The sequence below is a fragment of the Halyomorpha halys genome, unplaced genomic scaffold (assembly GCF_000696795.3).
Source record: "Halyomorpha halys isolate HHAL.00 unplaced genomic scaffold, Hhal_1.1 Scaffold397.1, whole genome shotgun sequence".
Taxonomy (NCBI): domain Eukaryota; kingdom Metazoa; phylum Arthropoda; class Insecta; order Hemiptera; family Pentatomidae; genus Halyomorpha; species Halyomorpha halys.
In genome coordinates, this window is record NW_027115275.1 from 808 (window position 1) to 72,896 (window position 72,089).

Below are 72,089 nucleotides of genomic sequence, written 5' to 3' on the forward strand. Positions count from 1 at the left end.
TATTTTCACTTACCGGTATATGGAATATATAGCCAGTTAAAGTATTGCGATTGTGCAAAATTTCGAATAATTTTTCGACAATTAAACAAAATGGCTTAATAGTCTATTTCCTTTGGCGTAAGGTTAAAAAAAAAAATAATAAAAAAATATGGGAGAGAGAATAATTCTATTTACAAACTGATAAATACACCTATTCTCATAGTGTCCTCCAACTAAAATAATGGTATTTGCGAAGCGATAAACTACTATTCGATAACTTATTTGACATTTGCTGTCGTGACAGCACAACGGTACTATCAGATTTAAGGTGATTATTGGCAGTAAACAGTCCCAGTCCCACCTTATAACATCATTAACATCGACCTTATATGAACCTCTCAGAACATAGAATAAAATTAAATCATGCTGCTCATAAAATTATAATTTTTTCCAAAGTGTAGATATAAGGCAGTTTTGGGTGTTTATTATAATTAATTTATTCTATCGAACAATTTTACATTACTAACAAAAAATGATTATGAAGAAAAAAAAATTAATATGACACGCAAACTGTGGAGGGACCAATCTATTCCCAAAAATACAAAGTCTATTCCACTTTCAAAAGTTTGGCATTGCTGTCACGATTACTGATATGAATTCGAAAATAGCTAAATTATTCCACAAAATAAAGAATGATGTAGTTTCCAGTTATCTATCTCATTGTGTTAATATGTTTTCATCATTTGGAAAATTTTAAACCTGATTTTTAATTGAAGTACAATTGTTTTGAAACAAAATTCAATGTTTAACTGAATTTTATTTTTGGGTCAATATATTTGTCTCATCATTTATAAAGTTTATTGCTTCTTGAGACAGAAGTAGGACGGGGCTGGTCGAGGGCTGCCATTGAATCAATTCTTTTATTGGTTTATCCGTTGGTACTTAAATTCATAAAAATTGGTAATTATTACTGAAGTGACACAAATTATGAAACAATTGAATAATTGGTTTGTCCTTTTAACTTTTTGATTTTACTTGCTTATTGTTACCAATATTATTTTTTAATTATCTTGTTTGTTTTAAAATTATAGAATATCGTGATCTTCTTAAGATTGTTCCGATATTTTTCTCAAGTCCTCCATAAACCTTAGCAGCCCCAGAGTGTAATAAATAATGAATGACCCAGGTAGGAATCGAACTCACTACCTTCTGAACCAACATATTTGTAGCACATAAGTGAACCATCCCAATAGCAGCATACTATGCCTTTTTAACTAATATGAGACAGTACGAAATTTTGGATGAGGTCTTCTCTCAAGGCCAGAGGCAGTAAAGCCGATTAACTGTTTTGAATGGAGACCCCTTCCTCAGGTGAAATTAGGTGTGACGAAAGCATTAATTTTTTTCTGTAGGACAGCACGCTGTGACCCAAATGTTAAATGTGACGAAAAATTTCAAAATTCGATACATGTTTCAGAAGAACAATACCTATAAGCATGCTTGGTCTACCTCCTTTCTTAGTTGCACAAACATTAAACTCCAGCAGTCCGATCCACAAAAGCAAGCACATAAAGCATACACCTTTTAACAGTTTAAAAAATTAGTTTCTACTATATTTGACACGGAAAAGCATTTCTGGTTGTCCCAAATCGATTTTTAAGTGGTTAATTAGTTCAATAAAGTAATGAATAGCGACTTTTATGTCTTCTTTTGGGTTTTCACCTATAAATACTAAGTGGTGATTCTTACGAAAAAAAAGTACAAGGCAACACATTAAAGAAATTAAATCCTGGGTTGAATGAGAGCCCTAACGTAATAAATCCATCAAATGGTACGGACTCAAAAAACCTTCTCTTGTTGGTTTGGATATACGGACTTCAGACTAACTTGAAGCACAAGGAACAACCGAAACAGGTGGTCCTGAGCTATGCCACTTCTCCAAATCATTACGTTAAGGTACTCTTTCGATACCGAATTTAATGCTCCTAATTGCTGTATTAAAACGTTTTCGATAAGATCCAAAATTTAGGATTTATGGTTGCAAAATCAAAACGAATACCCTGTAGCGACACCGCTTTCAACTTTTTTTTTTTGAAATAAAAGTGAATTAATAAGTGCATTACTGTGAAAAAAGGAAAAGTAATTCGTGTTGTGTCTTACCTTTTACTACCTTTGGTATTTTAAGGTTACCTGTTATGTTTAATATCACATATGAGCTATCCATTCAAAGGAGCTATTTTAGGTCCGGAGGTGAGGGGCCTCCTCGTGTTTTATGGCATATGAGATAAAAATAAAAAATAAAAATAAAAAACATTAATTAATAAAGACGATAGATAATGGTGAAATAATAAGAAAAACAGTCAGAAATCGAAAAGAAGTGTGAGGGAGGGAGTTGGGGTGCATCAGAAGATGGAGCTATGAGGTGATGTTAATAGGGTTTTTGGAACCTTTCCTGCCCTGCCACCTCGCAGGAAGGGGGGTTATCAACTTGATTATACTATAACTATTTATAGCCGCATAAACTGCAATAGGCCCATCTGGCGCGGTCTAGCTGAGTGCACGTGATCCACTACGATTATAGCACAAACGTCATATTTTGATATATGTATTATTTCTTGTAATTACTTAGATTGTACACATGTAATAACCATGTCATATGATGTAATATTCATTAATGTATTATCTAAATCAATAAAGATGAAAATAGAACTTCTGATCCACTAAAAGTTAACGTCTAATACTAAGATCTCTCAATGGCGTTTAATAGCCCAGTCTTACCAATGTACCAATGTCCCTCACATTCTTTGTAAGCCCCCGGCTATAGTGCCACAAAATGTAAAACCGCCTTCAGCGCACCATGTTTTGCTGATCTTGTAATGCCGTAAGGCAAAACAAGTAAAATTGTAAATAAATGTATTGTATATTATTTTTATTGTATATAATATAATCCGTACTGTATATATATTTATTAATAAAGGAGGTTTAGAAAAAAAAAAGGACAATTTCAGAGTCCTGGGAGGTGGCAGAACACTGTTCCCTTGGTCTATGTTATTCGAGGAACTTCTGGCTCTACAGCCTGTAGTCATCACTTCATCATCGCCAGCCGGAATAGCCCCTCCCTACTCCTAGACGCTCACGGCAGACTCATGCCATCGTCGATGACACCGCCTTAAGCGGACCAGGCAGCTTATCTTATAATGCCACACTGGCAAACCAAGATTCATATTGTCAGCTTATATACATCCTTTCTCATTTGTATATATTTAATTTGTTATTTTTAATTTTTTTTCTAGGAGGCCAGAAAAAAACAAAAAAAAAACAAAGACATTTTCGGACTTTAATCCTATATACTCTTCAGTATAAATATATTTTAATTAGATAGTAAATAAACTTAGAGGGTTAGAAAAGATAAGTGAATTTCCATCATACAGATGCACTATCTTGAGAGGCAGTAACAATATGCATAGTGGATCAGATCATTTGAACTCTACTTTTGGAAATATATATGTAACTTTGATTTCACTTCCGCCTTCTCTGGGAACCTCTTCCCTTTTCTATAACTTCTGTCCATTCGTCAGGATCCATAGTGAATACCTGTAGAATTAGCATACCCCTTCTCGACCGCAAGCGTATAATTTACGGAGTGAAGTTTCCGTTTCTGCAAGGACCTACAGTGTTTATATGTAAGACTTTCCATTCCTTCACGATCGACAGCTTAGACCCTATAGTGTGACGTTTCTATCCTGCAAGGACCTACAGCCAATACTTGTTGGACTTACCATCCCTTTACATCCTTCAGCTTAGACGCTACGTAGTGAGTTTTCATCCTGCGAGGACTTACAGCCAATACCTGTAGGACTTGCCAATCATCCTGTTATTTCACCTCCTAGTCAGCAAACCTTACCTATTGAATATGCATTGTATAGGCCTTCTGGTGTAGATTACCTCAAATCTTCAATCGAAGTCAGACCTAATGAAATAAACACAACCACCTCGACAACCTACAATTTCGTTAGTTGTTGCTTTTTAAAACTAATTAACAACTTAGTAACCGTTAGGACCTCTAGATTTTGAAGCGTACAACTATAGTTGGGTTTTTATTTTCAATTTTTCCCATCCCTCAAAAATTGACGTACTGAACAAATGCTCCATAGGCCACTTCGAAAACTTCCCTAGAACAGCTTCCACTGGAAGACCTTACAGTAACCTACGGTTTTTGGTAAGCACTGACTCGTGAACAAGTTTAAATTACTAATTTAAAATATCAAAAAAGAAAATTTCGTTGTTTGTACCCGAATTTTGTGCGGCCTTGACCAACTTACTGGAACTCTCTCTTCCTCCCCCCTCTATTTATCTATTTTCTAAACCACAATACTGTGATTCCCGACCGATCGGTAACACACACTTTGTGAAGATTTATACATAGAATTATTTTATTAATTAAATTTTCTGATGTTTGTCTGCTTTCTGAAAGGTTTTCTAAGGTGAATACTCAATATAAATGACTCAAAACGTACTTTTAAACTACGTAATTTTGAAATATTTTCTGCAGGGGAATATTACTCCCATTTTCCCCAAGTCAGGGGTGGGAATAGGCCACATATGGTTGCAGCCTCAGTGGTCCACAGACTTCTATGAGTTGGGAACCATTGGTCTACACACCAAAGTTTTTTTTATTATTCTCATATTTAGTGGAGTGTTTGCTGAATAATAAGGGATTTATTCTGAATAATTAAATTGAGAAACACTTTTGAACAGTACTATGTAATTTTCCTAAAAGTGTTTTATATTCATTCTGGTATCGAATCAGTTTTATTAGGATTCCCCTGTCTTCTGCCCATCATATAATTTAAATACCAATACAGCTCTTTTGTGTTTTTCCTTTTTAGTTTTAAGATTGGTGTAATTTTTTTAGAATAAATATTATATATCAATTTAATAGGAGAGGGGAGCAGCTCAGTGAGTAAGGTGCTGTGCTATTAACTCCAAGGACTCAGGTTCAAATCTGAATAATTATTTATTCTGTTACTGTAGCCATGAGTCAGCCATGTGGGTTCAGGAGCTCTCCTGAATTACACCTAGCCTCTATAAAGTAGGTACCCTTGATTGGGGAACAATCTGGCAGTTTAGTGTGAGCATGAACATACCACCTTACACCACTGTTGTTCAAGAAACAGTACTTACAAGGTACGGAACCTCTGACCCTTCATGGATTTTAGAGGTACAGAATTTGATTTTCATCAATTTAATAATTATGTAATAGAATATATTATATTACATGATTAATAATATATCTCATAGTTAGTTACATATATTGTTATGGTAGAAGAAGTTGTAATGGGAGAAATGTTCCCTATATGAAAAATGTGTTGCCAATAAATGTTACCCTTGGCATTATCTAAATATAATTTCTATAATTTATTATATCAAAATATAATAAATATAAAATCTAATTTCTTGAAGCAAATGTTGTCCTTGAATTTTTCCAAATGTTGTCAACATTTATTTGTGTAAACGCAAATTTATCCTGGAATATTACATAAAAGTTTCAATTGGCTGAATATTTTTGAACCAAATGAATGGAACTGTAGTTTGTCAGATTATTCCTTGGTCTAATAGCCCTAACATGAATGCTTGAGATTAGTCAGAGATTAAATCAGAAAATTATAATGCATTAATGCACACACTGTCTCTTCAGAATAATTCATAATAATCAAGTTCTTTTTCCTCTACAATGTAATGATTTATTATTATTATTGTTGAAAAATAATTCTACCATAATCAATCCATTTAATAAATTTTTATTTTTCAGTCTGAATATGGCCTCACTGAGGAACAGGTTGCGGGTGAGTATAATTTATATTTTTATGTTATTTAAACTAAATAGAAAATACAAGTTTAAACTTATATATTATAATTATTTTAGACTATGTAGATGTTTAATCGATCAATTTAGCCTGAAAGTGTATAATAGGTAAGTTTGCCATTTTAGCTAGCTTACATTACCAATTTTTATCTAATGGGCTTATAAAAATATTTATGTGTTACTTGAAAATTATAAAATTAATTTATTTTTTTTTTTATAAAATAATAATTTCATCAATTTTAGAATTTATTGGTGTTCCTCTTCAGTAATAATTTATCTGTTTTACTCAGTAGAATCAATCCACGAGATATGTCCTCAGCCATTGCTTTCTTAAAATTCTATTTAGTCCCAACTAACTTTTTTTTTTACCTCCTGCCTAGTCATTTCTGACATACAGGGGTTATCTACAGGATTACCACCCTATTCTAACCATGGTAGAGGGGTCAAATCTTCATTCCATGTGACCACCACAAAATAAAAGTTGATCCCCCTAGACCAGATTAGAAACAGCACCACTGCAGTTACAAGGTTGCCTTAACTTCCTCGGCAACAGATGGTCCTTATTCCCAGCTAACCTATACACAAATTAACAACGGTTCCTGATAAATTTTAAGTTTATAAATACTTCCTAGTATTTGAATATCAGATTAAAATAATAAAATAATCATTTGTTATAGAGTTTAAAGAAGCATTCATGCTCTTTGACAAAGATGAAGATGGAGCTATCACTATGGCCGAGCTAGGAGTCGTTATGCGCTCACTTGGACAACGACCTACTGGTAATTTTATTTAATATTATTTTATTTTTTTACAAACCCCTATATTTTTAAGATCATTATGAAAGAAATATACTGAGAGGGGGAACAAACTTGTTATCCTAATGTTCAAAGACGCTAGAAGAACCAATTACTTTCAGAATTAAGAATTATTGTAATGAAATACTAAAAAAAAATATTTCGAAACATGATTAGGTCACTGCTAAATAGGTGAAAATATTTTATATGCCCTATATGGAAAATTCCCATAAATGTCAAGAATGTTCCTGCTAGTTCAAGTAGATATTATTGAGTGTGAGTGCTGACACAAAACAAAAACATTCATTGTGTCTAGTTTTAAAGTTAATCAGTCTAGCCTAAGACATCAGAATAGAAAGTCATTTTCTCTGGCTTAGAGCATCTTAAAAACACATTTTGTCTAAAAACTTTTCTCTCACATGTATGTATTTAATCCTCCACCTGAGATGTTAATATTTTAATTTTGAAATGTGGTTAAAGGTAACGTAAACCTGTAACCACATTTAAAACTTGCCAAAATCATTTTACGAGTTAATAACATTTCCCTTTTAGCTTACTTATATGTTTTTTTCTTATATTGCACCACTTTTTCTTTTCTTTCTTTTTTTTTTTTGGTTTTTGGTATAAAATAAATTACACAATAAAATAAAATAAAACAAATGACCTAATAAAAATAAATGATATTGTTTATTGTATCATTTTATTTGTTGATAATATTTCACTGAACATTTTTTTTTTTACTTTGCCAGATGTTATGTATGTAGATTTTTATGTATAAGAAAATATAAAATACTTTACAAGCACTACAGTTTAGTGATGTCAACTTATAAGTTTACATTTGCCACATGAAAATGATAAAAATATAATAATACATAAATTGAAAAATTAAAATTAAAACAAATTTGCCTATTGCTTAACTATAATAAAGTAAATTAAAATTAATTCTGGACATTTTAGAAATAATAAAGAATCCCATACCTTATCAAATTGTAAGAGTTTTCTGGTTAAAATATCTATGTTCACTCACAAGACTTTCCTTACCACTCTGGCTAAGACCAATATAATAATTCCGTATTCCAGCTTTATTGTATTGATCCAATGGAGATTTCATTTATTTATTTAGTTTAGTTTATTTCACAATATAATTATAATCAGCAATATTTACGTTAGTCAGAGGTATAGGGTTATGCCATAATTATTCTGGGAGAAGAAAATTTTTATTGAGTTTAACAGAAACAAATATCATATTTTTTTTTCAAAAAGTATTTTTTAATTTTATATTTATTATATTGCTAATTTTTTCATATTATCTGAGTTATTTATTGTAAAGGCTGTGGAAATATAAAGAGGTATTAACAATCAGTTATTGGAAATCTGCATAAATATATTATTGCCACTTTCTTCCCCACCAGTCTATTTCAAGTACAATATTTTAACACTTAATTACCTTCAATTTAGGATTAAAAAAAAAAATAACTTAAAGATTTAACTGAAACAAAAAACAGAATACTTAAGTTAAGTAAAATTAAACCATAGTTTTTATACAGATCAAGTAGATTATTATAATTATTATAAAGCCCTCACAAATATGTTTATGTTGTAATTATAACTTTTGAGCTAAGAGAAACTCCTCTTGATTGATAATCATTTACAAAAGCGTCTTTAATGTAATTTGATAGAGATTCAGATAAAAATCTAATGAAAATTCATTTTTCATAAGTTATTTTGATAACATTGTTTATAATTTTACCCAAAATATTATTTCATATTATCATCATTAAAATCTAAATTAGCTGTTTTTATTTTTATCCCTCCCATACATCAAGAAGGAGATAGTAGAAGAATCATGTGCACCATTGCATGTCATCCAAAAACTCAAGAGAGAGGATTTCTATGTCTTCCAAGTACTCTAGATTTGGAGTTATTTTCAGTGTAAGAAATTAAAGCTTAACACATATTATTTGTGGTAAGCAAATTGAGTGAATTATTGGTTTCATTATGTATTTTTTTCTTTAGCTTTCGGCATAGAATGTTTTCTAATCTTAGTAGCATTAATCAATGCATAAAAAAAATTTATGATTTAATATTATGAACCATTATATTTTATTATTACAGAGACAGAATTAAGGGATATGGTAAGTAATGTTGATCAGGATGGAAATGGTTCCATTGAGTTCAATGAATTCCTCCAAATGATGTCAAAAAAAATGAAAGGTGCAGAAGGAGAAGACGAACTCAAAGAAGCATTCAGGTGATTCCTTAAACTTTTTCTATTTTGCAGTTAATAAGCATATTTTAAAACCTTTACTGTATGTTTTTCATTCAATATTAACACAGCCGGACATCCATGTTGTTTTTTGACTATACTATGTTAATTTTATGAAGTATTTTTTGGACAAATGGTGCAATTTATAAGAATTTTTAGGTATCCTCAATGGAACATCTCCTGAGTAAGTTAGGACAGATCTAAGTTAACTGCGAGTGACAATTACTTTCCTAAGTGTGTTGAATTCCGAAATACCACCCCGATGTTCCAAATCAGACCTCTTATACTTGTAGAATAGCATATAGCATGGTTGTAGAAGAATTGTATTAATTCCTAACAAGCTTATTTGTAGGAATATTTAACTAATTTAGTCATGAAATAAATGGAAGGAAAATTGAACCTATAGGTAAAAATCTTAAGTCTCCGGAGAGATATTTTTATCCCTGTACAAGGCACCACAACATTTTATTCACAATTATGAGATATCAAGCTTGCTTTGATAGTCTAATGTGATTCACACTTAACTATTAGCACATATGGAAAAATCAATAAGCTAATAGTTAAGTGTGAATCACATTAGACTATCAAAGCAAGCTTGATATCTCAAAATTGTGAATAAAATGTGTGTTGCAATCACGATCTCTATCAGGTTACATGTAACTTGTAATGACAAAATGTTAATGAAGAAAGATTATAGATATATGTTCTTCAATATGCTACTAAAATTATTTGTTAGAACATGATAATTATGAAGTATTATTTATTTGTTAATTATCAAATCTTATATGATTAAAAAAAAACTGTATTGGTAATTTTATTCATAATATACTATACTTATGTGAAAAAATAAATAAATGAAAATCAATGTTCAGTGTTAATAAGTGCTTGCCTGGTAGAGTAACTCAACTTGGCGCATAGCAGAGTTAAAAAAAAATTTATTTGACCTTATACAAATTAAATAATGTTAGATGGAATATAGATGAATTTTAAGCTGGTTATATTTGAAAATTAATTTTGAATGTTATAATAACATGTCTTTCACATGTATAATGAACACCATTATATTTTAACATGAATTTCTATTTTTTATGTTTAAAATTTTAACTATTGCTAAAATGCATTTTTTTTTTTCAGAGTTTTTGACAAAAACAATGATGGATTGATTTCAAATTCAGAACTGAGGCATGTCATGACAAATTTAGGAGAAAAATTGTCAGATGAAGAGGTGGATGACATGATAAAAGAAGCAGATCTTGACGGTGACGGAATGGTCAATTATGCAGGTGATAAATAAATCTTTTAAAAAAAGATTACTTATTTTTTTGTTCTGTTTTTTCTTTATCTGAAAACATCTGCAACTTAAATATTTGTAAAATTTTCAGTTGATAATAGGAATACAACTATGAAGTATTAGGTGTATATCGTAATCTTAAATGAGTACATTTTTAATCATAATAATATCAAAGTACATTAATAACTAATTTTTTATTATTACAGTAATTCTTTAAGTTTGATGCATTTATTCTCTGTTACTAGTTTTAAGGACCGAGAAATTCAAGGGTCTTAAAAGTACTAACAGATTATTAATGGATCAAACCTCAAGATTCCCTTAGAATATTATCAGAATTTTAAGTGCAGCACTAATCTAAGCACAATGTGTGAGAAAAATCTTTGACAGGTGTGACAGTTAACTATCAAAGGATGTATCAATTGTTGATTTGTTTGTTTGTATTTTACTATCATAATATTTTGTTTTAATAATTGAAGCTATTTGGATACTAATTTATTTTTATTTCAAATAATAATAACAAAATGTTAAATCATCTATTTCTTTTATATTTAATATTAATAAATTGACTGTTTTTTATATCCATTTTTTAAATGGATTTATAAAGAATTAGATCAACCTTCAAGAGTACTAATATTAGGTTTATTTAAACAGTTAATACAAAAATGCATCTAACTACAACTTTTTATTATTTTGTAAACAGCACACATAAAAATATAAGATTAAAACTGAGTAATAGTTATATTAATTTCTACTTACTAAATAGTAACCAAATTATTAAATTTCCATATTCTAAACATTTCTAATTTTCATATTTTTCCATTATTGCTATTTGAATCTAGGAATATATGAAACATAAAAAAAACATTTTATGTATATAAGAAATTTTATTTCTTATATAAATAAAATGTTTTTCAAGAAATAATTAAATGTTAAATAGAAATAAATTAAAATTCAATTAATAAAGCATAATATGAATATTAAAATTATAAAATTTTAAAATTACATAAAGGTCATTAAATACTTGTTTGTAGATAATCGATTTGAAGTTAATATCTGTTGAGTTGGTTTCTTTCTTGGGCCTTCTTAAAAAATTTCCACATCACTATATCACTTGAGTTGTCTCAAAATACTTCAGCTTGAAAATTATTATTTTTAATGGATCATGATCATCAATTATAATTTAATTTACCATTTTATAATTCACTTATAGTTGCAAAGTTATTAAGTTCAGTTTTTGATAATTATCATAATTCAATAAAACACTTCTGTCATTTAAAAAAAAATATTTTTTTTTATCTGAACCAATATGAAAATTTGTTTTTATTCCAGTATTATTAGTTTCTACTTATTCTTTAATCTTTAAGGCCAATTTCAAGATCTCAGACAAGACTCCATCGACTTCTCCCTTCCAATACCTGGCATTGGCTAAATTCTTTTAACAAATCAAAGTTTGTTTTTTTTATTATCACTTTATTATATCTTTACATTAAAAAATAATTTTTAATTATTTTTTGAGCCTTTAAAATCTTAATTCACTATATATTTATAAAACAGTAACTTATATAAGTTTATATTATTGGTGTATATCATCAAAACATATGCATAACAATTGGTATTTGTTTTATATAGCATATATGAAATAGTTAGCATATATATGTGTTGTGTCCTGTGTCTTGAAAAACTTTGCCTTAAAATTGGAATTATTTAAATATTTAAGCTTACGATTCAAAATTACAAAATATTTATATTTCTTACAGTTGATTAAATAAACGCTATTCATCAATATGATGTATTTAAATACTAATTAATGCATCTAATTACCCTATATTACAAAGGATTAATTTATAAATTGTAAATAATTCTTAATGAAAAAATATGAAATAAATTATAACTTTTTACAAATAAATTATACACATTTCCCTTTATCATCAAAATAAAAACATTTTCTTTATATTATTGATATCAATTCATTTTTCAATACTCTTCATTATTCTCATATTTTATTTTTTAACTTCTTATGTCTACTGTTCATGGCAACATTTAATTTTTTTAAATTTTATTTAACTGTAAACCTAAAATATAACTACAATATTTAATAGTAGAAGTGACATTAGCTTTACTATGGTCATTAGCTTCAGTAGTGTAAACTATCATACTAGATCTAATCCAATAGTACTGCCATGACAGAAAATGCTATTATGATTACCACTATCTTAGAGTTACACAATAGCAGTGATTGCGACATTTGCAGCATGGCTGTAAACTAGCACAGTGTAAATGGGCCTTTATAGTGTGTTTTGCACCTTCAATTCTTACAAATACAATACCATACTCTATGTGAAGATTTTCTCTTTTATCAACCTATTATATAACAGATTATATTTAAGTAATAATATTGCTTGATTTTTATAATTGCTTTATATAACTTAACGTTTAGAATTATGAATAACTGTTAGTTTATCAGCACTAATTTCATCATTTTTTCAGAATTTGTGACAATTTTGACCTCAAAGAAATAAGAAGATCTTAACTAAAAGGAATTGATTACAAAAAAAGTTGCATTGTGCTTCATCACAAACCAATAACATCTCTTTGAATACACGAAAAAAATATTGTGAGATTTTTTGTGCTTTTATACAAGATATAAAGATGGTATAACAGTTTAAGAATATGTTCATAAAGAATATGCAATACTTTGTACCAGCCATGCTGAATTAATTTGTACCTCATAACACCAAAAACAGCACATCTTCTAATATTTGAGGTACAGATTCCTCTTTGGAGCTATTATTGTAAATAATGATATATTTAATAATAAAATTATATACATAAACATTATGTATATAAATATATATTATATTGTTGAAAAGCTTGCTGAAAGATAGAATCATTAATAAATTAAATATTATATGCATAAAAATTAAGTTATTGTCAGTATTATTTCATTAAATTTTACTCTTTCTTGGTGGAATAAGATACATTAAATTTATAATAAATAAACGCTATTCACATGAGTGTAAATGTTAAACTTAGATGTTGTTGTATAATTAACCAAAGAGTGTGATAAATACTTAATTTTAATAGTTATATCTATGTTAAAAAATATGAAAGGGTTTTTAATGTAATTAAACCTGTTTCCAGTGTAAAACTCAGAGATTTAGCTTCCTCAAATTTCAGTTTAACAATTTATTTCTCTCTCAATTTTTAAATTATAGCTTAAAAAATGATTTAGTAAATTTATGAAAAAAGGAGGAAAATAAACATGAATTAATATTTTATTTAATTTTATCTTTAATCAAATATATTTTTTTTAAATGCCTTTTTAGCTTTAAAAATACATGGTAACAATTTTACATTTTTATTTTGTTTTATTGTTCTTAATATACTTTTATAAATTCAGAAGCTACTTAAGTATTATATGATTATGTAAATCGTACAGTTACACTGTGAAAAAAATAAGGATATTTAAATAAATTTATTGTGAAGAAAAAAAACAATAGTATAATAAAAGAAAAAAAATGTTAGCACAAAGTATTTTTGTTCCTTTTACTTTAACAATTAATATTTTGGCATTAAACTTTATTTTTTATATTGTAGAATGCACTTCTCTGAGTAATTGACCCATTCACGTAAATTTTAAACTTATATATACTATACCTACTGTTATTTAATTATTTTTTTTAGATTTAAAGTTATTTACTTTGCTCACTCGCAATTGTCAACTACCACAAAAATGTAAATATAAGATTGATTTTATATATGTCTATATTTGCATCAAGATATACCAAATGCAATTGTGTGTGATCTATCCAAATTATTTACACAATGGTAAATTATGTATTTCTGTAAACAATAAAAGTTAAATATGAGTTATTTAAAAGAAAAAAAAAAAGACAAAATGATATACAGTGATATTAAATTTAAAATATTTTGTATTACATATCGCCTTAATTTTAATACAACCAGCAAATGGTTAAGACTATATTTGTTTATTGTTAGTATAAATAAGCTGATTGAATTCAGGGTGTACCAAGAGATTTATAAGAGACACTATTTGTATTCATAGAAAGAAGACAAATGTTTGTTATATTGAAAGCACTAGTTTTTGGATTATGTAGAACTTGGAACCTGATCGTATTGTTGTAAAAATAAATAATTACTTATTAGCAGTTCATAATTATATTTCCAAATATTTAGCTAAAAAATAATATTAAGATTGATGTTTGAAAGGTATCGAATCAACATTTGATTCACAGTTGCACAAAAGTCTCAACAATTTTAAAATTTAATAACTTTATCATTTTTTAATCTTTGAAGTTTAACTTTATCAACAAATATACATTTCTGGAGCATAATAATTACATTTTATCATTTAAAATGTTTTTTTTCTATAAAAGATGCGTTCTTTCAGTTGCCCTATTGTTTTTTGTTTTTTATTTTGTTTTTCAAATTATCCACAATTGGTATACCATCACCAAATGGTACTAGAGTTGTTACTGTCTGTTTTTCTTTTAAGTGCTTCCAGAGGGAGAAATGTAGATGTTTCTTGCACAGCTAATTGATCAAGAGAACAACAGTACTTTTTTTAAATTTAATAAATTTCTTTCTAAAGGGATATGTTATGCCGAAAATGGCTTCAAGTAAGAAATGGCTGTTTCAATGGCTGCTGGCTTTACATTTACAACCTCGTTTTATTACAACATAATTACATAATTTTTTAGAATTGATCTTTGTTAATCTGTAAAAAAAAAATTATAACAATTTTTTTAATTTTCAAATGGACTGGTAATGTTTGGCACATTTGAAATTACATTGAATTAATGAAAGAGGAATTATTCTCCACATTGAATATGTTTTAACATAAATTTATAGTTTTTATTTATTAAGTGCACAGATAAGTAAATTAATTATTGCTCTTGTTATTTTCTATTCAATCATACATATTAAGGGTATGTAAAAAAATTGTATCTTTAGTCTCTAATATTTTTATTAGTAATTAAAACCGTGGATTATGAATCGCCATAAATGATCCCGACTCTAGTTGTTCAATTGCTTTTTTGTTTTGTTTTTTTAATAGTTTACCTTTTTATTAGATTATGCTTAATTTAAAAATTAAACTAAACCGTGGATCAATTATTCTGCTAGTTCATAGTATTTCTATAATAGAAAGCAGTATGAAGCTTCCTCACTTACAAAAGTTACAAATCGCTTTTTAAGATAATAACAGTGCAAGAGCTATAAATAAATAAATACTTCTCTAATCTTCATTATAAATTTAAAAAAATATATGATAACATATAGCCCAATGATTAAAGTTCTGGAGGTAAAAAGTTGTAAAATAAATACTGGTTTAAATTCTTGCTCTGTGCTCTAAATTTTCTCTAGACAGAAAATTAGTGGGCTTGGTCAGGATGATAGCAATGGTTTGACAAAAGAATCTCGGATCCACTAAGCTATTAAAAAATGAGAACCATCAATCAAGGGATAAAGTAAACAATTGGAACACAATGCTGACCACGCTGTTTTACTTTATCAAACAGATCAATTATTAATTTACTTGAATAATAGATACATTTAATATGATTAGGATAAGTGAAATTTTCAAATAGCACACCAGCATATATTTTTGTTTAAATTTATGTTTTACAACGTATACTTTAAACACGCCCTTATAATTGCCTAAATAAGGTATTAATAAGGGTTTGTACAAAACTGTGATCTATGAATCAATTTTAAAATTGTTTTATATCACATTGTAATATTTTAAAAAAATTTTTATTAATTATAACAGATTTTCATGTGATGTTATTGAGTTCTTTTTCTGTACATTTATTTGGCACAGTTACATTTAATATTTTATAATCAATATTGGATATCACCAATATATAATGTTATTCCTGCAAAAAATTATTGTCTGATATTTATTGAGCAGCTTTGCAGTTTAGTGGTTAGTCTCTGAATTACATGTAAGTGAATAACAGGTATGATACCCGGGACCAAAAGGATTTTCGATGAAGGGGTTCGGTCTGAAAGAGGAACACTCAGCCTTTGTCACTCGAATTAAGAAGTTTATGAGGAATAACCTATGACTGACCAAAGTACAGCTTTATACATCGATTACTAACATGGAGGCAACCGATTTGTTTTGGCCTTCTAAGGATTTTAAGCTCTAGATTTATTACTTATGTTCATTTAACATGTATTCAAATTTATCTTCCTTAATTATTGATCATTAGCTATTAATTAATGTTGAACAAATAGGATATGTTAAGAAATAAATAATTGACTAAGGTGATTATAATTTTCTGTAAAATTGTAATACTGATTTCATTTGATCTGTTTGGAAACATCAAGACTATACCTCCTCGGTGGTGAAAAATTAATTTTTGGTTGCTTATAAATAAAATAAGGAACATCTTTCATTGAAACCGTTCCAAATTACATTTAAATATTTTTCGTTACTGAGTTAAAAAAAAAAAAAAGAAAACAAAATTGTGAAATGAATCCTGAGCTATGGAACTTAATTGATTTTGATGTCGATTTTTCATCATTAAAATAATGTAGAGAGCCCTAAATGGAACTTTTATACTAATGAAAAAACAATATTTTTTTTCTAAATACAGTGGACTCCCACTATTTAATGGCTCGTTATACTGCTGTTTTGGATAAGACAGCGTCCTAGTACTGTCTCAAAATCTGACTAAACTTTAAATAAGATGATAATATAGTTTTCTTCTTTTATTATCATGATTTGCTGCTATGGTACATATGAGTTTGAAATATGAGCAAATTTGTAACCAGTTAAAAGTTTATAGTTTTAGTCTTAAGAATAGCCAGAACATCGTGAATTATGTAAACTATTTAATAAACTTGTAACCTAGGCACATATTTCAAATTGATAATATTGTAATTTTTTTGTTTCCATTTACTATAGAACGAAAGATAGTTAAACATATTAAGTATTTACATTGGCAACAGGCTTGTGCTATTTTAAATGTTTTTCACTGTTTTTTACCTTTATCCTCACCTTTGACAATTGATAAGGATTAAATTGGGCTTGATGAAGTGATATAAATCTTTTTTTGAACCTGTAAAATAACTGAAATCTGTTTTGATTAAACCATTTTAAAATAACTGGTACTTTTGAGAAACAATAACATTTATTAGCAAATTATATATATCAATACACAAAATGTTTTCCATTCTCTTTCATCACTCATTATTATTAATATCCTTTTTTAAAAAATAAAGTATCTTGTATTACAAATATTAGTTCTTCCAATGATTTATATTTTTCTGTCGCTGCTGTACTGCAAATACCTCTTGACAAACAATATAATGATGGTCTACTGTATTTAATAATAATTTTTCACAATTAAAAATTGCTGATTTAGCTTGGATATTTGTCATTTTTTTGCTTATATAAAATTGCTTACTTCTTAGGCAACAGAGCTTGAAGTGACCCATTATTTATACTACAATTTCTAGCCTTATTAAACCATCCATTTTAAAAGATGAATATGGACTGCAAATATATAAGCAAATAATTGTTACTGTTGGTATGGTTTTGAAATTGTTTGATAATGAATAATGCGCGCTTTGTTTGTAATAAATTAAAAATTGTGATGTATTTGTTATATTTTTTTATAATGATAGATAAAAGCAATTTTTCTCAATCTGTATAATTTTTTATTTTGATAAGTTATGAAAGTTGATCTTGAAAGAAAGATTTATGTATTGACTGTAAAAAAATTATCATAAACTCAGAAAAAAAAATTATGTTTTTTGTTAATTAATTGGCATAAATGTAAAAATTTTAAACATAAGATAAATAAATGTTTCAATGAATATTGATCAGTTAATGATAATTTGAATTTAACTAAAAAAATGAACTACATAATGAAAAATAGCCTTAATAGCTGAATTTTAATAAACTGGAAAACAATTGTTTATGAAATGAAAATTTTATTTATGATTAAATCAACAGTGATAAAATATTTTATTTTAAATTATTTTCAAAATCTTACTTTATATTCAGTTTCTGTTTTTAGTGATAAAACAAAGTATTGTAACAAATCAAACCAGATTAATTTTTAAATTTGTAATTATTGACATTTGAGATTCCATTACTTATAAAACTATAACTTACATTTAAATTTTTAAGCTTAAAAAAATTAAATGGTCCCGAGAAGGACAATGTATTACTCAGCCAAGTAAGAATGATAGTTGATGGCATGATTAATTTGAGAAGCCAATCTCATCCCAAACCAAATGTTGACTTGAATGATTTAGTTGTATAGCTGAGTAATAAAAACGGATTTATTAATGTATTACTTCATTGAAATTATTAAAGTAAAGGGAACATTTATTTTGTTTAATCATTTAGTTATTTTAAATAAATTATAGACTACAATAATTTAATATAATCTCAAAAATTACTCATCTAACTTTGAAACCATTATTTTCAATTTCATGCAAAGGAAATTGATATATTTTAATAAATGTATATATATGATTTATTAAAAAGAAAAATAGTTATTTTTGGAAAATTCTAAAGAAAGATAATAATCTATCTATCAAAGTTTAATTATTAACAAAAAATCTTCAATAAATTTTTTCAATTCTAGAAAATCACTGCATGTTATGAAAACCAAGAAAGCTATAAATTGAGAATGCACCAACTAATTATAAATCTATTTATTAAATGAATAAAAATCAAATAAAATGATAATGATAATGGCATAAAAATTCATATTTAAAAATATTGAATATGTAGTTTAATATGGCTTTCATGCTCATCACCACCTCAGTAGCCTTTGATGTGATAATGGAGTCGGGCTCTTTGTAGCATTGAGTATCATTCTTTCTTGGTAGAGCTATGAAAAGAAGATAAATATCGAAAAAACAAATATTTGTTTTACAAAATTAAACATAAAGTATGACAAACAAAGCCTATGTATTTTTATCTCTTCAGATGAAATATTAATATGAAAAGCATTAAGGTATTTTACTGTGTTAGTTTGTTTAAGAATATGTAGCATATATGTGTCTATATGATTAAATAGGTGTTAGAATTGTTGTTGAAACTTTGTTGCTGTTGTGATAAGAATGTGTATATTTTATATGTTCATGGAGCATGTTAATGTTAATATCCTCAGTGCTAGAAGAAACAATGTAAAGCACATTCGGATAGAATCCATTGTGGAACACAATGGTTTGATTGTTAAACAAACGATGAACAAATAATAATAACATAACTTACTTTTTTGTCTATTATTCCTTAATTTACATTTTCTTTAATACCTCTTTTTATATACCTATTAGACCTTTACTAAAGGTAGTTTTAATCTCCATCTCTCAACATAATATTTATTTAACCTTGAGTTCAATATTTATGGCCACACACCAATTTCTGAACTCAATGTAAAATTATTTAAACTTTGATTATAAATATACCCTAATATATGGTTATTAAATTATTTAAATACCTTATTAATATATACAATAGTTATTTTTAATGTACCCTTATAATCAGAAATATATTCAGCTGAGTGGAAAAGAGCAAAGATTACACTGATTTTCAATAGTGGCTATAGAAATTAAATCTCAAATTACTGACCAATTTCAATTACTTCCTACTTTTCAAAATTTTTGGAGAAAATCAGTTTTCTATTATTCTGTGTTTTGATATAATTTAATAACTGGTTTTAAGTCATTTATTTCCAAAGTATTATTCGCAGAGCATCTTGGTATGACCAAATTAACTACCAAGATAACATTAAAAAGCTTTATTTCTATCCCAAAATGGATAAACATTATATAATCACAAAATTGTTAAACTTAAAATATTATAAAAGATATTGATTTGTAACTGAAAATGGTAATATTCCTTGTTACCGATATCCTATACTCTATACTTCCAAAGAATTATCCTGACTATGTTCTTCAGCCCTTAACATGATGTATCTAGCTGATCATACAATACTGCAAACTTGCTTCTGCTTAGATTTAATTAATGTTTTAATCGATCTGAGTGAAATTGCTTTGTCTCCACTATAGTTCTCATTCAGAGCTACACTCACACCTTTGTGATCTGTAGATGTTGGCAAACTAATAATTGATTTTCCCTTCTCATCTTATCTACACACAAAACATTTCTACTTCTGAATATTACAAGGTAACAGTACCTTTGATGTCAATGGTACCCGTTTAGTTATGTTCATTCTATTTCTCATGACCTTATGTTGATGTAGTCGAATGTCCCTAAGTTCCTTCTTTTAGGACAGCTTTTTGATATCCTCTATATTGGATTCACTGAAAGCTGGATAGCTTTTGCCATCTTGATTTATAAGAATTAAAAATAAGTAGTTTGGAAAGGGAACATTAATTATTAACCTTTAAGTAGGCATGAAAAGGAAAAAGACTATCATTACATCATACCCAGTATGTTTTTAGAGATCTCTTTTTACGATGGCTAGAAATTTGTGAAAAGTAGCACTATTTTTACTGCATGACATTGAAGCAGTCAAGAACTGCTAGCTCCACTAACTCCACTAGCTCCACAGTACTAATACCAGCATTCAATTTCTAATAATGCATTGACTATAGGTACCACATTCTCTTGGTCTGACTAAAGTGTTGGTATTAGAGGGGGAACAATTCTTGAAGAAGGATTAAACAGAATGAAATAAATTTTAAACATTTGAAATTTTATATAGTACTTTTATTCATCAATTTAATTATACTGTGGTTATTTTAATATATAATTAATGAGTTTAAACAGTGAATAACTAAATAATATATATTCTTCATTAAGTAACAAATTTTTTTATTCTTAGGTAATTTTGTGGTGATAAGCAAGTTAAAAAAACACACAGAAGGTTATTAATTAAAAACTGCTTTATTAATTTTTGTATTGCAGGAGTAATATACCTGCTTGAGAATTATCATGACCCGGATTGTATTTCATTACAAATTTTAAACTATTACTATTAGTTTTATATTTTGTACTCAGTAAACTTTCATTGATTTATACAATGCTGATTTATAGTGTTTTTTTTTTCTTTTAATTAGTAATTATCATCTCCATCATAAAACAAAAAGTATTAATGCTAGTATATAGTTTGGACAGCGGATGGGAAAGTACAATGTGTAGGTATAGATAATTAAAAAGTTGTTTGTTTTTTTTTATTAGTCATTTTTATTGATTACTATATACAGATTATCTTATGGATATAATTGATACACAGTACATGTTAAGATGGAAATACTTTTTGCATTATACAGTGAGGTGTTTTGAATTTTCCACAGACATGGCTCCATCTTTGTTGGATAGCACACATTAGCACTTGAGCCCTTGGGTGCAGGAAGTAGCAAGATAGCACTCCCAAGTTAAAATAAGAGATCAAAGATGTTGAAATATAAATAAGAATGATAAAAAAAAAAAAATTAAACTTTAATTTCAAAATTTTGAAATTATTCACCTACAATTATTTTTATTTATTTGCTTTTTAATATTATCCTTAAAATAATGTACATTTGTCATTACATGAATAAATTTATACATAAATTAATGAAAATACATAACAAAATAAACATTAGAATACAAAGCCAATATGGCTTTTTATTGAAGTAAATTGAATATGTTATATTCAATTTATATATGACATATATATCTATATTTATATGAAAGACAGCCAAGTTTTTTTTGTACAATAATAAAGTACTAACATGACATTATTTGATATTATTTTATATATATCTCAAATTTGCATTAAAGAGGCCATACTTATAGTTACATTTGTTTCTTGGTAAATTGAGGTGGTCCCAAAATTTTGAATTTTTTGGTGAGAGGAGTATAAAACATCTATTTTACAATTTTCTGGCGAATTGTATTACAGAAAAATAAGTTTGAATGGAACTTCACTTTGTAAATCCAAAAATTTTATTAAAAGTAGATGTATACATAACAAAGTCATACTTAATTCATAGTTTTGCTTAAAAGGAAGCAGAAGGTGAAAATTAGTTAATAAAAGTATAATTTTGCATTTATCAGTAAATAGTTTTTTTTTCATATTATTAACCAGTTAATAAATAATTACTTGGAATTGTTTTTTGCAATAAAATGGTTCGATTTTAAATAAGCTTTGTCTGACGCTGAGGATGCTAATATATATATATATATATATAAGCAGTGATGATTAACCCTGTTTCCCTTTCATTACTTAACAGAAAGGAAGTTGCCTTCAGGTGTGTAATCAGTCCCGTTTATTTGTTTCAAGTGGAGGTAGTTCATCTAATTCTTTTCTACTCAGATGCTCAACAATACCAGCACCATAGGCGTCTCCAATGACATTCACCATTGTTCGGAATCGATCACTGAAAATAAAATATATAATGTTACAAAATTTTGATATAATATTGTGTTTTGGTTACAAATATTTATTAATTTGAACGAAAAAATTGATAAGAAACATCATTTAAATTTAAGTTGTAAACATATGTATCTGAATGAATTAAATATAACATAAATTTATAGGGATGTCATTAATAAAAAATTAATAGAGAGGAATTTTTATTTATACATTACCAAATTGAAAATAATGAAAGAGATATTCTAATAAGATGATTGATTGCTGATTAGTAAGATGAATACTAGAGAATTTGAATAGTGAAAGCTCTGATCATAGAGTGGATAATAATAAATTGACTCAAGTTTACTCTTTATAATTAAAGTTTCAATATAAATTCCTAATTACTAATTTATTAATTACTATTTATACTTCGATTGATTTATCAGACCAAACATATATGAGAAAAAATTAAAAAAGTGAAGATTTAATGAAAAAAGAATAAAAGGGTATTATCTTTTTTAAATGTTTATTTTGAGTAATTGGTTATTAAATATATCTAAAATAACAGAAAAATGAGCTAAAAAGCTCATTTATTTAAATATTAAATATAATAAAGATTTAACAAAGTGTGAATGGTTTAAATTTTCCTTAAAATAATATAACAATTACAACCCTTGAAAAATAATTGGTAGAAATTAAATTTTGAATGAAAGGCCAATTTCTTTTACTATTAATAATGCCTGATACTCTAAAAAAATACTTACAGAAGCCAGTCTACGGCATATATGAGAGTAACATCATCAGCTTTGAGACCAACTGTTTCCAAAACCATGACCATTGTTATTAAACCAGCTGAGGGTATTGATGCTGCTCCGATACTAGCCATTGTAGCAGCAATGCTGAAAGTAATTATTAATAAACACGTATAACTTTTTGTATTTTAATTGTTTTTGCAAAGTTCAATTTCAATAATTTAAAGCTTTAAAAAATGAAGCTTTTTTGCGAAGAAGCCTTGTGTTTCAATGCATTTTTAAATTTTTTGTTTTTAACTAATGAGCTATAAAGAATGGAGCTACTGACGGAAACAATTTTTAACTCATTCTTTGAATAAAATGGACAATGTTTGTAACTAAGCACTCAAATGTTGTGTTAATTTATACAGTTAGATATTTTCTTTTAATAGAAGTATATTTTTTTAATTCTATTTGAAAGTTCTAACAGCACCACTATTTCCTGGTCTATACTATAACAACTTAGGACCCTGCTAACCGCTATGGGCCAATATGACACTACCCAACAGCTAACACGTGAACTACAACTGTCATCAGGCAAACACCATATAATAATATTTGTACTATTTCTTGTATATAATTTAATTTTATGCAAGTGGCGACCATGTTATATATTTTAATATTCTTAAATATATTATTTGAATTAATAAAGATTTCAATAGAGTCTTCTGATCCACTAAAAGCTAACTTCATACATGTAGCATCTCTTGATGGCGTATAACAGCCAAGAGAGTTGACTAAGCATAAACAGACAGACCTTAGTTTGAATTTCTCTATCAGAGAATTCTCCTCGTACATAGTGGATCAGTACATTCTTGTGCTATTTTTGGAATTGTACATTGGTCTTTTATTTTATTCCTGCCTTATCTGGTTTTCTCCTCCTTCCTAATCCTTTACTCCCTTTCACAGATCTACAGCTAGTTTCTATTTGACTTGTCATCCCCATTATGACTGTTAGGCTGGATCTCTACATGAAGTATCCATCCTGCAAGGTTTTGGGGCTAGTTCCCTTAAAGCTCATCTTGTCAAATCATCTCCTAACCAATTACCTAACCTATATATGAACAACGTTGTTGAGGCCTTCCGGTATAGAGTATACACATTTTTGATTGGAGTCAGATCTAACCACTTATAGTCAGCCACCTCAACAAAGTCTTTCCTGTTAGTTAGAAAATATCTGAAAATTCCCAAAACTTAAAAGTTCTTCTAGTGTCCAAAAAAAGCCAATATTAAAGTCAATAATTGTTTCCATTATTAATTATTGTATAATTCATCATTTAAATTACCATTATTTTATTCCAATCACATGCTTTTAAGAGAGGAGGAGTAAGTCTAATAATCTAAATATTTGAAATTTTTAACCAGGTGTTGTATTTGGTAAACTGAATTTTATTAAAAATAGAAACTAAATTGAAGTTTAGAACTAAAAAGTGTCTAGTCATTGATGATGTTCTATATATTTTTTATTTCATACATTGTTGAGTAGGTAAGTGATCACAACACATTTGTCATAACACAACTAGTGATGTTAGTAAGATGTAATCTGTTAGTAAAAATAATTATAAATGGTTTCACCATTTTTCCAAAAATGTTTGCATAGGTATTTTCTATATTTCAAGGTTAATGATTTGTTGTTTGAGAATATTGTTCAGTACCAATTTTAATTAAAATAGCATATCCAAATAATTTTAATTAATTACCTAACCGCAAAGAGCTGGCCAACTGAAAGAGTCATCTGCCGAATTTGAGAGATAAATATCACAGCAACTGCTTCGTAAAGTGCTGTACCATCCATATTAATAGTTGCGCCAATCGGCATAACGAATCTGCTAATCCTTACATCTACTTTGTTCTTTTCTTCCAAGCACTGCATTGAGACAGACAGAGATGCAGAGCTAAAAATCAATATCCATAACATTTATAGCACAATGAAGATTAAGAAACAAGATTTATTAATAAAGGAGATTGTTGACTATTGGTGAAATGGAGTGGACATGCTTTGAGAAGAATGTTAAATAGATTGTAAATTGAACTAATTGAAACTTGGCTCATATTGGACTTAAATATAAAGATGAAAATCCAAAAGAGACTGAGCAGTCAATTATCAGTTATTATCAATACTATTATTAATATTTCAGGATATACTTTTTTTGATAGATGTATTTTCTTTGTTTTGTGTTTATTTGTTATATTTCGTTGATAACAATATATAAATTTAACTAATTTTAGTGTAGATAGTTGCTGACTGGGTTAAATAGTCTCAGTGATTTTATCTAGTAAAAAACTTAGTGGTATAGAAATAGCCAGGATCTTGAATGTAAGTATTTTTGTGAAATTAGTGAATAACATTAAATCAGATCCAGCCTAAATCGACTGCCAAGCATTTTTCTACAATACAGTTTTTAGGAAGGTTTATGGGAAACCTGTTTTCTGGGGTTACTAATGCTACTTTTTCCTTAGAAGCTTTAGTACCCCTATTGAAAGATTAGTCAGGAGAAAAGTGTTCATCTTATGGTTATAGGAAATAAGTACTTGAAATTTTCTGTATAAGTAATATTGATCAAAGCTTGTTGAGCATGGTAACATGGTAACATCGATTCCTTATACTCTAGTTGTAGGGGAGAGAAGAGATATTGTGATAATTGAGACAATCAAGCACATTGCACTTGTCAGTACCCCCTATGAAGCACTGAGGGACAAACGGCTGAAGGAGGCAGAATTCTACATCCTGACAGACAGGAATCTAGGTCTCAGCTAATGACCAAAGAGAACTACCTGTACTACAAGACCTTTATTTAGGTACAAGTGAAAGGAAGTAGTTGGTTTAACTTACTTCTTCTTGAGTAGGAGAGAAGTAATTACATATGCCAAACAAGCAGGGCAGACAATAAATAAATAAAAATAAAATAATTGAAGCTAGATACAATTTGTTTCAGAAAGCATTAAAAAGTAAATAATGGTTACTGTATTGTTATTCAATTATATCATATATGTGAATTGTAGCATTACCTTGAGCCTGTAGCAAATGCTGTAATAGCAGCCTGCCCCATATTAGCAATGAATTTCAGAGGCAACTTTTTACAGCATATGAAGTAAAACATTGGAAGAACAAACAGCCCATGGATAATCAACCCGAGAAGTACGGTGAGGAAGTACATTCCTAGCTGCCCGACCATGGCTGCAAAGGATTCAGCCTCTAAAATTTTGGAAACTACTAGGAAAAATACACCCGCTGGGGACAACCTGAAACATGTAAACATATTCTATAGTATAATTACCCAGATGATATCTTATTATATATTACATATCACAAATAATAATATTTATCAATAATTATTTGAGTTAACATTATTTACCATAATACCCATCTAGTGATAACCATGGTCAATTCTTCAAGAGCTCCATAAAAGTCCAAAAGTGGTTTTCCCATTTTGCCCATCTTACCGAGAGCAATACCTTGAACAACAGAAAAGACAACCAATCCAAGTACATTAGAGCCTTCATCATAGGTGCCACTAATATTCCACTTATCCATAGGAACTGAAAAATCAAATAATGTATTTTAAGATAAATTCATTAAAAAAAAAAATCATTTTAGAATAATATTGATACTATAACTATCAACTTAATAATATAATTTCTTCTTAATGTATACATTAAAATTTCATTTATTAACGTTCAAAGGCACAAGTTCTAATGGGTGGATTATTTGGGTGTTTGCATCAATCGTCTAGGTAGGCAGATCATATCATTATTAATAGTATAATAGGAAAAAAGGTTACAATATTTTTTTAAAAAAATTCACTTTAACTTTGCATTAAAAAAATATTTTATCTGCTTTGAGCTGAAGTTGAAGGATATTTTATTCAGAAAAAGCATTGAACATACTTACGAATAAATTTATTAATCATTTTAATTATTATTATATCATTATGAATTTGAAAAATACTTTAATTATACCTGAAGTATCCATAGTCCCATTGATTACTGGTGGTGTCAAAATTGTTCTATACTGCAAAATAACACAAAATAAATTGATATTAAAACTAATTGGAAATTTAATCATTTAAAAAAAAAATGTCCACCAAGTTTCCTCACCATTTCCATTGAATACATAATTACCTGTATTTCAAGGTTAATGATTTGTCATTTTAGAATAAAATCTACGGGACAATGAAACTTTTTTGGTAATTCTAAGTTGAAAATTATTAGAAATGTGTCAGAGGATTCATGCCAGTGTACTCTAGGAGCTCAGAAAAACATATTTCACATAATTTTAGAAAATTTTTATATCACCGTATTTCACCTTTGCTCTGCATGTATCCAATGGTTATTATTAGAGACAGGATTTTCATCCAGTTGCATCTTATGTTCCCTAGCTTCAAATTTCACAAACATTGACAGAAGTTCAAATTATGGTGAAGAAATTCAAGTACCATTAATTTGATTTTGTATAAAATTGAATGTTTCAAGGTTTTTCCATAACTTTGCACTTTCAATTTTTCTTTTCTGCATAAAATTGCATATTTTACTCTCTTAAGGCTCAATGTATGATTTTTGTTACATAAGATTTAATGCTTGAACTATATTTCACATATTCTCATATTATACATATATAGGCGGTGCATATAAGCTAATATTTATTCATTTTATTTTATTTTTTCCTAATTTCATTAATGATTTGTAATTGGTAAATTTAAGGAAAAACAATGCATTCATTAAAACATGAAGAGTTGAATTCAACATCCTCAAAATATAGGTGTATAAAAAAAAAAGGTTTAAAATTTGATAGAATAGACATGGAGTCAACTCGCAGAGTAAATGTTAAAAATTCACTTTGTCTCAGAACTATTAATAAAAAAATGGTATAGATAATAAATTTACAAGAAAAATACATCAATAGAGTAGGTAACTTACCTGAGCAACACAGCTTTGAACCAGATTTGGCGGAAACATATTCCTGTAAAAAATTAAATGCTGTTTAATCCACAAATATGAAGACAATAATTTTATTTAAAATATAAAAATAACTTCTGGACAGTTATTTTTCACTATATCTCGAGAATATTGGTACAAACACTCTGGAAGTCTCCTTTATCATCTAAGGTCATTTTTTTTTTTATCTTTTTATGATTAGAAGTATATAAAAATACTAAATTAACCAAATACTAACTATATACTACCTATATACTATATAATACTAAATATGAAACTAATGGCGTCAGATCAATCTGACCAGGTGTTAATGATTAAGGTGTTTGCTTTCTAAACCAATTCAATTTTTTTATTATTTTGCCATGTACCAAAGTATTTAATTATATTATCAACCATGACTGTCTAACCTAAACCAATTTTATGAGAAAAAGTAGTAATTTTTTAGACAACAGATGATGCTACCTTTGTTCATGAATAAGTGACATAAATAATAGCATTAATGTTCATTGTACAATAGTATACAATTCACTTAGTTATAAAATGCAAGGAAGCAATGGGGAAAAAATTACATTTTGTATGCCTTTTTTTAAATGTAAGAGTTAATTTTTGATTATTCCAATTTGTTTTAGTTTCAGCGTGATGAAATATTACCTTAAATATTACTTTACTTATTTTGACAAGAATAAACACTTAAATTAAAAATTTAATTAATTAAAAACATTGAAATTTAATGAGCATTCACACTCTGATTATAATAAGTCTGTAATCTGTGGATAGCCTTCATTTACTGTCCACCTTGGAGTAGTAATGGTGCGTAATTTAAATAAATTAATTACAAGAAGACAAGGATAGATGGCTTAGTGAAAAATATTACTACTACTTGAAGACATACATTTGGTAAATATGATAGATGTGACAGAGCTCTAATTTTCAGATAACTTTATTTGCTCGAATGTTGGTAGACACTGAATATAAGTCAACCTGCCTTTTTGAAAATAATTTTCAGGAATAAAATGTGAAGGAGTTAAAATTAAAGTACTAATAACAATCAATTTTTAAATTTAAGACACATATTTCAAAAAGAAATAAACGTGATCGAAATTGGTCCTATATAGATAAATAAGCTCATTTCATTGGTAGAAACAAATATAAACTATAAACATTTATATGCTATCTCTGTTTGGATAGACATTTTTAGACTCTTAGTGCACTTGTTATCTTATCTTTAACCTTCTTGATGTTGTCTGAATTGGCAAAATGTTATTTACTCAGTTATTTACTAGCATTTAAAATCATTATTACTTCAGTAAATAATTTTTAAAATAATATTACCTGATCAGATCAAGGAGAGTATCGGTAGTGGTGCTGTTCAAGGAAGCGCCCAGGTTTTTAGGAGCAGCATAGATTTCGGGGTTGCCAGGATGGATGAGAGTAACCAGGATGACACCCTCTAACACAGCAGAGCCGGTAGAAGCTGAGTAGTAGAGGATGGACCTAATCCCAATCTTTTTGGACAAGGAGAGATCCAAGCCTCCGACGGCGGCTGTAATCGATGACACCATCAGCGGGATGATCAGCATCTTCAGCATTCTCAAGAAAATTTCTCCAGGAAACTGCATGTACATAATGTGTCTTGCTCTCCATGGTCTGTCAATCAAGAACAACATTTATAACTAATAAGCTCAAAAAGTCGTTAATTAAAAATAAATTGAATATTTTTTTTTCTTTTCATATTAGTTATCTTTTAACTTACTTCCCTTCAGAGTTGGCCCTAAGTATAAGACCGACACCCACGCCAAGTGCAGTGCAGACCACAGTCATGATGGGCAAGAACCCCTTCTTCAAGTTGTGCCAGAACCCCTTTTTCTTTTCTTGCTTTTCATCTGGTTCCTCCATCTTAACTATAATATATTCATATCATATATATAATAAATGTATCAGTCATTCTTCTTGTTTTTATCCTAATAGGTGTCAATTTCTTTTCTAACATTTTGTTCTCATTCTTGTCGGTACTATAAAGTTTTAAGACTTTTGTCTGAATTAAAAAACAAAACAATTAAATTTTAAAAAGGAAATAAAATAATAAGTACCCTCTCTATCAGGAATAATGTTGCCATGTCTATTACAGATAAATAATAGTAGACAGCAAATTATTAATAGTTATTAAACTAATTTGTGAAAATATTGTTTGTTCGATTGAGATTACTACTCCTTCACTAGATATGTCATCGTTTTTCAATTTATGGACTCAGTTAAATCACCACTTTGTTGAATTACAGTAAAAATAAATCAATAGAAAAAATTAATGAAGGCAGTAATAAACTGAATTCTCAGTTTAAAAAATTAGAAATTGAAGGAGCCTCAATTTTTAAGAATTTGAAATCATTTTTATTGTATATAAAACAATTAATAAATTATATAATAAAAAGAACAAACTCTAGAATGAAAATGAGGTGTAGATAGTTGAGTGTGGATTAATAAGTGGAGATGATCGGGGGAGGAGTAGTGTGGTCAGTAAGAACATAAATAAACAAAAAATTATCTATTCATATCACCGTTTCAACCAGAATTTCAGGTCTTCATCAGGGCTATAAAACAAAAAGAGATAACAACCATCATTCAGAGAAACATAAAAATTAAAAATTAAAATAAATAATAAGAACAAACTTCGGCACAAATAAATAATTTTATGTTTATTTGGTGACCACACCTCCTGACCATCTTCTCCACTAGAACTAAAACTAAAAATTCTTCTAAAACATGTTTAATCCAAAGAATTATGTGATATAATTGGCAAGATCTATCAGTGCTTAATAAGGCGAGATTGTGACAGGCAAGTGCGACCCAATATCACAGAAACTAAATTCAGACTGTTTATTATTTTTCAGGGTACTTCTTCAGAAAATTTTAGTAAAGTGAAGTGAAGTAAAGTCCATAAAGAAGAGAGAACAGACACTACAGAAGAGGATGAAAATATATAAAACTGTAATGAGTAATTGGTGAAAATATGACCAATCAGTTTAGCAGGTTATAGAGCCTTTGAATTTTCTAATAAGAATTTAATATTATTAGTAATTTAAAAAGCGTGTTTTCGAAGCTAATTGATATGAAATTTATATTAAAAACTCCATATTTCTTCAGATAAACACCTTTTTTTAGTTCATCTAATGGCATAAAAGTACCTGATTAGCCACAACAGCAGAATATCAAAGACACAAGAAAATTTACCTGTTGGTTGAGCAGTTGTGATGAGATGGCTAGGCAGAAGAGGTATAGTAGTCTCAGCCATTGTGGAATGGTTACAATTCTAGAAACTGTTAGCTATCCAAAATACACGACAGTAGAACTCTACTGTTCCCAGTTCAACACTTATTGCTTTTGTACTTTCGCACAGCCGGCGGATACTAAGAAAAATCCCCACTTCCTGGCAATCCCCTCCAATGCCGCTGGTTTGTCTGCTGGGAGGAGACCTCGCGGTATCTTAGGATCATTCTTGTATTATCCGCCAAGGTAATGCGAATTCCGTTGAGAGCCCTCGAGATTCGCATTGCTTAGGGGCCTCTACATGGCTTAAATCCAATCCTTTGGAGTTCTGGAACTGGTCGCAGTGACTCACAACTGATAGTCCAAGAACCCGATAAAAACAAGTTATTTCACCTCAATTTTTTATTACTTTAATGAAAAATATATATAGTTACTGGTTAAAATTGATGATTCAGCCAACTATAGTTCAGGGGAATAAAAAATGTCTGCTGTTTCCAAATGTTACAAAAAAAAAATTCATTAGGACCTCCGTATCTTTAAAACTACCTAAAACACTGAAGAAGTGAATAGAACTTCATATTTAAAGTAGAGTAAGTTTGCTAAAATTTGAACCCTAATAATAGTTGCCGAGATAGTTTTCAAAACGCAACATTTTTTCCAAATATTGACAGTAGTTGTAGTAGTAGCAGTTTCCATGATATTCACCAAAATAATCCACAAAATGTTGATTTCTGGTTGTTCAGAAAAAACTGTTGGTTTATGAAAAAATATATCTCAGAGACCATTGGACGAACAGAAGCTTATTAGAACCCAAATTATAGCTAGTCGAATGTACTATAACTTGGTAGATAGTATTTATCTTCCTAGGATTAGCAATTTCAGTGATATTCGCCGGACGTAATGCACAAAATACTGATTTTTCTCTATTTGGAAACAAATGTTGCTAATTGCAAAGCTGTATTTCGAAAACTATTGAACGTCAAGAGCTCTATTAAAGCTCGTATTTTAGAAAATTCATTCCATTTTAAATAATGTGATATGAATTTTCTTAGTGTGAAGGTAATTTTAAGGAGATAGAGCTCCGAATGAAAAGTGAGAGAATATTTTATAGTTTTTTCCAATAAAATAAACTTCTGGGGGCGTGTACCTTCAATAATGCCTTATTTATTTTTTAATATAGACTGTACCCCTTGTATAGTCTTGGGAAAAATTGAACCTTTTACTTACAGAAAATAATGTGTAATTTTTCTTTACTTGAAAGAACATAAAAATGAATTTTTAGTAATTTTTGGAATAATCCCAAAAATCGAGCTCTAATAACGTTTGTTGGGGTCCAAATCCCAACAACAACAAACGTTTGCAACAAATCCTACAGCTATTACAACACTTACTAGGCAAATAGTTTAAACTTTCAATTAATTATAAAAAAAATAGTCCAATTTGGGCTAAATGAGTTGAACTTTGGGGCTCCTCACAATCCAAAAACCTTCGTAAAATCTCTGATGCTCCTTGGTCACAAATACCATACACAAGGACCTCAATGTTTCAGATTTGGCCAGAACCAGATATCATTCCTTTCATAATAAACTCTCTAACCACTCAAAACCACTTGTTTCAAACCTAGCTTCCTCTTCAATTCCTGGCAATCCTCCCAGTCGTCTGAAAAGAAAATGGTTTCAAGACTTTCTAACTCTAGAAATGTTATCGGAGCTCTACCAATGGGTACCTCCACAAGACTATATAATTCCATAGTAATATAACTCATATCCCATTTATTTATTGTATATTTATTTAATAAAGTTATATCTTTTAATGAAAAAAAAAAAAACTTTCGGAAATAGAAAGTATCTATAGACGTGTGGAAATGAGAAATTTTCCAGTTAGAATAAATGCATAAACTGCTTCTCGAGTGACTACAATACGTAAAAGTTTGCTCCACAAATTCAAAGTGACCCTTGAGTAAATATCTAATAGGCATATGATTGGGCGTAAAGAAGTTTGGAATTTGCAATTACAACTATCAAACAAATAGATCTCTTTACATTCCATAATTTTCGACACATAGTTTTTCAAAAACAAAAATTCAATATTTTGTGAATTTGTTTTGACAAATATCATGGGAGCTATGAAATATTCACTATAAACTATTTTGTAGAGCATATAATGAGCTTCAATTTGAGTTCTTATGTACCTGTATGTCTAATACTTCCTGAGATACAAATGTTCAAAGAACAACAGTTTTTTTCTAAATAAAGAAAATCCACATTGATAAATATTATGGATATTAAAACTTACACTAATATGATCATTAGGAATGTTTAGTGAATGCATTAACTCTTTGTTGCATAGTTATACCTACAGGCATCATAGTCCATTTCCATTCCTATGCACGCTCTGTTTAGATTGCAAGTTTAGCTTTGATCTTATGTACCTATAGTTAATGCTCAAGAAATAACAAAACTAGCTGTCTTAATTTGAACCTCGTGGTAGAGATATCCTTTTACTTTCCTCACATCCAAGAACCAGTTAATGTTATCCACAGAAATATCATTACTGAGCTAATATCATACTAACGGAATACATATCTTTAGTTTTTCAAAATATCACTTCTAATTGCCAATTTTCAGATGTTTTATATTGTATCCTGTTGGCACCTTTGAGCACTTTTCTAATAGAGCGCCTTTGAACTGTATTCTAATAGTGCTCTATATAGCACAGCTGTCTGTATCTGTGGCGTCTGTCTCCCTCTGAACCAAAAAATGTAATAGATTTTTCTGTTGTAATTTCAAATCATTTATTGGTAGCTGGGGAGCTCTCAGAGGTGCCTAAGCGAGGAATAAATATATTTTTAAGATCCTATTGACAAAACTTCTCTCGTAAAATTTCATAAGTGACTTGCAGCAGAGTCATATTACACAGGCTTTCATTAACTTCTGATTCATTACAGGCCATAGTCTGTTAAAACATTATCTCAAGAAGATAAAAATAGTGGAGGATTCCACATGTATTCTGTGCTTAGAGGACGAAGAAAAGGCTGATGTGAACATTCTGTGTGAATTTGAAGCTCTTGCCTTTTAATAATAACTATCCTTGGAATCGGGCAATAATTAAAACATAAGATTTAATAGGCTCGAGGTGAGCAGCGGTTTCCTATTCCTTTAGTGTAATAATAATGCGAACTGCTAGAACTCATGAAGTTTCATGGGGTTCAGTACTTTGTAAGGACTGTTAGAACAACGGTTATACCAGGGGTTGACTTTTTCAAGCTCGACCGCCAGATTTCCCTCAATTAAGGAGGCTGGATGAACCCCAGGAGGGCTATACAACTCAGGACTGACTCACAGTTACAGTGCAACCGAAAATAATTAACTGCCACAGCCGGATTCGAACCAGCGTCTTTGGAGTTCCCACCATATTGCCTTAACACTGTGCCACCACAGTCCTTTAGCGTAATAAAAATAATAATAATTAATAATATTTATTTTATCAAAATGAATTCCTTAAAATATATTATATAATTTATTTATGATTTTCCATATGATAAATTGCATTACAATCAAGTTTTTGATACAAATACTCCACTGTGTAAGGCGAATTCAAACATTTTCACATTCACCACATTTTCAACGCGTGATTCCTCCTTTGACGTTTACCATGTAAATATAATTTCTCTTTACGCAGATACAGAACATTTTATTTAATAAAACAAGGTTGAACTATAAATTATAGATTGTTTCAAACATTTTTCTATGTCACTTTAACAAGCATTACATATCAAAATATTTATATAATGGATGTTTCATTGTATTTGGGTTATATCATAGTAGCGTAATGAGATGCTATGTCGAGTATATGTTTGATTCTGGTTATAGAAGACAGTTTTTTTATCAGTCATTGACCAACTTTAGGATCAAGGAACCTTTGTAGGTCAGAGATTCAACACTCGGTCTTCTGTGGGTTGCAAGAAAAAAATTGAAAGTCGAGCATAAGTACATTAACCTACCAACATTATTTTATAGATGTGATGGCTAAGTATTTTAAGTCACTTACTCTCGTATCAGAAGTGGATTGGTTTATTTCGTGGTGAACCAATGAATGAATCTGGTCCTTCTTAGTCTGCCTAGAATAGTTTGGTGACTAGTAGAATAATTCATTTTTTCTGCCTCGTGTTGGAGAACCTAAGGACTTTGAATCTTAAACAAATGAATTATTTTATAAAAGTTATTTCTAAGTTATACATAAAAGTAATGCCATGAACTCCCCTACATAAAAGTAATGCCATGAACTCCCCTACATAAAAGACTTCATAAAAATTCAGTTTGATTACAGCAATGGATGATTAAGTTGGGGATAACGATATGGTCACCCATGATACTTTTGAACTTATATTTTTTATTTTATTTATCTAGTTTTATATTTTAATTTTATCAATCAGTATTTTTATTTTTAGTTTAAAACATTATATTAATACCTCTCTTAATAGTAAATTTTGGCTTAGCTCTTCTACAGTAGCTAGGGTACTTTTGACAGATTTTTGTGACAAAAAGAAAGGATAGAAAAGGCAATGGGTAGGGAAAAGTACGGTAAGTCTAACATAGTAATGTGCTTTTCATGTTAACAATTAATTGAAAATAACCATTATTATGATTATTATTAATTTATTGTTTTATTAGGTTCTTAATCACTGTTATTATTTAAAAATCTTTTTGTTGTACATAGGCATCATATTTTTGAACTAATATTTTATAATATATTTTATTTAGTTAGTTTTATGTTTAACTGTTTATCACGTTGATGTTCATTTTTATTTTAAAACGTAGCCCTCTACTGATAAAGTAAAGTTTTGGAACATGATAATGTTAGATCAGATACGAAATGGTTTACATCAATAAAATCTCAATGAAACCAAAATAAAATTTGAATACTTTTTCACTACCGTAAATTGGGATGACTATGGCACAGTTTTACATTTTTTTTTATTCCTAAAACTAATATATTTTTGCAATATTGCAATAAAGATTTTCTTTTAATTTTTAACTATTGCACTTCACTTCCATCACTAACGAAAAAAAAATGTTCTTCAAATATTAAGCGAGACATACAATTTTTTTTGTACTAATTTCATTCCCCAATGCGGGTGACATTGGTACATACTTTTTTATCATAGATTCCAAGAAAATAAATGTTGTACCATTATCACCCGTTCTTTTTACTTCTAAAACATTTCAGAACGTAGAAAACCTTTTTTTTTTCAATAATTTGAACAAATTGGAGAAAATGTTGCTAATTGGATTTCTTGGTTTAATTTGTACACCTAACGCAGAATAAATTGTCTGAACCATTCAAGAAAAAATAATAGGAATATAAAACATATTTTCTTGGTTAAAAAAATATTTAATAATTATTAAATTGTTTTATTTAAGATTTTTCTTTTGCACTATGCAATAGCATTATTTTGAACTCATTGCATTTCTTTGACGTATAACTTTTATAAAAGTTGGAATTAACTTTGACTATGTAATGTTGTCCTTCGTCAATGAAACAGTTATTCAATTGCAAGAAGTAAGTTGAAGAATCGTCATGAGTTGAATTAAAGCTTTGTTATTATATAGTGACTTGTGGTGAAGGGCTTTAGAGTTACCAGGGAACACGGCGTTAGATGGCTACTGTTCCCGCTGTACTCAACTAACGTTTCATTTTCACTTTTAATATATATATATCTATATAGTGTTAAATACACCTTATTGTATATACTAAAGCTTTTTATATATATATAATTTCTTTATTTTTATTTACAATTGTATAAAAATATATACAAGTAGATTTGCTTTAGGGAGCGCGGTAGCCACGGGGTAAAGCGCGTGGTTACTTACTCCATGGACCAGAAAATTGCTTTCTGTTACACTGTAGCCGTGAGTCAACTCTTGTGGGTTCTGGAGCTCTCCTGGGGTCCACCCAGACTCTTAAATTGGGTACCATTAATTGAGTAAAAATCTGGTGGTCGAACGTGATTCTGACCAAATCACCTCCTTGCACAACCGTTAGTCTAGTAACAGTACTTCTTTACTAAGTACTGAACCCCTGACCCTTCATGGGTTGTAGCGGTACAGATTTTAATTTGATTTATTTAATTTGCTGTGGGTGATATGACATGATACATGAATCTTTCATGTGGCTTTATGGGCCACAAAGAACTGTATGCAACACAAAATAAAGCTCAAATAACTTTATTTGGGCCCAAATCCTAATTTAACGGTGGAAAGGAACTTAGCTGATGACAGGTGAAATGCCAAATATTTTGGAAAGCAGACGAATGCAACTGAACCTCGGGGACTTAACCATCTAAATTAAAAAAGGCAATTATATGAAAACTTTCGTTCTACAGTAAGAAAAGCAAGTAATAAAAACGTGTTAAAAAAAAAAAAAAAAGTCACCCTTACATTTGTTTTTTTCTAGAATAGATAAAAAACAACTATCACTATGAACTTTTCTGCAATAAATTATCAATTATTTTCTAAACCATTTTTTCATAAAACTCAATAAATAACCTGTACAATTTATAAAGATGTTGTGAAAATCTAATGAGGAAGATAGGTTTAATTTATTTTTTTCTTAATATTTATATTGTTTCTCAACAGCTGCTCCTTTGACGTGCTATGAAGACTTAAAACCCATGACAAAATCTAGTGAGGTACGAGACACCCGCAACTTTGAGATAAAATTCATCCTCACTCATTTAAAAAAAAAAAATGTTTTTTTATATTATTCACTGTGACAAATTAAATCATCTTTAAATAAAAATCTGGTGCGGTTCGCGCATCACACAACTTTCACTTACCCCAGCCCCCTCAACATACGATTCCAAATTTCGTGTTGAAGTTATCGCTATTTTTGTAATAAAAAAAAAATCTGAAAATTAAGTGAAGTGTAAATTATGGACAAATTTTTTATTTTTTGTTGTTATAAAAATTCGCATTTTGGGACTTTTCGAGATGAAAATAACGAATATAAATTTTTCCAAATCTCAGGCATACATGCCTCAAATATATAATTTCAGTGTCGTACAATTTTTCGTTTTTGAGCTTGGCTGTTTACAGACACACATACAGACAATTTTGTAATTTTGACAAGAGGTCCTCAAAACATTTATTTCAGTTGAAAACTCGAATTCAAAATTATGCACTATCGCAGTACTTCCCCTTACTATATATATCCCATGTATAAAAACAAAACTAAAAATTTATTAATTAATGCGGGGTAACCAAAAGGTACTACAAATTAACAATTGTATTACTCAAATTTTTTAATGTTTTATTTAATTCAATAAGTTTAAAATAGAATATATAAAAACAATATATCTGTTAGCTAAAGTATTTAAATGTATTGTGTATTTTTTTTTTTTATAGTTTGCGAAAGGAGGTTACTAGATAAACTTCAGTATTTTGGTATTGTATTTCCTGTCGTCAGTGAAGTTTTATTTGCTTTGATTTACATTTTTTTTTGCTTATCTGTCTATTGTTTTTATTTACTAAATACCATAATGTTAATAGTTTCAAACAATATTAAGGATTTAAAAAATAAAAAAGTTATATTTTCATAATTGTCCAATTGTCGCATATATTTCGTCATGAGTTAGATATGGGACGCTTAGCAAATACAAAACAACTTGTTTGAACAAAGGATCAAAGTCGAAAAAGACGTATAAATTAGATATAATGGACGTAGAATATGACGATATATATAAATATATATTTTATTGAAATTATATAATTTAAATGTTTGTACTGAAACTGTCCCGAAGAGATGCTGTAATTTTCAATCCACATATCAACATGGTATGAACGAAAGGTTCATCATTCATCAATTGATTAATGGATAAAGAATATTTCTGGTCAGTGTAAGTTGAATTTCTTTTCTTTTTTTTTTAGTTACAAATAAGTTATTTTTTATTTATTTATTGGAGATTAAAAATACAAGTTGCCACAATCAAGGATATCTAAGTGTTCATACATACTATATATGCAGGATCAAATAATGAAAAAATAATTTATATTAAATGAAATAGTATAATAATAATAAAGAAATATTTATTACACCTGTAAAAAAAAGTACAACAATATAATAATAATTATTAAATAAATACAAGGATAACGAGAGGAAAATAACCTAAGAATACCAATATCTTTAGCCATTAACCAGTATTTCATTCATGGATTTTGAATAATTCTTAATTTCCAAACAAATGAGAAGAGTTCCATTATTTGTTTAAAAAAAAATTTGTTTTCAACATTTTATGTTTTCACTCATCATAACAGCCATTAAAAACACCAAGGTAAACAATATATCATTGCGTGAAATATATAATTCGAAATAGATTTAAAATATAATAAAATACACATCCATAAGAATAGCACTTCTGTAATTACGAGGGTGGTTTGAAAAGTTCTCGGAATGTATTAGAAAGAAGTGTCTTACCTCGATGGAACTGCTTTTATTTTTAAACATAGTCTCCCTGTAAAATCTCCATCCACCTAAGAAAATTTTCAGCTTGGAGAAGAGATGAAAGTCTGATGTTGCCAATTCAGATGAATAAAGTGGATGTGGCAACAATTCGTACCTCAAGAAGTTTTGTCATGGCAATAGCACCTGTTTGCGGATGGGCGTTGTCCTGATGAAAGATGACTTTTTTCCTCGCTAAACCTGGCCTTCTTTCGCTTATCTTTTCCTGTAGTTGGTCTAGGAGGTTTGTGTAGTATTGCCCAGTAACTGGTTGGCCAGTAGGAAGATAATCTATTGGCAGAATGCCTTTTGCATCCCAAAAAACTGAGGCCATGACTTTGCGGCCTTTGCTTTCTTTTGTGGTGGGGACTCAGCATATTTCTACTGCATTGACTGCTCTTTTGTCTCCCCCAGGGGTATTGTCGTGGACCCAAGTTTTTTCTGTAGTCGCAAACAATCTTGTTGATTGTGCCGAAAAAGGGCCTTGTTCGGACATTTCCAATATGGTGCATTTATGGTCCAATGTCAAGAGCCGTGGCACCCATCTTGCGGATAATTTTTTCATTCCCAGTTCTTCGGTTAAATGTGATATACCCGTTCAGACGACATCCCTACAGCTTCAGCAATCTCACGCACTTTCGGTCGACAATCCTCCATGACCTTTGTATGCGCCTTTGCGATAAATTCTGGGATTTTGGGACACCTTCACTTTCTGTCTCTTTGGCACTTCCACTACGAGGATCATCATCTAAGCTCTGCCGACCAAATTTAAACACGCTGGTCCACTTGGCAACAATTGAATATGAAGGAGCAGATTCCCCCAGTGTGTTCTGAAAGTCGGCATCAATTTCCTTTTGCTTTCATACTTTTCTTTACAAAGTACTCAATCAATGCCCGAATCTCAAATTTTTCCATTGTCAAAAATCACTACGCATAAAACAACAACAAGAGTCGTCACTACCACTCACGCCACGTGTTCACTCACAAAGGATGTGTGATTATTGCGCGGGAACCTCGTTGCTCTAGCACTGACATCTAGCAGTAATTCCGAGAATTTTTCAAACCACCCTCGTACTTGATTTGAAACCTGGCTTGTTATAGTATTTTTTTTTAATGCTTACAATGCTCAAAGGCGAATGGAGGTTTATATATATTTATTCCATTTCATAATCCCTGGAGCAAGATTCTGGAGATCTTCGAGAAAGTTACAGTGAACCTACATTTGGAAACCTCAGAGGCCCCCTTTCGATCAAATAATATGTGTTTTGTTTTTAGAGCACAACAATACTATAAAAATGAGGTAAATATCGGTCACTTTCAAAACGTTTTTTAAAGTTTTTCGCACCCTTAAATTCACTTAAAATTGGAAAACTTTTTTCTCCTAATTCTGCTTTTTTTTATACTGTCCCTCCTAATTAAGGATAGATAATTTGTATACGAACTGAGTAAAATGTGTATTTTAGGAGCCTCAACTATTTTATGACCTTCCCTCCATTTTTTTCTCGCAGTTTTGTTTTTCTAAACAAAAATTGGTTAGAAGTACGACCTTAGTCATGAATCTCTACTGCTTAGTCCTTATTTTTTAATCAATATTTAAAATCATAACCTTGTATTGTGTGCGTACTTCTTGTACTGTTTGTAAATGAAAACTATGTTTAATTTTCTTATAAAGAAACATTTAAGATCAAAACTATTCTAGTCCCGAATGTAGTATCAAAGAGAAAAATATTTTTCCGGTATCTAAGAAATTGAGATTCAAGGATTCATGACGAGAATAAAATAAACATAAATTGAAATAGTAAAGTTTTTTACAATATCTAGAAGGTTGTAATTTACAAATAGTTTCACTAAACACCCTTTACCCTGAACTTTGTCTTATTAAAGTAATATGCCCGCAATCGGCCCAGTCCACTCAACTCTTCTCTTCCCCCTCTTATCTAGCGTTGATAATGTTTCTACTTGCTGATATTTCAGTGTATCACACAGTTGACAGCTAGCAGTGAAATAGTTATGAAGGTTTGAGTTTTTGTTTAATATTTTTCAACAAAGAAGGAAGTGAAGCTGTTTATAGTTTCTGTTAAAGTTCAGAAGGCTATTCAGGTGCATCAAGGTAAGATAGTATTCATTTTATCGTTACTATTTGTAGACTAGAATGTTGTTTTCATGTCAATGTAGTCGAAAATCCATGCTGAAGTAGGAAAAAGTGCAATTATTTTCATAGATCCAGTACTAAATTCTTCCCAAGGAAATCTCTGAGTCGAACTCTTTACAAACTGTCATTAGAAATCTCACTAATCAGAAATTAGAAGAACGCCATAGCAATAAATCATTAAAAGCCAAAGTTAGAAGACAATTGAATCTTCACTGCAGGAACCAGATCCACCTTCGCTACTCTTTTTTATCTTAGCTAGGCATCTTTTCTATCATCATCTACACCAGATGAGGACGGAAGAGTCCGTTGCACAAGAAGATGCCGATCAGTGTGATGATGTTATTAAAAAAACTTTCATCCAGCCAAGTTCATTGTAGAAAGAAATGTAAAAAAAAATGACATTGTAAAAAAAAAATAAGGAAAGGGTCCCACGGAATAAAAATTCGACACTCCCACTCTTTTCTAAATGGGTTCGTTACCTATAGAATAAACCCCCGTGTATCAGATATGGCCAATTAGAAGGTGAACAACGAGAAAAATATAATAAAATAATGGAGTAGCTGCCAATATTTCAGGGTTTCTTACATTCTCCACTATTACCAAGAACTATTCTTTGCTAACTGGATACGACGTATTGGTAGGCACTTGTTGAGAACAAATACTGTAATGCATTGAATAAAAGTACTGTAAAAAAGCTGGACTAAAGTCCTCTACTATTTGCATTTCTTGGCAAATTGAATATGTACGGTACATTATGTACATTTTATTACAACTTATTAATTACTACTTGAACAGTCCTTTTTTTGAGTATATTTATACCCTTTTTATTCTTTATATGGGTATTAGGAAATACATCGCGGGTTTCTTGACGTAGTTTTTTCGTAGGGTAGTTTCGTATTTTTTGTGAGTGCCACCAATTGGCTAACGGGGCTCAAAAATGCCCGGGGAGGAGGTCGTGAGTGAGTTTTGTATTATTTTTATTGTTTTATTTATTATTTATTTATTATTTGTATTATTATTTATTTGAAAAAGCCCGGGTGGGACCGGGACTAGGTCTGACAACCTTTGGGTAGATAGACTGGCGCGTTGCCACGCTACTACCGCTGCCCCCCTATAAGTATTACTTCCTGTATATATGTATTTATATCTGAGAGAATATATAATTAAAATCTTATTGCTTAGTTTGGAGTGAGAATATTTTGATCCATTGATATATATTATTACTCACTGCCTCCTAAGGAGGAACATCCCTAAAGCCAATTATAAATGGTTACTATGATTACCCCAGTGATTCCTCTAGACTTAAAAATGCCATCAAAAGATGGTACATATAAGATATTAGCTTTCAGTAGATTAGTATATCGTATTGTAAAATTCATTGTTCAAAAAATACATCTAGGAATAATACAATAAATATATCACATGGTTACATATATTAAATTAAAATATCTACTAGATATTACATATATATCAATATACAACGTTTATCTGATGATCATACTTCATATCTTAGCTGCTAGGTCACATAAGGTTCCTGCGGTAGCTAGAAGTGTGATAGTAGCAGTGTCACTACACAATCTATAAGATCTCATTTCATTTATACACCTGAAGTTTCGGATTGATGGCAGTGATCCATGTCAGGCTTCCTCCTGCATTTGGAAACATGGTACTATTTTCATTTGTCCAATTCCAAAGTCCATATTGATGCCGTGATTCAGTCATACATCAGAGGCTTCAATAAGTGTTCCTAACAATATTTATTTTTACAATTCATGGGGAACCATCCTATGATCCAACCCTCCTTCTTTATCCAGGCTTAAGACTGTGTAAATATAGACAGTTATAGTAAGACTATTTTCATTGGAGGTGTTAATCAAATATATACTTATACTTATAACCATTGTTATTTATACTTATTAAAATATTTTGATTTTGACAAATTTATTTATTTATATATTTCTTTGTGCGAGTAAACCCAGGTACATACATACAAAAATTACAAATTATTCACATTATGATTAATTCATTTGAATTCTAATTATCTATTTAGATAAAATTATTTAGATTATTATAAATTCAAATTCATAAATAAGTATGATTTAAATTACAATCATACATTGAAATTTAAAGCGTGTAATTGGAATATAAAGAATAATATAATATAATATAATATATAATCAGAAAAACTAATTCAATAATATAAATACAAAAACTGGTATAATGAAGTTTGTTTTTTAGTCAAGGTAAACTGAAGTGAGACAAATCAATATCATTTGGTAATGACTTGACATTGTGCATTATTTTTGGTATACTGGAAAACCTAATATAATTTTCATTTGTGACAAGTTATAACTAAAGTCAAATATTTGTGGTTTAATGAGGAGGTACATGAATGTCAAAACATTGGACAGATTAACAGATATTATATCACAATTTATTCTTCAGGTTTAAAGTTAACTAAGACCATCAATTTCAAGTAAAGAGTCATTTGATGTTAACCTGTTGCCCAAAACCAAAGAAGATATAAGAAATACATTTGTTCACTTTCCAATGTATCAATATTAGTTTTCTGATACAGATTCCAAACAACAGACCAATATTCTAAAACTGTACAAAGCATGGACAGAGATAGGTCTTCGATTCACAAGAATTTTTCATAGTTATATAAGATTGTACATTCAAGGATTTTTAGAACAACTAAATGATTCAATAAAACACATTAATTACATGTTTATTTGTGAATCTTTTTTTGTTTATTTATTTTTCATTGTCACAGTTATTCTGAGTCAATCATCTTATCATAGTCAATATTTTGTTTGGGATGTGTGCAAATGCCTGAAATGTATAAATTCTAAAACCCTGAAATATTATTCTAACCAGGTTGAAGTAAACATTATCCTTTATGTTCTATGACATTCAAATGAAAATCATAGTTTTATCTTTGATGAAATTTCAAATTTCGCTACTTTCAAATATAAAAATTATCTGACAAGTTGAACTTCCAAATATTAAAAAAAAATAAATTAAATTGGGAATATTGAAATACATTATTTGTTGTATAATAATATCATAATTAAGTATTTTGAAGTAGATTTAAGTAAGTAAAAATAGTTTAGAATTTGTGTCATAATCTCAGTTTGGTAATTATTTACAATTTGTGAATTCCTTTGAAAGTGAGTTATCATATTCATTGTGAACTTTTTTATGTTTTTTTTTAGTAAGATTAATTTTTTGTATTAAATATTAATCAAAAATATTAAGAAAAAAACCTCTGGAACCACATTTTTGTACAATACAACTATATAATAATGAAAAATTATCAAAGTTTTATTCCATACCTGAATTGTAGTGATATTCTATGCCTCTTGTAAAATACAATTAAAAAATATTATCAGTTCCCATGTACAGAGTAGAGAAAAAGGGAATTAAACAATAGAATGTGAATATTGTGAAAAAAAAAAGTTTGATTAATATCAATAGTGTGAACAAAATATTATTATTTTGACGATAAAAGAAAATGTGTATGCTTTATATGTAAAACATAATCATTTATTTGATAAGTCTAAATTAATAATTATTTACAATGCAAGGATCTTGGCAGGCCGACTCAAACAATTTATCAAAATCCACTTCTGAAAAATATAGGCTTGTCTTGATCCAGGCTGTTTCCAGAATTGAATCACTAGAAACAAAATCCAGCAGTGTCATAATGCACTGCATTTTCATCTGCCACTGAGCAAATTTCCTCATCTGCTCCCTTCACACTAAGTCTTTGTTTAAAAGAGTGCCTCAAAAATTGATAGATTAGAATTTTTTCACAAAAATTGTTGGAAATATTTACTATGGGATGAGAGACAGTGACAGTTAGTACACATAATTAAATAAAGGATTAGTAAAGTAAACAATGATATATGCATTCATTACATCCTAGTTGAATAAGGACTAAAATAGAGACTTTAATGTCTAGGATAAATTAATGCACAAAGACTTTTGTAATAACTTAGTATATATTACCTGTATTATAATTTGCATGGGCTTGAGTTTGCTGTTTTTTTTTTCCAATTTTAGCCACTTTTTCAATATTGCTTGATTTATCTATTTTTTTAAACAAAGACTCCACTTCCCTTAACATTTATTATATGTTTCAAAGGTAAGTCCGTAGCTAATTCTGTGTCTTAAGTGTTGGGTCTCTAGGGAAGGATAACATAAAAAACTGTTGATCAAGAAAGGAAAAATGTTAATCTCTGTCACTTGAAGAAGAGTTTGTAGTATCTCTATTCCGATAGAATTACTTCAATCATACTATGGAAATTAACTGTTTTTCCCCTATGTTATAACTGTTCCCATACTATTCTTAGAAGTTATTACAAACAAAAAATAAATTAAATAGAACTTATTTTCCTTAGGTGAAGCAAAAGTAATGGCACGGATGACAACCAATAATGCAGGCCAAAGCCGAGTAACTTAAAGGCGTTTCAAGACATACTAATGTATGGTTTACAAGAATTTACCCATAGTTTGAATGGGGCATAGGTAATTAATTACCACAGATGGAATGCCGTCTATATTGGGATAAGACATTTCAGTAACTGAATCTATTAGTGCAGGCAGCATCAGGATAGCACGATCAAGTTTTAATAAGTGATCATGCGTGATTAATAGTGATCACATCAGAATTGTAAAACCATAAATAAGGATGATGAAAAAAATTAATAAATGTTAATACAAAAAATATTAAAATAAAAATACTTCATAATTGTGAAATAAAAGAACTTTACTTATTTTTATTTATCATTTATTAAATATTCTAAAATAATTTACATCTGTATCCTGTTTCATAATATTCAATAATGGCTAGTAGTATTAATTAAAAAATACAAGTACTAACATTTCTTGTTTTTATTATTATTATTGTTTCATAATGGATACAACTTTCAGTGCTATAGGAATTAAAAGGTAAAATATCATTACGTAGCAATGTACAAGTCAATGAAATTGCATCAAGTACAAACTAAAAAATTAATATAATATATATAAATAATTTACCGTATAATTTCAAATAATGAGGAAGATGGTCAGGGTTGACCGTAACCCAGACCATCTTCTTCTTTATTTAGAAACTAATAATATTAGTTTGAACTTCATTATGAAATAAGGCTCTGTTTACATCATACTAATTGATTTACAGATTGTTAGACGTATACATTAATAAAAATTTAAAGCAAAATGAATTTTTGAAAAACACTGGAATACAAAAATCAATTAGGCTTATCATTAAATTGAATTGAATTAGATATATTATATTTCTATATTTTATATATTTAAAACATACAAATTTTTTGTTAACAATATTGGCAATTGCACAATAATGATGTATAGGTATGACACCACTAAATATTATTTAATTAAGATTATTAACTTAGCAATAATCTTTAAACAGGTTAAACGTATAAACTAAGGCTTATTAAAATTTTAGACTTTTATCTATACTCATTTATTTTTATAAATGCATCTATTCCAAAATGATCATTGGAATACAAATAGGCTTCTCTTTCATTTTTTACAATTTGAGAACTTTTAAACACAAAAAATAACATTACAAAGTTGTATTAAACTTATTACACTGTTCTTGAGTTCTTTACAAAATATGATACAACTTTAACTTTTTTAAAACTTAAATCAATTTTCTCATCTTGCATTTTTAAGAGCCTCACAGTCAAATAATAGAATGTAGAATGTGCTCCTCTTACAGAGGTACCATGAAGGTACAATCCCTTTAAAAGGTTTTATTTTATTTTTGTTTTTTCTTTTTAACAAAAATAAACTAAATTTTTGGTGCTGTGTACATAGTGTCAGAACAATGGTTATGAGATTATTTATCAGAGCTGCTGATGAGGAGCCATGACCTTATAGATAAAGGATTCATTGGAGTTGGTCTTCAATTTCCTGAGCTATGATGTAGGAGTAGAGAGGAGGGGTTTCTACAGCTTTGTTTAACTTGAAGATCTAACAATTTTAGCTGTTATTAATTATATGAAAAATATATAATCAGGGAAAATATCACAATCATAAAAATTTTGAATCCGGGTTTCCAATGGACATATATACCATTGATCATAAGAATACATGGGTGTAAAATGGTACACATAATGATATAAAATATAAAATAATTTAATAATTGACGAAAGCAGAAAACCAATGATTTCATGTTTCTATGGTTGTTATAACATTTTTATTGTTATCACAATATCCATAGAAACACGAAAATCCATTATCTGATAATAAGCACACAGTACTGAATTTTATATTTTTAGAACATCAAAAAATAATCCCAAAAGAAATTCTAATTAAAATTTCTTTGATTAAAACTGTTTATGATTACTAATAAAAATACAATACAGCTATAAAAATATCATACAGCTTCTGAAATAATATTTCTTTTTCATATAAAAAAAGTTATAACTACAAATTGAGAAATACATACTGGCTTACTTTAAAAAAAAAAAAAACGGTAAATTATGTTTAAAACATAAGATGGTAACATATACTAAAATAAAGTAATACTAACAACAAATAATCTAATTATTACATTTGTATATAACTATAATATCCTTTATTGTTTAATCTCAAATCATGGCATAATTATCTATATATATAAACACTGATTCTATCATTAATAACTAAAAAGCTGTGCTGACTTTAGATGTTTGGTAGAAAAATAAAATATGTAAATATTGATTCTAAAGAGACTAGAATTTTATTTTTATAGTGAGGAAAATTGTTTTAATTCAAAATTGACAGATTGTAATTTAAAAAATGAATTAAATTTGCATAACATCTTTATGATTGTAAATTAATAAAATCGCTAACTTCTAAATGAGAACACAACCTCTTAGAGATATAAGCATTTATTTAGTTTATATAATCTATTCTATAATATAAATATTACATGTTCTAATATATAATATATTATATATTATATACATATATAGGTCCTGGCGAATAAGTATTTAAGTCAAAAATTCTAACATTTTGAACTAATTGAAAATTAAGCTTAAAACGCCACATTTTTGCAGAGTTTTTTATATACCTATTCTTTTCTGATAGCCATTTATACAAAACGTTAATGGAAATTCACAAGTCATTGAAGGTCATGGCTCATTCATCTTTCAAGTCAATTTGAAATGTACTTATTCACTAAGTGCACTATGTCTTCACATTTACATGCATACATAAATAAAGATGTATGAAGAGAAGTACAAATATTTTAACATAAATAATCTTTTTTAAAGTAATACACCATTAAAAAAACATATATCATATTACTCAGGTACTTTTCACAACAGAGTGAGTGCTTTATTGGTAAAATGTTTTCTTGAATAACATCCCTTACATAAAATACATTATAAAAAAAAGTAACAGTTTAGCCTGGAGAGTTCTTTGTATTAATGAAAACTCCTACATAAAAGAAAATTTTGATACATTTGTTCATATTCTCCTTTGCTATTGTTCAAGATATATTTTTAAAATACAAATATTTTGAAAATTTTCATTCAAACATTGAAAGAATCGCATCTAGAGTATCTCATTATTTTAGTACTCTAATCATTAAAAAAAAAATCATTAAAACCCTTTGATGAATTTAATTTTAAATATTTCTAATCCTGGAATTTGATTAAAAGAGAATTTACATCCCCTTTTTATTCAAATTTGAATTAAAATGTACACGTTTACACACAACTAAGTTATTATTCAGTTTCATGTAAAACATTGTTTACACATTGATAACTTTGATAAATGAACAAATGCTCACAACTAGATGAAAGTACTTTTAAAACAACAGTTTTGTTAAAAAATAGATTATTTTGAACCTGAAAATGTACTTTTACATTTATCAGATCATATAGGTTTTATTATATTGTTAACCAGTCATTTGAAATCAACTGGAATTATGTTTTACAAAGCATTGTTTTTTTTTAAACAAACGTTGTCTGATGCTTAATATGCGAATATCTATGTAAGACAGTGATGTCTCTCCCTGTTTCCCTTTCATTAACTGAAAGAAAATTCATTGCTTACAATGTAATTTAGTCTCGTTTATTAGTTTCAAGTGGAGGCAGTTTATCTAGTTCATCCCTGCTCAGATGCTCAACAATACCAGCACCATAGGCATCTCCAATGACATTAACTGTTGTTCGGAATCGGTCACTGAAAACAAACAAAATAAAATATTACATCATTTTGATATGATAATATTTTCTATTTTAATATGAACTATTAATCTGAAGTAAGAAAACAATATTCACTATTAATTAAATTATTTTACTATTGATAACATGGATTTTACAAATCAAATTTTAGACCAGTAAAGTTTTTTTTTTCTTATGTCGAAGTCGGTCATTCGACCATTCAATGTCTTGCTGCCCAATTATATTAGATTATTTTAAATGCTCATTGGCAAATGTTTTTTTTTCAACATTCTGTCTGAGAAGGACATGTCTCAAGGTGGTCTCCCTCCATTCTCCCTTAATTGCACAGCACACACATGGGATCCTGAGCAAAGCCTATCTTGTGGAGATGACTTTACATGAAACTGTGGCCAGTCATCAGGCGGAAGCAGGTCTCTTCTTGGGAGGTCAGCTGGGATTAGGTTTTGTATTAAACTCTTATATCTTTTCCCTACCACCTTTTCCATGTGTTTTGTTTTCGTTTCCTCCTCAATTATGGTCCTTATCATTCTTTTTATTGAGTCATAAGACCTTGGATGGACTGGTTGTGGTAATTTTACCCCTTGCCTGGCAAGACTATCTGCTTCTTTGTTTCCTGAAATCCCACAATGGCTCAGAATCCACTGTAGGATCACATTAGTGCCTTGAAGTGTCAAGTCGTGGAGGAAGTGTTCACATTCCAACACCATTTGATAGAATTTCTTGTGTGTTAGTAACAGTAAGGATAGCCACTTGAGAATCAGTGAAGATAACAATATTCCAGTCTTGCCTTCTAGACAGTGTTCTTAAGGCGATGAGGATAGCTCCTATTTCACTGTCGAAGTTTGTATCTCCCTTACCTGCTGCAGTACTGAATTTGTAGTCTCTGTAGTGCCCCTCTGGTCCAGCATTTCTAACAGTTGATTCAGTTAATCCATCTGTATAAATGTGAAGCATATCTTGAGAAGGGTACATTAGAGCTATTGTTTCCAGGGCTATTGCTTTTAACTCAGAGCCAGGATGAGTAAAGTACAAGAAGTTACTAGAAACCAAAATATGGTAAATGGTTACAATTCTTTCAAAGGAGGAGTTAATACATTGGGTAAATAATGTGCCATTTATTTTGCGATAAATGAACAAGACAAAATCTTTATGCTAAATTGGACATGATCACAAATATTGCTGTTGTATTACGGATAGTAAGAAAACGAGTTCAAATGAACAAGGTTGTTACAAAGACCCTCGAAAGATTGTTGTTGAAAGAACATAGATCAAGATAAGTCGACAACCCTGAAAGCCTGGATGCGAAATTCAAACCATAATAGGAAAATGGAAGAATGTAGCCTACATAAATTTACTTGATGGTTGTTCAGAAGAAAAAAATATGTTATATTTGTCCAAGGACCAGAGATAGGATTAAAGAAAATACATGGTTTGAAAGAAGTGTAATAAATATTTTTGTTGTGAGCATTCAGTGTGTAAAAATAGTAGTAAGATAAAACTTGCATATTTCTATTATAATCTATATATTTTTTATTTTATCCAACTTTCTGTTTGAGAATTTAAACAACCAGATATTAAGTTCTTTCCTGGGAAAGTGCAGACAAACATTTTAAAGTTAGACTTTGGTAGGCTATTGATCATTTAATTTTGATGATTAAGAATTGAAACTTCATCATTAAATACATCATACTATTCTTCTCAACAAAAACACCTTGAAAATAATTATTTGGTTCATTTTATAACAAAAAATTCGAAAGGCACAACAAAGATACTAATTCGCTCTTGCTCTAAAAAAAATTGGATAATAGAGTAAATAATTTTCATTCTTTTTGTGTTTAGATAGCATATCTGTTAAAGCTAAGAGCACTAAAACTAAAACTGTCCTCTCTAGATTCCAGGCTGACAGTAATATTTTAAATTGGTCCAAATTTCAATGAGTTATGTATTTCTTCCTGTAATGTTAAGGGATAAATAAAGAAAGAAACATTACACATATTAAATGAATAATCGTGATAAAAAAAATAAAGGTTTGGTTACCATTAGATTCTACCTTGCCACTGGTGTTTGTAAATTCCAGCTTACTATTTAAAAGTTAAAACTCCATTTTATTTCCTTAATAACAATTAATATTCCTATGAAATACTTACAGAAGCCAATCGACTGCATATATGAGAGTGACATCATCAGCTTTAAGATTAACTGTTTCCAAAACCATGACCATCGTTACAAGACCAGCTTGGGGTATTGCTGCTGCTCCGATACTTGCCAATGTTGCAGCAATGCTAAAATAATTAAGAATAATTTATGACAAAAATTGTTTAAACAGTCAACAATTTCATTAATTTAGAGTTTAAAAAAAAACAGGAAACTAAGACACTACTTAAAAAATGGTAAAGATCAATTAGGCTGAATGATTTAACTCGATTAATATAGCTTTAAAAATAAATACTGTTGATAGTTTTTTTTTCTGATAAAATTTGATAAAAATAGTCTTTCCAGTAAAGAATATAGCAGCACTGCTGTTATCTGTTGGTCTATATTATAACTAAAGATATAAGAGTTGCAAGAATTGCTTAGGGCTGGCATTGCGCAAACTAGCATCTAAGAGGTGAACAATGTTCATCAGACGAATATTGTTTATTGATATATGTTTCTTCTTCTTAATTCTTGTAAATACTTTACTTTTACAAATTTAATAACCCTGTAATATTCTTAAATTTGTTATTTGAATCAATAAAGCTTACAATAGACTCTCATGTTCTACTAAAAGCTAATTTTTTATATGTAGTTTATCTAGTGGCATTTTTAAGTCCAGAAATATCATTAGAGCAATCATTTCAAGAGACTACAATCTTCATATCAAAGTCTCACAAATTCAACTCTTAAGAAGACAGTGAATAAAATATACATAATTGGATTAGAATATTCCAACTTTAGAGCTAACACTCCTTGACTGTCTTGTCAGAATCTTCAGTGAACAACTGTAGAACTGGCTACCCTCTCAACTATAAGCAAATACCTTACTGAGATTATTATCCATTCCTGCAAGGACCTAAAGCAAATACCTGCACGACTTGCTGTTCCCTACTGGACTGTAAGCAAATACCTTAGAGAGAGGAATTTCCGTCCTGCAAAGTATTTAGGGCATATACATGTAAACTCCAATACATGTTAAAACCAATCTTCTGGTCAATTCACCTTCTATCCAGCATATCTCACCTCATTGAGCATGCATTGTCAAGGCCTTCTGAAGTAGAGTACCTCAACTCTTAAATTGATGCCAGAATTGATTGTATGCAATGGAAACAATATTGAAAAATATGGATAAAAGAGGTATTGTTTGTTCATTTATGATGTTCTGTATTTTTATCTTATCAGATAGTGTGTATATGACTTTAAGATGGGTTCCAGCCTTTTGGCCAGATACTATCCAGTACCACTGGCATTTAATAATAGCATACTAAAATATTTCAGGTAAATTACCTGACTGCAAAGAGCTGGCCAATAGAGAGAGACATCTGTCGAATTTGAGAGATAAATATCACAGCAACTGCTTCGTAAAGTGCTGTACCATCCATATTTACAGTTGCACCAATCGGCATTACAAACCTGCTGATCCTTACATCAACTTTGTTCTTTTCTTCCAAGCACTGCATTGAGACTGACAGAGATGCTGAGCTGAAGAAGAAAAAAATCATGACATTTATAATATAAGACGATGATTGGAAAGAGTTAAGAAGAATATAAGAAAACTTGTAAATTGGAATGATCAAAACTTTGCTAGGGACTTAAATATAAAGATTAAAGTAAAAAAAGGATTCATTTCAAAATTTATTAAAAATCAAATAATGGTAAGTGTATTTTTATAATATTATATCATGTATATGAGTAGTACCATTACCTTGAGCCTGTAGCAAATGCTGTTATAGCAGCTTGTCCCATATTAGCAATGAATTTTAGTGGCAACTTTTTACAGCAGATGAAGTAAAACATTGGAAGAACAAACAGCCCATGGATAGTCAACCCGAGAAGTACGGTGAGGAAGTACAGTCCAAGCTGTCCAACCATGGCTGCAAAAGATTCAGCCTCTAAAATTTTGGAAACTACAAGGAAAAATACACCCATTGGAGACAACCTGAAACAAATAAAATGAGAATGAGTATTCTATAGCATAATTGTCTAGATGACATAATAAATATTTCTTATCTATAATTAATTGAGTAAGAATCACTAACCATAATACCCATCTGGTGATAAGCATGCTCACTTCTGCAAGTGCTTCATAAAAATCCAAAAGTGGTTTTCCCATTTTTCCCATCCTACCTATGGCAATACCTTGAATAATAGCAAAGATCACCAATCCTAGTACATTCGAGCCTTCGTCATAGGTGCCACTAATATTCCAGTCATCTAAAGGAACTGAAAATTCAAATAATGCATTACAATATCTGTTCCTTTAAAAAAAAAAAATGTCATTTTAAAGAGTATCATTGTTTATAATTAATATTAGCTAAACATACAACTATAAATTCTTTCTACAAAGATTTTAAAATGGAATTTATTACCATTCATAGGTACAAGCTCCAATTGGTACATCCTTCAGAGGTAATGAAAAATTAATTATTATATCTATTGTTCGTAATAAAAGAGTTTTTCATTGTATACTTAATAAAACTGAATTTTCTTTGAGCTGAACTTCATTATTTTGCACCTTAATGCAAAAACTTTAGTATCACTTATTGATAACGAATTAGTATTACTCTCTTAAATAAAGAAATTTATTCTTTTCTGTTTAAAAATTTATATCTTACTTTATCATTTTTCCATAATGTATTACATCCTATGTTCCTTCATCTGTTAGTCTAAGGTTCTAAAGTCCATCACTATATTTGTACAATAATTCTAAAAGGACATGTCCCAGAACAAATCAAGAATTTACTATTATCATTGTTCACTTTGGTGAATATTATTTCACACTTTTCCTGCCCTTCCAAGGAATATTCGCCTACCGAGACCCAGTAAGTCTAGGATTAGGCTCTATTTATGAAATATTTAAAAATTTGCTAACAATATTTAAAAATTTGCCCAGAGTATTCTTCAGCATTGGAAAAAATGTAGAAATTATCAATTATCAATGGTAAAACTTTGGTTTTTTATCAAGTTTGTAAAATAGCTTTAATTTTTCTCCCAGGTCCTAATATTTTCAGCAACTACCTTATGAAGACAGTCCTCAGCAGGCACCTTTATTTCAATAATATTAGAATTCTTTTCTTTCTTCAAAATTAGCGAAATATCTGGTTTGTACTGTGGATTCATATGATCTATTATAATAGCCTAATCTCAATACAATTTAACGTGCCATCTATCTATCACTGATTACGGACTGTACTTATAATTAGGACAGATACCTTCTAACCTCTTAAATTTCTTGGTCAATTCTTAGTGCACAATTTTTGCCATATTGTTGTGTATCAGTAAATATTCTTTGTCTGCAGGCAATTGGTAGCCAGATTTAATATGATTAATTGATTCTGTAGCTGTTCCATGCAGTCGGCGTAACTCTGTAATGGTTTCTCAACATACACAGTGCCTATAGATATTACTCAGTCCTGAATTGCCAAATAAATCCCTCTGTTTCAGAAAATAATGTATTTTTTCACATGTTTAACACTTTTCCCTTAAAAAATGTTTCGAGGATAATTTTAAAACATATTTTGAATTTATCCTTGAATTGCTTTTCCACATTCTTCTTAAATTCCAAAAGCTAATGTATCCCTTCATATTTTTCATGAAACTTTGTAGGCTGCTAATTACTGAATTGTTGGAGCTATTATAATTATTATTATTGTTAAATTACTATAAATTTGTTAGATGGTCTAAGTATACCTGAAGCATTCACAACTCCATCAATTACTGGTGGTGTCAAAACTGTTCTATACTGTAACAGAAAAAAAAACATATTACTAAGCAAAAATAATTAGAAACTGTTTAATCATTATTAAAAATATATATGTTAGTACAGTGGACCCACGCTCCAATGTGGATTAAAGGGAATGTCTTATGTTAAAAGGGCATCCAAACTACCCTTGCATGACTTATTATTTGCAGGGTCATCAAAAAATAAATAATTGAGAGAATCGTAATCTTTTTAATAAAAGAAGCATTGTCATAAAAAAACAAAGTTAATGTAGCTGAGAATCATAACATCTTTAGAAAAGTTTCTCTATAGTCAGGGTCATATTTTAATTTAGTATAGCCAAGGGAGGGTGGTTCTGTAAAAATGGACAGCCAGAAATGTATCTGTTTTATTATTACACTTAAGGTCATCACTAAACTTACTAGTCAGACCATAAATGAAGTAGTGAGGGGCTTTATAATCTTACAAAATATTTTCATTAATGTTCTTAAAAGTTCAGGTTGCCTCTGTATTATTGATAAATATACAAAAATACATCGATAATCAGTGTACTACAAAAATATCAAACTTAACTTACCTGAGCAATACAGCTTTGAATCAGATTTGGTGGGAACATATTCCTGTAAAAAATTAAATATTATTTAATCACAAAAGTGATAGAAGCATTTTTATTCAAATTTAATTATAATCAATTGTGAAAAAACTTCCACCCAGTTATCAACTCCAAAATTCAATTATTTTTACCAATAAGCAATTGCAATGGACCCTGGATGACTAAGGATTCACAGATATTAAAATATCTTAACTTAAATATTATAGATATTAATTACAAGATTATTAAAAAATAAATGAAAATGCTCGGTAAATTATTAAGCAAATCTTAAAACAAAATGGTTAATTTGTGGCCAACATCTTCCATAACTCAAATGGTGTCTGACAAAGAATTTTAGTGTTTCGTCAACTTCCTCTATTTAATCAAACAGAAGTTATTTTAAATGAAAATAATATTGTTATTTTTATTTTTCATTTGCCTTATCCCCAGAGGATTGCCATAACACAAATGGCTTCTGACAAAGAATTTTAGTCATTTATCAACTTCCTCTATTGATCTAACAGAAGAGTACACAAATATTAAAATATCTTAACTTAGAAATAAATTCAAAGGTTATATAAAAAAAAAATCTCTATAAAATTACCAAGCAGATCTTAAAACAGAATGGTTAATTTATGGCCAGCTCCTTCCATAACTCAAATGGAGTCTGACAAAGAATTTCAGTCTTTTGTCAACTTCCTCTATTGAATCTAACAGAAGTTATTTTAAATGAAAATAATATTGTTATTTTTATTTGCCTCATCCCCAGAGGACTAGTATTACTCATGTTTCATCACGATATTTATTGATCAATCTTGGAGTGATGTACTATCTCTGTTGAATGGTTTAGGCAGTTAATGTTGGGATGTGATATATCTAGTTTGCATTTATGTTATCTTATCTTTGTCTGTCCTAATGACACCTCAATTCGCTAAACTTTGATTGATTAGGTATCTATTTGAAATCTGAAATTGTGTTAAAGCGTCATACTTTGGCCCATATTTTAGAAATTTCTGAATCACATCCCAATAAAGCTGTATATATATATATATAGCTTATAACTATTTATTCTTTTTTTGACCGCAACCCTGACCATCTTCTTATATTTAAAAACATTTTATATTTTCTTTTAATTGAGTACTTTTCTTGTTGTTTTTTAACTGGTCTAATGTTATGCTCATATTAGAGTTACTTTGTCTAAAGTGATTTATCTGTTTAAATATCTTTCATTGATCAAAATTTCAGTTTTTTTTGTTTTATTCCTCCTCTATAACTCTGTTGTTGGTTTTTCTGTTTCTCCTTTTCTTCATTTTTTTTTCTCTATTTCTCTGTGTCTCTTCATGTAATACTTCAGGTTTTTTGTTAATTGGGGTAAGGACAATACTTACCTTGACATAACTAGAGTGTCCTTGTGTTTGTAATTACATGGCATCTCCTACAATTCCTTAACATATACATGGAATAGAAAAACAACTACTACATTGGTTTAGACCAGTTATAATCAACAAAAAGGATTGGTAAAAAAAAGCTCGTCAGGGTGAGTCCTCCTTTTGATGTTACCAGAGCCTTTAATTTTGTTATAAAAACCTAAATGTGAATGTAAAATGAAACCATTCCACTCACTAAAGTTATGAATTGTATAGTTTAACAATTACTTACCAAGCCAGTAACAAATATACCCACAATAGTTACGAAAGATGTAAGTTTGGGGGGTTAGTTATAGTAACTTGTGACTGTATAATTACCATTATTTTAATAATATAGAAGTATAAATAAATAGGATAAATGTTTACATCACAAATGGTAATAAAAACACTTACCACTTGGCATTTATACAAATAGTTATTGACACATAGAAAAGACATTGCTAATGTAAGGCAATGTATTGCTTCCTCGTTTACAAGAAGGGAATCGGTCACTTCAGTACTCCTATACAACTATCACATTGATATATTGTTTCCAAGAGAAGCCCATTGTCTGTTGCTTGCCTTTGTTCTTTCAAATCTCTCACATAGACAACACCCTCTTCTACTTCTAGCTAATCCCCACCTTCTCATACTGCGTATAAATATCTCCTCGTTGGGGAAGAGAATCATTTTAGGATCTAAATTCTAGAAGAACTGTCAAATAGAGTTGTCCAGGAATCTTTTATGTGACAAGTTGTTTAAAATAATTGTACATAGTGTGCAGTATATAAAGTTATCTTCCACCACATTGCTGTTGGGATTCTGTAACTGGTTGAAAACAGCATGTGTTACTGCTTTCGAACAGCATGGTACATATTTTAACTTGCTTCGAACGGTAGCCAAGTTAAAACAACCATCAATAATTTGAAAATTAGTTCCTGGAGTCAAATAGAGGTTTTGTTTTTGTGTTGTTATTTTCTTACTTTAACCCAAAGAAGAAACCTAGTGCTAAATTAGCAAATATTTACAGTAATTAGCTTTCATTAAATAATTGTTAATATAACATTACCTGACCAGATCGAGGAGAGTGTCAGTAGTAGTACTGTTCCTGGCAGCACCGAGGTCTTTCGGAGCGGCATAGATGTCGGGGTTCCCGGGGTGGATGAGAGTGACCAGGATGACTCCCTCAATGACGGCAGAGCCGGTAGAAGCCGCATAGTAGAGGATGGCTCTCATCCCGATCTTTTTGGACAAGGAAAGGTCCAAGGCTCCAACGGCAGCTGTGATCGAAGACACCATCAGTGGGATGATGAGCATCTTCAGCATCCTCAGGAACAGTTCTCCAGGGAACTGCATGTACATCACGTATCTTGGTCTCCATGGTCTGTCAATCAAGGAGCTCATTTATTACTAACAGAGTCGACAAAAATTTAAATATTATTGAAATAGAATATACCAGGGTAATCCCGAATTTAAGGTCTGAAATATTTACATTATTTTAAATTTCTGGGTCAAGTGTTCCTAACCTTAAATATGAGTTAAGGATCTCAAAACAGGAAAAAATTCACTATTAGGATATATTCACGTCTGAAGACTTTTTATAGTTGAATTTATACCTAATACACCTTCCTGATCTCCCTATAGGACGGACTTTACAACCTCTAAGAACATTGGGTTGGTAGGAGATTCATCTCCCAAAAAGAGGTCAAGAATGAGGTGCAAGACTTACAGAGAAATTAGTATGAAATGGGCGCTCAAAAGTTGTCATGCCGTTCTCAAACATGTTAAACTTTTAAAATTATTTAAATATTATAGATAATTACGGAAAGTTTGAGTTTCTAAAAAAAATAGGAGGCCTTACTTTTGAGATGAGCCATTAATTATTTCTTTTAGTTAGCTTTTGTTAATTATAACTTACTTTCCTTCGGCGTTCGCTCTTAGTATCAGACCGACCATGACACCCAGCGCAGTGCAGATCACCGTCATGATGGGCAAGAAGCCCTTTTTGAACTTGTGCCAGAATCCCTTCTTCCTTTCTCGCCTTTCATCTGGTTCCTCCATCTTCACCGCTGCAATACAAAATAATGTTATTAGTTTTTATAATTATTATTAATTTTCAAATTAAACTACCGGCAATTAATAACACAGAGGATAGTGGAGTTAAGGTGTCATTATAGTAACCTCATTTCTGCAATGGTGAAGGTCCCACGAAATAACTCGATCTCCCCATTCTGGTTAGAATAGATTGGTTACTTCTTAGATAAATCCCGTTATGTTAGAAATGTCCCAGTAGAATATTAAAAAATATATGTATATTACATCACTTGGTAGCCGGTATATGTACATATCATTTTTCTATTGTATATATTTGTAAATGCTTATTTCTTTGTTCCAGGAGGTAAGAAAAAAAAATACATCACTTGGAATCTTCATAAAATAGTTATTTTGAAACGTCGAGTGGAATATTTTAGTAGTTGATCATCATAAGAAAATAATATATAGTACAGTGACATTATGTTTGTAAATCCAAAATACTTATAAACTGTCAAATATTTAATTATGAAATAATTGTCAGGCTTATAATATCGAATCCCAATTTATACTTATTTATATAATCCGTGAACATTATTCCCATGAAATATTGCTCTGTGACCTAATGGTAATGTAATATAAAAATAACTAAATTCAAGTATTTATTAATGAAAGGAATTCAGCAATAAACATCAGTCTCATTTTATAAAATTGTTATGATTCTATACATTCATTGTAAAGTATTTTAAAAAATAAGTATTGGCATTATGAGATGTAACTGTTTATTATTTTTTACGAAACTTCTTTGAATACAATATTATTCCTGGAGACGTGACGGCTATGCGGGTTGAGGCGTAGATCACATTGCGCCCGGTACGGAACGTTTTGGGTTTGATTACCTCCTGAGGCAGTTAATATTTATTTCTCGTCGGTCCCGAGAAATGAATCTTGACACTCTCATCATGTTTAGTATGTTTGCCAAAAAGGACCACTAGGCCTACTTCTGTACAATATCTCCCCACTAGGTACCAATACCAATACCAATACAATGTTATTTCTGACAACTTTATTTATTATTATGTATAACAACGAATAAAATAAAAATATAAGGTGTTTATGAGATAAAATATGTATTTAATTCGTAAAGTAAAGTAATATCTACGCTACTAAGACTATTAATCACACAGGAGCTAAAATCCTACTAAGGAACAATAAAAGAGAAAGAAGAAAATCGGCCAATCTTTTCAAGAGATTATATTTAATATTTGTGTTTTCATTTATTTTTTTTCTTTCACCGATATAAGAAATATATAGTAAGGGGAAGCATTGCTATCGTGAAAATTTCGAATCCCAGTTTCCGACGGGAATTCATGTTGTGAGGTCCCTGAGTCAAAATAACCAGGTCTCGGAAAATGGTTTGTGCACTTAAGGTGTGACAGCAACTTTTTCGATAAAACCGACTAATCCGAAGTGTCACTTTGCAGTGTTGATATTTCACATTTTGTTCGATTTTTCAATAACTGCTCAAACTATTTTGATTAACTCAGTATATTAATGTAATTGAATATTCTTTAATATCGGATAGGACTTATCCTCACTGAAATAGTTTAGCTAAATGACGAACGTTTAATATTTTTTCTCAAGATTGTTGGCAATACTAAATAAGTAATAAATACAAGACATAAAAATAATTGATGAATAAATAAAAGATAAAAAATGATAAAATAGAGACAGGCTCGAATCGGAAAAACCAAGACCACTCCATGTCTCCTGATTACAAGCATCTGTTTACGACTTCGTTATCTTTTGTTAAACTGTTATTTCCACCTTCAGAACCCTAAAGATTTTTTTTTATAACAGCAGAATAATAAAAATGTTTAATTCAAGATTTTCTTTTCGAAAATCACAAAAATAACGATAGCTTGATTACAAGTCCACCAATCTTCCAAAAACTTTGGGATGTAAGTAAGGTTGCGAGTGAAAATTGTGTGATAATGCACCAAATCTTTTTCTTTTTTTTTTTCGGAGAGGTATGGAGATAGGGCAAATCAGCAAAAAATATATTTTGTGAAATATTATATAAGGACAGTAAAGTAGAACTTGTAAGCAATATACACTGTATCTCTGCTAATAACGGTTCGATTTATTTTTCATTTTATATGAAATCTAATTAAATTTTAAACAACTGCAACGAAATTTACAAAAAAAATATATTTATTAAGTTATGTGCAAATAAAATTTCTGTTCTACAATATATACTTCCTGTTTTATCTAGGTAATTTGTGTGAGGATCGAAAAAATGTAAATGTTATGAAAAGAAGACTTGAAGTAAGTTTCATCGAAATTGGTAGAGACGTTTTGGCGCAATAGTCATTTTAAAAACAAATTTTCCGGCTTTTGCGTAGTACCCATCTCGCGCAGGATACTCGATTCGCTACACAGGTATCTAGAGCCGAAACCATACAAAACGGGAAAATAGGAAATAGTTCAATCCTTTCAGGAGATTTATCAGTATTCGTTTATTAATATTTTCTTCCATTTTTTTGTTGACATTTTTTAATATAAGACTTTGGGATAGTGGTTTATAAACACTTTCTATTTTTTCCTTATCTTCATAAATGGTTGAGATATGGGTGAGTGAAATTACTACTCGGGCGCCATTTTAAAATTAAAAATGGAAATTTGTTTGCGCCTAGCGGTAAAAGAAATTTTCAAAACTATGGGCTAATCATTTGTTTTGGTGAAGTTTCTGGAAGATAGGATAGACTCCTTTGATAAATAATATACGAGAACTTTTTTTTTTTTAGTTGTTTAAAATATACCTATTAAATTGGCAAGATGAGAGTTGATAAGCTCATAAACGTTTATTATCCGATAATTTATCCCAACAAGCACGAAATACATACGATTACGCAATAAATTATGGGATTAAATGGTTTAATTTTGCCAACGAACCATCTGATTATGCCATTCAACGGTAAACGACAAAATCGTTTTGTTTTTAGATTATTATCTTCAAGCAGTTAAACAATCATTGCCACTGAGATAGGCCACCCAAGAGAAGGGAGGATTCATTGCCCATGATGTCAGACATGTTTAATATTCTTTTGCTCGTGCAAAGATCCTTCCTATTAATTTATTTATACAGTTACGTATACAGCTAACTTGTCTTTACAAAACAATAGCCCTTTGTCAGGTGTTGTTTGGCACCTGGTGGGCCACACAGAGGAATTTTGTTTTTGGGCTGATTCCAATAGAGTTGGAGAGATCCTGGAACGTACGGAATAAGAAACAACTTTGATCCTTTTGTGACATCGGACCATTAAAGCATGTGTTTGTTTTTATTGTATTTTTTTTTTATATATATTTAAAGAAGGGGAAATCAGGTTTTATGGAGTAGTTTTATTTCAACAGTTCACCGAATTTCTATAATAGCTAAATGCATTTGTGAAAATAAAATAAGATATCTAGAATAAAATAACAATAATAACAAAGGCTTAGCGAACCCTAAGGTTCGATGCTAATACCACCAATTGCTGGCTACATACACCTGAAAACTCGAACCTTCCCACCCTTTATGTCAGAAATAACCAGGTAGGGGGTGAAGACAAAAAAAAGTTCCTGCAATTAGGCGTTCTTTAGCTATTCCAATTCTTTGGTTAACTCATCCTTCTTTGGTCTGAACACTTTAAACAATACTTTCTTTTTAAAACCCCTAAGACATCGTTCCTCCCTTAATGTAAGAGGCCATCTAGAATAAAATAACACGCTGAAATCCGTTAGGCTCTAAAATTCTTTTGCGAACTAAACTAAAAACGGTATCCAATCATTTAAACGACTCTTAACAAGTTTGGAATTGATCAAATTGCTACTTCTAAATTAATCGATTATTTGAATCAAGAATTCCATTATGCTATGTATATTATTAAATATTATTTTCTCACTTGTTGAAGTCCGTGAAATTATTTAAATGATCGTTGAGAACTAGTTTAACCTTCTAATAGCCGTATATTATCGTAAATTATCGCTCTCCGGCTCACAGCCTTCTAGATATCTTGGCCTTATTCAATATCTGGCCTTTTTTTTTATTTGATGAATCCCTCGGTTTCATTCAAGAGTTGATAAGTTTTTTTCTACTTCAATAATTGAAATAGTTTTGGTAATTACATTGATAATTTCAATAATAATGAACACCAAATTACAATGATAATTTCAATAATAATGAACACCAAATCACATTGATAATTTCAATAAAAGTGAACACCAAATTACATTGATAATTTCATTTTAGTAATGAACACCAAATTACATCGATGATTTGTAATATTGTAATAATACACACCATTACAAAAGAGTGATAACTGAACAACAACATTTAAAAAATCTATATATCGATTAAAACTAAAAAAGTGTTTTGGTAATATATAATTGTTTCTAGAAAATCCACGTTTGTATGCGCGCCTATTTGTAAATATGTTTGTAACTATTATGTATTTTAAATCTTATCATACCACATAATTCACTATAATAATCATTTTTTATTTTTCTTTCTTATTGTATTTGATGTTTAATACACTATGCTTTATTGAATTTATGAAAAATTAAGAAGAGAGCTAGAAAAAGTATGTCTAAGTGTGAAAACTATATTTTTAAAAATCACTATGTGAAGTTTTGTAAATTATGTAGTAATGCATGAAATCAGTTCTCATTTGTTTTATACATTATATTATTAATATGCGATACTGTGTATCATACTTGAAGGAAAGAGTATAATCGAGCTTCGAGGATAAGTGAAGCGAAAAAGATGGACATAATAATGAACTCCGAAGGCGTGGCAGATGAGTAGGAACAAATTACCGTCTGCTTTCTGCTTCAGTTTATATAACAATAGCAATATTTGTATTAACCTTAACGGAAATTTCAGCTTCGAGGGCGTGTGTCAACTCCCCTCTTTTTCGAGGGTATGAGGGTATTTGAAGGAAATTCGGGTATGCCACCCGCTGATGATCAAAGGATAAGCACTTAATTTTAAGTGACCAGTCAGTTTTATTTCATCAAATAGGTACTCCAAAAAAGAAGCGAGCAAATACCTTTTTTTTCAATAGAAACGCTTTTTTTTATTTAATGCACAAAGAAAATTTTCAATAAGTAAAATGAAAAAATGATGTCATACAACACTACTGTTATTAAGATATAAATTTACATTTTCTTTTTTAAAATACTTTTATTTACCTTCACTCCTATCAATCAACTCTTGCAATCGATTTTTTGCATACCTCTAATCATCTTATCGAGCTTAGTTTTGTTATAAATTCATATTTACATTCATTTTTTACAAATACGTAGTGACATGCATTATGATGATGCTATTGAGACAGTTAGATGACGGAGCACCTCTTCGGAACGCGCGGCAAATAATCATAATTTGTCAATAAAACCTTTACTTTTCGGATGTGGATATATCGCTGTCTTAATACTAAATATCATCGATTAGCCCACTAAAAATAATCGACATCTGATATCGTCTTTGAGGGTGCTAAAGGATTCAGTTTGGATCCTTGGAGGATAGATCGCCAGAAAAAGTCCTGCTAAACAGAATGTCCCTGTAGCTTCACTGAAAGACATACCAATCCTCTGACATAACTCATTCCGATGACGTGTCATTCTTCTATTGGCTCTTTACTATTAAATTTGGAAAATAATAATTTTAAAAAAAATACTTTTCAATTTTCAATTATAGTCAAAACATGAAACCAGTTTTCTAATCTTAGTGATTTGATATCGACTTTGTTTTACAAGAGACGTGAAACTCATCTATTCAAACCAAGAAGCAGACATTGAAATAGGAAGTTGCAGGACATTTTGTATGGGAACAACATTTTCATCAATACCACAAATCATGTTTTTTTTTCTTTTTCAAATTTGAAATTGAAATGAGGGAACTGATGTGTGACGGGGGTTTTGATCATTCCACAACAGTGGCACTGGATCGAACATTTGAACCGTAAACAAAAGAAGTATGGAAATCAGCAGGCAATTATTTACCATATTAGACAACTATTCCCTAAAAAATTAAAATAAAATATAATACAAATTTATATATATAATGCAAATTTTTGTTTTAGACAGATTTGTTTAGTAGTTACAAAAAAATTCATATTGTCTCAATTTGTTAAGACAATATGTATATTTTTTTATAACTACTTAAAATTTTAGTTTTGCAAAACTTACTTTAAGAAGCTCATCGTTAAATGGATATTACTGTCTTGTATGTTATTTCAATATTTTCTTTTCCTTTATACAGCCTTTCGTAGCTTTTCAGCAGCGGTATCTTCTTTATTTTAATCCATTTTTATTGTGATTAATTGAGTTAATCTATCTGAATAAGTTAAATTATACAATAAACTGAAAAGTTTCCGACCGCTACGTGAAGATGGCAGCACTCGTAAATAAAAGCAAGTGAATTTCGTTCCATTCCTCCAAAATCGAGTATTGAGCTGTCATTAAATATTTGTTTTGAAAGGCAATACGCCGACGCAAATCAAAGATGAGTTGGATTCTGTGTATGGGGACTCTGCACAATTATTTATCACAGTGAAATCTGGGGCAGCTGAATTTAAACTTGGCCGTAAGAGCTTGGGAGACAATGAAGTTTGGGACGTCCAAAAACTGCAACAACCGAAAATATCGCCAGAATTCACCAAATGGTGCTAGGCGACCGCCGAATTGAAGTGAGAGAGATAGCAGAGATTATGAACATGTTAGTTATATATCAACATTTAGATATGAGGAAGCTGTCCCCTCATTGGGTATCGTGTTCGCTCACGTTAGATCAAAAATGTATTCGAATGAACATTTCCAACGCTCTGTTGGCGTAATGCAAACGAGTTTTGGCGCCGATTAATTACTTAAGATGAAACTTGGATACACCATTATAAGCCCGAAACAAAAATACAGTCCAAACAGTGGATTGCCAAGGGGAAACCGGCTCGAAAAAAAGCAAAAACTGTTTTCTCGTCTAGGAAGGTGAAGGCAACTGTTTTTTAGGATAGTCATGGAGTTATTTAAATCGACTATCTTCAAAAAAGAAAAACCATGACAGGAGCATACTACGCATCATTACTTGACAAGCTGAAGGCAGAACTTGCGGAAAATGGTCACATTTGCAGAAAAAGAAAATCCTGTTTCCCTAAGACAACGCACCGTCTTACACCTCAGCGGTTGCCATGGCGAAAATCCACGAATTACGGTTTGAACTGCTTGACCATCTGCCTTACTCACCAGATCTAGCCCCAAGCGACTTCATTTTGTTCCTTCATCCAAAAGTTGCGCTCGGAGGACAGAGATATTTCGTCAAATGAAGAGGCAGACACCTTCGTGAACAATTATTTAGCAAATAAAACCGCCGAGGACATTTTGGACGGGTTACAGAGAGAAGTGTGTAGAGTTACAAGGAGACTATGTTGAAAAATAAAAAAGGGGAACTTTTCAGACCACTCTCGTACTACCATCTTAATTAAGTTACAAAACATATATATATATATATATATATATTCTTTTTTGCATCTCAACAAAACAAAAATGTTTTTTGTTATTTAGAATTATTTCGAAGTATTCCAAAGATAGTAACGTAGACTGCGGTTGCTTTCTTTACTACTTGCCAGTAGACCTTCCATAAACTATTAGAGTAGTTACAAATTAACAAATTATCCAGCCTGCGGCACAATCTACTTGAATGCGTCAAATAAACAACAAAAATTTACTATCAGTGCAGCAATATATAATATTTGCTAGCAGTTGAAATTGGTATTTGAACGATACCAACTCCACAAAGAATTTCCTAATAGTGTTTTTTGCGCCTTCAATTGTTATAAACACGATACAACAAAATGTTGTTGTTGTATAAAAAATTGACACTTTTTATCTCTGCAATATTATTTTTTTTTTTGGATTTTTAATAATTTCACTATTTATAATTAGTAAAGATGCAATGTTTGTATAATCTAAGTTAATTAATACATTTAGGCCAAAATATATATTAAATTTAGACAGATAGGCAGGGAATCAGATACGTCGTTAATCTTCTGACAGAGTTGACCTGAATCACTTCTATGCGTCAATTAGTTAACCACCCTTGCAGATGTCTCGTGAGAGAGTTCTTTGTGTCGGGGTCTGTAACACTCTTCGCCTTTATCCAACGCTGTTCATCATGTCAAGTGTACTAATATCGGATATATACTTATAGTACTAGCTTCAGTGGTATGATAGAGATATTTCAGCTTCTATATAATAATTACATAGTAGAAGAAAAACGATTTTTAACATTAAGTCGAAAAAGTTTGATAAGGACAATCCTATGTCTATTTCACTCTTTAGATGAATTTTATTATTTGTGATTTTTTAGTAGACTTATGCAGGAAAAAAAATAAAAAACGTTTTTATTATTATTATATGATATGATATGTATGGAATAGTCAATAGTTCCACCGGTACACCAGTGTGATTTCAATCAGATAAGTAAGACTTACAATAAAGTTTCTGTTATTTTTAGACGGGCTTCCAAGAAAAAAATCTATTTGGGTCGCTGAGCACTGAAAGTACTATTGATAGGGGTAACTTTGACAACCCACCATTTTGCCTATATTTTAAGATTCAGATTCTCTGAGGTGGCAACATTTTGGGATGTTGGTGGGGCTTAGGTCGAACAAAAAAAAAAAAATGAATTTCTTTATTATATATGTTTACTTTAGCTAACCACCGTATGGAATATATAGTAAAGTATATAAGTCCTCTATGTCCAAATAACCAAGTGTCAAAAAATGGTCTGTGTGGGTGTGAAAAGTCAAGCTCAAAGACGAAAAGTTTAAAAAAACTGAAATTACATATTTAGGAGATGCCAATGCTTGGATACTGATATAAATTATATAATTGATGATTTTATAACTTTTGTATTAACGCCATGTATATTAATTAAAATGTAAATATTATGGTAATAAGGCAGTAAATAATTTTAATTATATTTTTTATTTTTGTATTGTGGTTAGGAGTTGATTTTGTTTTAAATGGAGGATATTTGTATTAAGAAAAGAACGTTTGAGTTTCGTTATTCCAGCCTCGATTAACTGTAAAGTACCAATTGTTATCGAGAGACGAAAATAAAAAAATTAAATATACATTTTTATTTGTGTATTTGAATTTGCTACTTAAAAAAATTTAAATAGCTTTCATTGTTGATAGTAACAAACAAAGGATGAATATAAAATATGTAAGAATTTGATAATTATTGTTTTTCCGTGGTAGTTAATACAATAGTCTGATTTCCTTTCACTTACTAATATGAAATATATGGTATGGGAATTGTCGTCACAAATAATAAAGAAATAGCTGTTTCGAAATGTACAAGGATTAATTTCGAACATTTTCGAAAACTATCATAAAATTAAATTACTGACCCTAACTCAATCAAGCCCTTGGAGATCACGCTGCACGAGCTGCAGACTTTACAGAATCCCCTCCTTCGGCGAATAGTCAGAGCCACGACGCTTCAGAGGGAACAGTGCCATTCGCGAGGAGCTCCTGCTCCCCTCTGTCCCGGAGTCCATAGGCCGAAGGGACATCCAGTTCTTTGATGAGCTGAAGGCCTGTACTAACCCGTAGTTCAGAGTGATCACGCCTCTCCCAAGACCTGACAGGTGGAGAGCCACTGTCCCCGTGGTTGAGGTCCTGGCCGAAGGAAAGGCTTTGGACACTGCAGTCTTCATAATCACCACCATCGCCGGAGCGGTCTTTTACAGTTCGATATCATCTATATTGGTAATGTGAAACTGCCTTCAGCGAACCCGGTATTAACAAAAGGACATTAACAATTCTCATACATATGTTATTGTCTGCATTTTTTTTATATGTTATTGTTTTTTTAATAATAAAAAAATGATGATTAAAGAAAAAAAACTTTGACTTGATACATAAAATGGAGAGAGGAGGATCATAAGATATTTTTGTTTTAATTCATTTTATATTGTTTGCCGATTATTATTCGAATATTTTTGATGATTGAAATTTCACCTGAAAAAATTTAAATGCTTTGATTTATAAGAAAATTAACAATATTTTTTATGTAATTGCAGATAGGCTCTATTTGTGTTGGCTTATTCTCCTTAAGAAAAAAACAAAATAAAATACAATTAAAAATAAGAAATTATAAACAGTAAATAATAAAACAAAAACACAGTGATATAAAATAAAGCAAAGATTTATAATTGACTAAATTGAAAAATAAATCACATAGAAAAAGAAGTATTACGAATGTTTTACGACTAAATATATTTAAAAAAGTAAGGATATGATTTTTATTCTAGACTATGATCCAATAAGACATTATAATATAATTGGATGTTTCAACATAATAGACCTCGACCTAGAAAAGTTTTATAGTGTTGTTGAACATGTTTTGACATTGGTCTAGTTAAGGCTTATGGACACAAATGTCAGCATCGTAAATAACTCGAAACTATTTCGCTATTAGCTATTCATATATTCATAGTTTATTCAAATTAATTTTAATAGAATGGTCTTAGTAATATTATTCGTTATTTTTAACAACATTTATAATCTTTTAATTGAAGTAACTAAATAAAAATTAGAGGTACCTAAAACTTGAAAAAAATTCAAACTTTTCTTAAGCATATGCTTACATAAATATAAATTAGATTACTAAATCTGCAATTTTAATATACATAAATTTATATATATATATATATATATATATATAACCATTATTAAATATATAGAACCATTTGGAGTGCCATAACACAATAAAATTTAAACAAAATAATCCCTAAATTCATTTTACTCTAAAATTTACTGAAAACGCTTCCAAAACTTCCAATTTACCTCAAATAGCTCATATACAATACTATTATCAGCCTTACTTGAACTTATGGCGTTAAGTTTTGAGGCTAATTGAATTCGATCATTACAATCCAATATTCCCCAAAAAATTCTAAATTCTCCTTACCATATAACAAATTAAATTATCCATTAAATCCTATATTTCCAAAATGGCATATTTCTTTAATTAAAAACTCTAAACCCTAGTGGGTTTGTTACGAACCATCTCATTCTATTCCTGAAAATCCTACTAGGCATTTGAAATGAAGATAGCCACGAGACCACTGATTGAATTGACTCACTAACAGTAATTGGGTTGAGCTAGAAGCCGTTCCCCGGCAAGGGTACAAGGTAATGAAGGAAGAGAGAAATGAGGCCTCCAACCATTTAGCAGATTTATGAACCAAACCCAAAGTAATTCCTCCTTTTTTTCTAACAACTCCACCTGACTTTGCAGTACCTTGCCATCATCATGATTTTCAAGTCTTGGCAACCCGACAACCTGCCCTTTAATTTATTCAACCAATCTTTTTATTTTTACAGGTCGAAACATCGCCAGGAATAAATAGTTTTTTGTTTATGTATTTTTTTTTTTTTTTTTGGCTAACCACACCCCCTCCCTCCCCCGACCATCTTCTCCACTTTCTATATATATATATATAATTTTCCATCCAGTTCATTAATAGTACCACCACTGATATTCAAAAATAATTTTGTGCTTGACATTCAGGTGAAAGCATCGAACCTTGTAAAATAAAAATCGAACAAGGATTAGGGTTTAATATTTATTTTAACATATAACTGGACATAGTTTAACATATTATCTCACTGACTTATTGAACTTTTTTTCACA

The 72,089-nt window shown here is 29.7% G+C and overlaps 3 protein-coding genes across 4 annotated transcripts in view; 1 reads left to right on the forward strand and 2 right to left on the reverse strand.

Annotated features, from left to right (window-relative positions):
• Nucleotides 1–5,791: 5,791 nt before the first annotated feature.
• Nucleotides 5,792–19,457, forward strand: LOC106682232 (calmodulin; the record flags this gene model as incomplete). Its single annotated transcript, XM_014422978.2, is given in 5 exon segments — nt 5,792–5,825; nt 6,523–6,624; nt 8,755–8,890; nt 10,040–10,188; nt 12,684–19,457. Coding segments are annotated over 5 exon segments (453 nt in total), but the record flags the coding sequence as incomplete, so codon positions are not given.
• A 1,912-nt stretch (nt 19,458–21,369) lies between these two features.
• On the reverse strand, nt 21,370–31,689 carry LOC106682235 (excitatory amino acid transporter 3). The gene is made up of 10 exons (XM_014422981.2): nt 31,504–31,689; nt 30,029–30,176; nt 29,608–29,922; nt 28,258–28,300; nt 27,301–27,352; nt 26,697–26,880; nt 26,350–26,583; nt 25,041–25,235; nt 23,314–23,448; nt 21,370–22,574 (listed from the first exon to the last, which is right to left on the reverse strand). Exons 1-10 carry the CDS (start codon nt 31,562–31,564, stop codon nt 22,454–22,456), a joined length of 1,488 nt encoding a protein of 495 aa, XP_014278467.1. The 5' UTR covers nt 31,565–31,689; the 3' UTR covers nt 21,370–22,453.
• A 16,656-nt stretch (nt 31,690–48,345) lies between these two features.
• Nucleotides 48,346–72,089, reverse strand: part of LOC106682229 (excitatory amino acid transporter 3) — a 70,256-nt gene continuing 46,512 nt past the window's right edge. For both annotated transcript variants that reach the window (XM_014422966.2, XM_067052364.1), the window contains exons 2-10: nt 60,234–60,384; nt 59,385–59,699; nt 56,895–56,937; nt 56,287–56,338; nt 54,636–54,819; nt 54,302–54,535; nt 53,884–54,078; nt 52,548–52,682; nt 48,346–50,398 (exon numbers count right to left, since the gene is read on the reverse strand). In XM_014422966.2, the coding sequence (XP_014278452.1) occupies nt 50,278–50,398; nt 52,548–52,682; nt 53,884–54,078; nt 54,302–54,535; nt 54,636–54,819; nt 56,287–56,338; nt 56,895–56,937; nt 59,385–59,699; nt 60,234–60,384 (1,430 nt within the window). In that variant the 3' untranslated portion in view covers nt 48,346–50,277. The remainder of the gene's footprint in view (nt 50,399–52,547; nt 52,683–53,883; nt 54,079–54,301; nt 54,536–54,635; nt 54,820–56,286; nt 56,339–56,894; nt 56,938–59,384; nt 59,700–60,233; nt 60,385–72,089) is intronic.

Bases quoted from the DNA above. Each gene is read 5' to 3' on its own strand.
- LOC106682235 (XM_014422981.2), bottom strand. From the start codon at position 31,564: ATGGCTGAGACTACTATACCTCTTCTGCCTAGCCATCTCATCACAACT. The intron at 26,881-27,300 runs GTATAATTAAAG...TTGATTTTTCAG, and splicing joins TGGGACTATGGATACTTCAG to TTCCTATGGATAAGTGGAAT. The intron at 26,584-26,696 runs GTAAATAATGTT...TACATGTTTCAG, and splicing joins ATCACTAGATGGGTATTATG to GTTGTCCCCAGCGGGTGTAT.